Source organism: Callithrix jacchus, chromosome 2, assembly GCF_049354715.1.
Source record: "Callithrix jacchus isolate 240 chromosome 2, calJac240_pri, whole genome shotgun sequence".
Taxonomy (NCBI): domain Eukaryota; kingdom Metazoa; phylum Chordata; class Mammalia; order Primates; family Cebidae; genus Callithrix; species Callithrix jacchus.
Genome location: NC_133503.1, coordinates 65,782,870 through 65,854,958, shown reverse-complemented (window position 1 = coordinate 65,854,958; position 72,089 = coordinate 65,782,870). Strand labels below are relative to the sequence as shown.

Here is a 72,089-nt window from a genome sequence, read left to right as displayed (position 1 = left end):
CCATTGACTTGGCAATAATTAAATCATAAATACAGCTCTTAATACAACAAGAAAGCAAAGATACCACAACCTCTAACCTTGATATCAGTGTACTGTGATAAGAATTTACCTAGTGTTTCTGATAAAGCGAACATTGCCTCACCAGTATTAATCAAACAAAGGGTCCCATTTTCCTACAAAGCATACAGTAAGTAAAAAATACAATGTAATGGTATCACCAGCTTGACCTTAAAGCAGGTGTGTTAACTACAATACACATTACATTAGCACGATCTTGGCCTTCCTTCTTAAGATATATGAGATTTTAGAGGAATAATTTCAACAAGCCTGGTCTTTTTTGAAGGTGGGAAAAGAAAAACTGAATGGATGCCCTCATTTTCCTTTGATAAATTGTCCTGCAACACAGGACCTACAGTGTCAGTGCCCAGTCTCAGAGCACTGTTCCCACCCTTAAGTGGTCCATGAGGCCCCACCTTGAAGGTAGTGTGGATGCCAGTGGCAGGGTCTCTCCTCCTCCTTAGAAATCCCCTTGCAGGCCAGGTGAGGTGGCTCACACCTGTAATACCAGCACTTTGGAAGGCTGAGACAGGTGGATTATTTGAGGTCTGTAGTTGGAAACCAGCCTGGCCAACATCGTGAAACTCCATCTCTACTAAAAATATAAAACTTAGCCAGGCGTGGTGGTGCATGCCTGTAGTCCCAGATACTCTGGAGGCTAAGGCAGGAGAATTGATGGAACCCAGGAGGCAGAGATTGTAGTAGGCCGAAATTGCCCCACTGCACTCCAGCCTGAACAGAATGAAACTGTCTCAAATAAGAAGAAAAGAAAAGAAAAAAGGAATCCCCTTGCAATCACCTAGCCTTAGCAGGGGTGCCTCCAATGCTGGACACTCACTACAAGTGAGCTCTGGCTATGGAGGGAGATACCTCATTCCTTCTAATTCAAATTCTACCTTCTTAGGGTCAAGGAAATTAATCTTCCTTTTATAGGCTAGGTTATGCCAATTAAAATGCCTTGAGCTTCAAGTAAAAGAAAAGCAAATTCAAAGTGGATTCAACAACATAGAGGTTTACAGACTTGCCCAAGAGGAAGTCCCAAGGTGGGGTGGGCTTGGAGGTGAGGACGGCTCTAGTGGCCCAGCAACGTCCCTGGGCACTCAGTCTTCGCATCTCCTGAGGCTGGTGCCTTGTGTCACAGAATGGCTGCCAACAGTCAGCGAGGATACCTGCTTTCTTGTTCACTGTTGGAAAAAGGAGTGGATTGAGACAAATAATGCCTTCCTGAACCTCCTCATCAAAAAGTAGACTGACTTTCCTAAAAGCCCCTACCAAACCTCTCCTTGTATCTCATTGGCCTAAACTGTCTTAGAGCTGCCAATCTCTCACCCAGTCACAGAAGCAAGGGAGATGGGCCTTCTGCAATTGATTTAGCTGTAGACTAACCATAGTCCATCCAAGCTGAAAGTCAATCTGCCTAACCCTTACCCAGTGGGAGACAGCTATGGTGGATGTTAGCAGGATCACCTCATGTCCATTTCTTGGCTCTTTTCCTTTCCTGATTGGAAAGCCAAGTCCTTCTCTTGCTCCTCCTTAGGCAAGATCCTTGGGCCTTTTCTGGCCTTGCTGCCTTCCCTAGCATCAGAGCTTTGGGGTGCTAATCTGTACAGAGGAGCCAGCATTCTGGGCTTCCAGGAACACTGGCTAAGCCTGACTTGTCATGCTGGGGGCTTACACTGGACATATACCATAAGCTTCAGTGGATCTTGGGTTTGGATTCTCTACCACTTACCGGATATGTCACCCTGAGAAGGTTATTTCACCACCTTCACCCTCAGTTTTCCTTATTTATAAAAATGGGAATGATAATAGTAACCATTATATTGGGTTGTTTTGAAGAAAGAAAACATGTAAAGTGTGAGTCTACTTCATGGTACACAAGATCCTCATAGCTCTTGATATTATCATTAATAATAATGAATTCGTTCTCTTCCATCTCATACCAATACGAACCTCCAATTCCACAGGGAAGTACAAGCTGCTTCTCCTTCACTCACACCAGATTGGGAAACATGACTGTTGTCACCAGCAGACACCCATTTGTGCAGAAGGCCCCACATTCTCTACAGGAGACACTTGTTCTCTGCCTCCCCGGAGGCCCCACCACCACCTGCTCTGCCATCGCCCGCCCCCAGAATCTGAATATGTAATACAGCTAAGCAAAACAGCTCTTACACAACAAAAATTCCCATTTGCAGTAACTGTGTGCCTTTTTTCTGCCCACTTCAGTTGATACTTTGGTACTCGAATGTACCAAAGCAATTTGTGCAATACTAAAGTTAATTGTAAGAAGCAATATCAGAGCTGCTGGAAAGATAATTTCAATATTAACTACATCTTGTAAAATACATGATGTCTCCAGGAGCTGAAAAAGAAAAATACCTACTACACTATCATTGTTTGCAAGTGTTTCTATGTTATAGAAGCTCCTTAGCCTGCAGTGAGAAATCATGGAAACAATTACCAATATTCATATTTTAAGTGGTTTTAAGAGTTTGCCAGGATAGGAATGAGAGGAAAGACTGAATGGCCAACTATAGTTTCCTTCTTAGGGTGAAAACCAGTGAAGGAGGGGGGTCCTGTCCCAGATCTTAACAACTTCCTTCTCTCCCAGGCTACAAATTCCTTGTGTTCGGGGGTTTTCTTGAGCCTCTACCCTCCAATCTGTCCAGCACCTTCTTCCCTTTCCTGATCCTATGGGCTTTGTCCAGTTGCCCTGACTTGATCTCTTTCTGCTTAGCCCTTGGACTTGCCCAAACTGACTGCCTGGCTGTTGGCTTTGCTCTCCCAGCTCACCCTTGACCCCATGCTCAGCAGCCCTTGAGCAGGCCTCTCCCCACCCTTCACTCGGTCCAACCCTTCCCTGACCACCTGCCTCTTCAGCAGGGGAGTCTAGACAGTAAGAGTGGAGACCATCCCCTTAAACACTGACTAGAGCAATTCCTGCAAGGGCTTGGGTGCCTAGCTCAACCTTGATTTTGATCTCAAGGAGGAAACTCAAGCTGTTGCAAAGACATCTCCCTTATCATTACCAACAGAGGCAGAAAAGGCTAAAGGGGTCATGAGGCTAATTCTGTGCAGGGAGCCAGACACTAATGAGCTCTCATGAAGGCAACGCAGGATACATTAGACCCCTATTTCTTCTCTCTTCTCTCTTTCCTGTGGCCTTGCAGATCGGGAGACACAGAATAACCATCCCAGATGCACAGGCAATGGGCTGAGCTATGTGCTTTGTTGGGCTAAAAGAATATTGGCAAATGCAATGTGAGCCAGGGCTCTTCAAGGACAGAAGAGTTCACAGTTTGCTTTGCCCCTTTAACTCCTATGATCCACTATGAGAAATGCATGTCCCAAGTATGCTCCTGCTTCAAAGAGTTCTGGAACTCTTGGTTGGCCAGTCCTAACCAAGACCAGTCAACCCTGGACCCATGAACAAGAAAATAAATGTCTGTAGTTATTTGTATAGAATAATAAAAAAAAAAAAATAGAACAACCACTGCCCAAGAATACCAGCACTAACATTCTGACCATAGGGCATTTCAATGCCTCAAACTGAAAGGTATCTGCGGGACAGAAGAGAGAAGAATGGCCACCCATCAACAGCCCCACAACACTTTGCAAAGAAAATGGACCAAGGAAAGGAAGCAATCAGGATCCTCCAAAGAACCTGGCTTCTTCCTTTCACAGGCCCCATGAGGTGAACAGCCATGTGTTTGTTGCCCTGCCCTGCTTCTTCTGCAACCAGCTTCCAGGCTTTCCCTAAGGAGCCACCCCACCCTATCAGTCCCTGTGGGCTTGTGGTCCTTGCCTGGCCATTCAGCATACATATTCCATCACTCTGGCCACAGTGAGTAGTTCAGGGATGGACACGTGACCCAGGCCAGACCCAAAGCACCAACCATGGGACTTTTGGAGGGAAAGAGGAGCTCTCTTTTTGGTAAAATACAGGCCCGGAACTGTTATAGTCACCACCAATAGACAACTGCCCAAGAATGAAACAAGCAAGAAGAAAGGCAGGGCTAAAATATGAAAAGAGCAGCCTGGGCAACATAGAAATCTCATTTCTATTAAAAATCAAAAAATTGGCCAGGCTCAGTGGCTCACATCTGTAATTCCAGCACTTTGGGAGGCCAAGATGGGCAGATCAACAGGTCAAGAGATCGAGACCATCCTGGCCAACGTGGTGAAACCTCATCTCTACCAAAAATACAAAAATTAGCCAGGCATGTCAGTGGCCACCAGTAGTCCCAGCTACTTGGGAGGCTGAGGCAGGAGAATTGCTTGAAACCAAGTGGTGGAGGTTGCAGAGAGCTGAGATCGCACCACTGCACTCCAGCCTGGCAACAGAGCAAGACTCCATCTCAAAAAAAAAAAAAATCAAAAAATTTAGGTTGGTGTGTGTGCTTTGTAGTCCCAGCTACTCAGAAGGCTAAGGTGGGAGGATCGCTTGAGCTGGGGAGATCAAGGCTGCAATGAGCTCTAATCATGCCACTTGTCTCCAGCTGAGCAAAAAAACAAGACCTTGTCTAAAAAAAATATGGAAAAAGACAGACTAACGACTTTTTATGAGCCTAAAGACTTCGTATGATCACCTGGATCCAGCTATACCTGAAGTCAGCAGTCTCCTGAACACTTCAGCTGTGTAAGCCAGTACATTTCTTTCTGTGTCTTCAGCCAGTTGAGTTGGGTTCTTCCACCCCACTGCCCCCTCTGAAGGAGACATGATGGAGATGCTTCCTTGTTAGCCACACTGTGCAGTTGCTCCTTTCCATCCTTCCACCGTTGAGGTTTAGATTTAATGTGAAGAAAAGACATAGAATTTTCATGCTCCTCCAGTGGCATTTCTGTTGCTGGCCTCTGCCATTTTGTTAAGCCAGTGATTCCAAACATTTTAGAGTAGCAAAGCCCATCATTGTTGGTCAGGAATATTGCATAGCATGTATTTATTACCCATGCACTTATTATAGTGTCAGCAAGTGGTTAGCCTTTCATTTTTCTTGGGAAAAAAATGAGCATGTCACTCCTTCATTTCTCTATCTCTCTTACCATTCAGAGATATGACAAAGTTAAATTGGGTATTTCTGAACTTTAGAAAGTTAAAAACAAATCAGTTCAACCCCCTTCTCAAAAAAAATTATCTTGTCACAGAGGGCCCTCTTTCCTCCAATGTGTTCCAAAGCAATGGCACAAATGCATGCCTTGGGCCAAATGCCATCGGCTATTGTCTGGGGGCCATCTGAAAAGCAATCTCTTCTTCCAGCCACCCCGTCCCCAGCTGTCAGGGATCCCCAGTTGGAGTCCTCGTGTTCCTGAAATGATATGTCCAGGGCAGATGTCACAGGGCTCATGTCAGACACAAAGGCTGTGCTCGCCTGCTCAGCTGTCCCAGCTGATTGAGACACAGGCCCAATGCAGGACTCCCTCAGAGGGCCATCAAGTCTGTACTTAGCTTCCCTCACAGAGATGCTGCTGACACACCAGCGGTGCACTCTGGCTCTCTGGACTGACAGTGCTGAGTCTAACAAGTCACAGACTTCACTGTTGCTCCTTTTTAAAACTGAGGTGAAATGCACATATCATAAAATTAAACCTCTTAAACATTTTGAAGTGTACAGTCCAGTAGTGTTGAGTACAGTCATACTGTGCAACCATCACCACCATCCATCCCCAGAAAATGTTTCAACTTCCAAAACTGAAACTCTATATCCATGAAACAATACTCCCCCATTTCCTCCTCCTCCCAGGCCCTGGCAACTACCATTCTGCTTCTGTCTCTATGAATTGGACTACTCCAGAGGCCCTCAGATAAGCAGAATTAGACAGTATTGGTCCTTTTGTGTCTGGCTTATTTCACATGTCCTCGGGTTTCATCTATGTTGTCGTACGTGTCCGAATTTTCTTCCTTTTTAAAGCTCAATATTCCATGGCATGTCTACACCACATTTTGCTTATTCATTCATCTATCAGTGGACACTTGGTTGCTTCCACCTTTTGACTATTGCGAATAATGCTGGTGTGAATATAGGTGTACAAATCTCTTCAAGACCATGCTTCCAATTATTTTGGATATATCTCCAGAAGGAGAATTGCAGTCACACGGTAATTCTATGTTTAATTTTTTGAGAAACCTCCATACCATTTTCCACAGTGGCTGCACCATTGCACACTCACACCAGCCATGCACAATGACTCCAGTTTCTCTCCAGGCTTACCCACGCTTGTTATTTTCTGGGTTTTTGACAGTAGCCATCCTAGCGGGTATGAGGCAATATCTCATTACGGTTTTGACTTTTACTGTTATTCTTATTGTGGTAGTCACTACTATAACTTTCTCATGTTGTACCAAGTTGGGTATTTTAATATTTAAGAGGTGAGCTTCTTTCATTTCAAAGATACATGATCCCTGGTGCCTAAAATACTTGCTACAAAAGGCCCAAGTTTTTTAAGAGAGATATTCTAATGCTCAGTTTTAGGGGCCCAAAGATCCTAAGTGATTAGTCCCATCATCCCCTTTTCCAAAAAGGAAATGGAGGTCCCAGAGGGATCATGTAGTGGTTAAGAAATTTGAACTGGGCAAATCTGGATTGAAAACCTGGCTCTGCTATGCATGAGCTGCAGAACTGTGGAGCTGTCACTCAGCCCCTCTACACTTGGCTTCTTTTCAGAACACAATAGATAGAACACGGTTGCTGTGAGAGTTAAACTGTGAGCCAAACGCAGTGCCTGCCGCAGGGCCAGTGCGTGGTAAATTCCAGCAGCTCTTATGGTTGTTGTCCTCTTATTCTTATGAAATAAGTTGCCCAAGTGCCATGCCTAGTAAATGTGGTTTCTTGATTCCCAGCATTTGCCCTTGCCATGATGGCTCTTAACCCCACTTTCCCCAATGTCTATGCTCACCTTATACAACTCTGGCTGTTACTTGACTGTAACTGATTGCCTGGTTTCTAAAACATACATTGAATTCATTCCCTCAATGGTACAGTGAGTCAGTCCAGCGCAGGAAGTCAAAGAGTCAGCTGCCGCAAATTCTGAAAGGTCCACAGTAGCAGAAGGCAAAGCAACAGAGCTGGGGAAGGGTCTTATAAGACCTTTGGCCTCAGGGAAATTCACGTGACCTGCAATGATGCTGCTCCCACATTCCTGGGGAGCTGCTTCCTCTTTGCATTGATTCCATCATGCATTTCTCTGATATTTTACAGCTTACAAAAATTCCCTCAGTTGACAATCACTTCTCGAGAACCTACTCTGATCATGCACAACGTGCCGAGTGCCAGAGTCACAGCCAAGATCAATGCCAGGGAGTCTGGGGAAGGAGACAGACATGATTTGGAAAATGACACCAACCAGTGGAAAACTGCAACTGTGCTACAGACAAGAAGGAGGGGAACAGGTGCCCTGAGAACCCACAAGAAGGACTCTCAGCTGAGCTGTAACAGATGAGTCACAGGAAGTGTTCACGAAGTAATACATGACATTGACATTTATTTTGTGCTGCATTCCTGTCTATCTGTGGGTCTTGAACATTTGCCGTGCATGGATCCTTCACCAACCCTGCTGTACTGAGGCATTTGATGAACTCAGGGGATTATGGAAAGCACACCACCTGTCCATTAATAGGAGAGTGGGCAAATCAAGTGTGGTTTCTCCCAACTACAGAATACTATGCAGCTGTTAAGAGGAATTAAATACACCTGCATAGGCTACTGTGAAAAAGATTAGCACAATAAATTAGATAATGAAGAATTCCTGGTGAAGAAAACTATTGTTAAATGATCCATTTATGTAAGAAAAATGATGTACACAAATACGGGTATAGTTAGACTTTTTTTTTTGTTTTTGGAAGGACACAAGAAACTGCTTACGTTAGTTTGTTAGGGTTGCCATAATAAAGTCCCACACATTAAGTGGTTTAACAGTTGAAATGTATTTTCTAGCAGTTCTGAACCTTGAGTCTGAAATCAATGTGTTAGCCGGGGTGGCTCCTTTCAGGGACCCTGAGGGAGAAATCTGTTCCAAGTGCCTCTCCTTGGCTTGTAGATGGCCATCTTCTCCCTATGTCTCTTTACATTGTCTTCCCTCTATGTAAGTCTGTGTCCAGATTTCCTGTTTTGATAAGAACATCGGTCATATAGGATTGGGGCTCACCTTGATGATCTCATTTTAAATTGAAAACCTCTGTAAAGACTTTATCTCCAAATAAGGTCACATTCTGAGGTTCAGGGGGGTTAGGACTTCAACATTTGAACTTGAATGGGGGACACAATTCAACCCATAGCATTGCTGGGAGAGGAAAGGGACTCGTCTTTCACTTCATACATTCCTCTAGAGTATGCTATTTTATTTATTTATTTATTTATTTATTTAGAGAGTCTCACTCTGTTGCCAGGCTAGAGTACAGTGGCATGATCTCGGCTTACTGCAACCTTCGCCTCCGGGGTTCAAGCAATTCTCCTGCCTCAGCCTCCCAAGTAGCTGGGACTACAGGTGGGTGCCACCATGCCCTGCCAATTTTTTGTATTTTTAGTAGAGACAGGGTTTCACCATGTTAGCCAGGATGGCCTCGATCTCCTGACCTCATGATCTGCCTTCCTTATCCTCCCAAAGTACTGAGATTACAGGCATGAGCCACCACACCCAGCCTACCATATTTATACTTTTATGATGAGCATACATTTCATCTATAAAAACAACTTTTAGACCAAAAGGTGGTTGGAAATTTAAATCCCTCCACAAATCAACCACCAAGTGAAAATACGGGGGTTGTATGTTGCAGGTCAAAGTTGCCTGTTTCCATATCTGAAATAAGAGGCATGGCCTCCAGGGTGGAGTGCACATGTCTGAGAGGGAACCTGACCATCACTGGTCTTGCACACTTCTAGTTATTTTTATTTTCTTTTAATTTCTATTTTGTTTTATCTTGTGTGTGCAGGGGTACATACTTAAAACTTTCTACTTGGTAGGGTTTGCCTTCTAAATAATGGGAATGGCAAAGCCCTTCGGAGCACTTCTCATGAAGTTTAGTATTTTCATAAGCAAAGAAGAGGACCTAGTCAGTGACTGTGTATGAGTCTTCTTAGTTTGGTTTTCTTCAAAGGCTGACTACTCCAGTTGCTATCTGTGTGTGACACAGTGGCTTAGGATGACTGTGGATCATTTTCCTCATGATTTCACAGATCAGGAATTCAAGAAGGGATTAGCTGAGTGGCTCTTGCCGGGGGTCTTTCATTTGTTGCAGTGAATGTTGGCTGATGCTGGAGTCATCTGCAGGCTTGGCCGGGCTGCACATCCCCCAGGATCCACTCCTATGGCTGAGGTTATCTGCTGAGTTCTCAGCAGAGGTGCCAGAGTACCTACACATGGCAATCTCTCACCTACACATGGCAATCTCACGGCATCCAATGTCTTAAACTGGCTGAATTCTCCCAGAGGAAGTGTCCTGAAATACTTGGCAGAAGCTGCACAGCCTTTTCTGATCCAACCTCAGAAATTAAGGCATCACAATTGCTGGACTGATTGCAAGCCAGTTACATTCAAGGCTCGGATCCAAGGGGAGGGAACCAGGCAGAAACTCAATGCTTTTTCTGACCTAGCTTCAGAAAGAGCAGAATGTATTAGTTATCTATCACTGCATAACAAATTATCTCAGAGCTTAACAGCTTAAAACAACAAATCTTCAGGACCATACAGTGTCCTTGGATCAGGAATTCAGGAGTCCCTCTGCAGGCTGCCTCTGACTCAAAGTCTCTTGTGAGATTGCAGTTGATATATCAGCAAGGGTTGCACTTATCAGAAGGTTTGGCCAGCGCTGGAAGATCTGGTTCCAAAGTACTCACTCACATGGCTGTTGGCAGGAAGCTTCTGTTCCTCAGGGTTGTTGACAGAAGGCCTTAGTTCTTCACCCTGTGGGCCTCTCCATGTGTTGCCTGAGTATCCCCAAGAGCAGAGAGAGGGAGAGAGAGAGAGAGAGAGAGTGCAGGAAACTGCAGTGCCTTTTTAAATCTAGTCTCTGAAGTCACGCCCCATCATTTTCACTTATTTCTATTTACTAGAAATGAGTTGCTAAGGCCTCATGCAGAGGAAAGGGCATTAGACTTCCCTTTTTGTAGCAAATGTCAAAGAGTTTTGACACCACCCACAGCATTACCTCTGTTGCGTCCTATTGGTTATAAGTGAGTCCCAGCACAGATTCAAGGGGAGAGGACATAGATTCCACCTTCAGTGGGAGGAAGGTCCAAGGATTTTCAGAAAGGACTTAGATAGCTCAGCTTTCCATAACAAACTGTCATAGGCTGGGTGACTTAAACAACAGGAATTTTATCTCTTACAGTTCTGGAGGCAAGAAAATCCAGATCAAGGTGCTGGCAGATTCCTTTCCTAACTTGCAAATAGCCCCTTCGTGCTATGTCCTCATCTGTCAGAGAAAGTATGCATGCCTTATGGTGTTTCTGCCTCTTTTCAGAAGGACACTAAGCCCATTATGGAGTCCCTTACCCTTCTGAACTCATATAACCCTAATTACCTCCCAAAGACCCCTCTTCCAAATACCATCACATGAGGGGGAGGGTTAGGGCTTTCACAAATAATTTGGGGCAGGGGACATAAACATTCAGTCTATAACCTTCCACTCCTGGCCCTCCAGAAAGTGTGTTCTTCTCACATACAAAATTCATTCAATCCCAACAGCCCCAACAGACGTCATTGGTTCTAACATCAACTCTAAAGTCCCAAGTTTATCTAAATATCATAGAAGTCAGATATCTACATCATAAAAGTTTACTCCAGGAGAAACAAAAGAAAGCGTGAGACAAGTGAGACAAGGAAGGGAGAAGAGCCAGCAAGGGGTAGATTACAGCTTGGAGCTCCGTCCTGCTGTAGGCTCTTCGGAATCCACGTTGAACATGGCTCAGCCTAGGCCCACTGGAGGATGAGGGCCTGGGCAATTATCCATCTACTCTCACCCCAACTGGTTGAGGTTTTCCCCTGGAAGTGATAACACCCCCAGAGAAAGGCCTCAAGTAGCTGGAGATGGGTCTCTGTCAGTGAACTGAAAACTGTTGTCTCCTATCACAGGTGAACTCAGGTGGCCTAGGGTGGATATAGGAAAAGCACCAACAGCCTCTGCTATGAAATCTGAGATCATGGAGTGCCTTCCAAAATAAATGTTTTTTATTGGTCAGGGAGAGGGCTTGTGATAACGGGTCACTGTGACTCAGCAAACATAGATTCTATGATAGTCACATATGCAGGCAAAAATAATCACAGGTTCTCAGGCTACGGAAGACTCTGATTCACTCATTTGATGGCTATATACTCAACACCTACCACAAGCCAAGAACTATGCTGGCTCTGGGGTTAGAATAAAGGACAAAACAGATGAGGTTTCCGATCTCCTAGGGCTTATAGGCTAGAGGATTAGACCAGCATTAACCAAATAATCACACAACAAGATAAGTATTAATTTTGACAACTAGTATAAAGGTGCATTTTCTGAAGAGAAGGCCCTAGACAAAGCTACAGAAGCCACCATGTATGTTTCCCAGGGTATGGTGAGAAAGCAATGGATGGTGTCGGAAGTGGTTCTGAGCATGCGCTGGGGACTTACCTTCACAGAGAAGCTTCCTCACCCTTTTAAGAAGCCTCTCAGGGAGATGGGGCACTTTCTACTCATCAGACAGAATGAGAATTTCTCTCTGAAGCTGGGCTTTCATAAGGAAGGGTCAATATGACTCCAGCACAGAACTAGTCATTGAAATAACAGTCTTGAAAGAAAGAAATAAAACCAACACCCAAGGATGGTGAATCACAAAGAGAAAGAAGTCTGTTTTCTTGATGACAGTGTTGAGCTTTTTTGCTAGCCTTAGTCTCCTCACCCTCAAACGTCTTATGAAGTGAGCTCATTAAAAGTCTTTATTGCTCCATCCACTCTAAATCAAGTTTGCAGTTACTTGCAACCAAAAGCATCCCTGACACATCATATATTTCATATTCTTCCACAGTTCTTCATGAGAACTCTTAATGTTCCCATGAGATAGGTGGAGGAGACTGATACCCATAGAAGTGAACTATCCAAGGTCACACAGCGAATAAAGCTGGAATTGGGATGCAGGTCTTCTCACTGCAGCTCTAATGCAGTATACTACAGCACAGCACAACACAAACCCCTGTTCTCCTCCCCCAAGTCTCTGCCACATGTTGTCACCTTACAGAGCTATTTTTAGTCCCCAGACACCATGAGGCACAAGATTCCTAACTGCCACCTCCCAGCTCAGTGCCATTGGCATGATGTGTCAGTGTAGTGGCCTTTTCTGTCATTGCACAAGTCCAGAGTTTCCACGGGCATCCTTTTTGTTTTTTACATCCTTGTTTTGACAATTTGTACTGCTCTCTTCCTCCTTTGGACATTCTTGTTTAACTGTTCCCTTAGAACTTTATGTCACCACATACACACATTCTGGCAATATTTAAAACAGCCGTTATGAATATTGAGGTAACATTAGGACATTATATGTTAAGTGGAAAGTAGGATTCAAATTGCATGCACAAAGATATGAAAAACACATATGCACATTAAAAAATTAAGGAGAAAAACTCTAGAATCTTTGCTGTGATTGTGGTGGTGTGGTAAGACTGTGGGTAATTTTTTCTTTTTTTTTTTCTTTTTGATTTTCCAAATGTTCCGTTTTGTGCATACAGTGAAAAAAAATAGGATGTTTTTAAAAATATGTCATTGTTTATCTGGCCCAACTCCTGGGAGGCAGGATAGCAGAGCATGCTAGTTAACAGCGTGCACTCTGGATCTTGATTGCCTGAGTTCAAATCCTAGTCCAACCTAGTCCAATAAGTGCATAGCTCTCAGCAAGATCTGTAAATATTCTGTATCTCAGTTTACCCATCTGTAAAAGGGGCCATATCCCATCCACCTGACTTATAAAGTGACTCTGAGAATCAAGTAAGTTAGCAGTTGTAAAGCACCTGTCATGGTGTCTAGTACTGGAAGAGTGTTATGTGTTGTTGAACGACTATAAGCCATTTCATTGTGTCTTTCCCCACTGTGGGGCTTCTTGGAAGGAACTGTGGTGAGGAAGTGAGACAGACCTCTGTGTTTTTCAGACACAACTGGTGAAAGTGCAAAGAGATGATTTGTGTTTAACATGAAGACTCTTTTAACCTCAGAGTCAAGCAGGCTGGAGAGGAACTCCTTAGCAATTCACCACTGGATGGTTGTGTCACAGGCTCTTCAGATACTTGACATCTCATGAAGCATCCACACATAAGACCACTGGCAGAAATCAAGTGAAGGGAAGATGAGCAAACCTCCACCAGTGTAGAGAGGCCCTAACAAGCCTTCCTCCACTGAAATAGGATGAAGTCCTCTAGTGGCCGGGGGGTGATACTGCAACTCCTCATCCAAGGCCTAATAGAGGATGCCCCTCCATTGCTGGCCACCTCTAGCTGAGTTTGTTTTTGTCAAGGGTGTTAGGAGAGAATGTGGGGCTCCTTTTGTCCCCTTACTGTGACCAGAAGAGTCAAAATACATTTCCTAAGACCAAGTACCTGCATGTTTGTCATATGATTCCACTTTATGAAGTTGATCTCTGGAAAGGAGTCCCTCACTGGCCCACTAGGTCATATAGGCCACTTGTATACACATGACCTCTGCTTGGAGACCAGGGCTTTCTCAAAGGATGGCTTAGAATGTGCTCCAGATGGGTGGGACCTGAATCCAGCTCCTCTCATTTCAATCCCTTCACTTTGCAAAAATGGAGAAAATTCCCCATTAATTCTAAATGTTCCCCAGCAATTTTTAGACTAGTGTCTGGAACACAGTGGGTGGATAATAAATGCTTTATGGGAATTTGGTGTCACTTTCTATCCTCATGATTACTTTAGCAGTGGACCTCATCAAAAGGCTCACTGATGATATATCAACAGCTCTGTCTTTCTCAATTTGGCACTGATAAAATACCCAAGAACACAGAATGCTGCATTAGGAAGAATCCCCCTTTACTTTCATATTTTACATATTATCAGATGGCTGAGAGACAGAGAAAAAAACCGATAGGAGAAGAAAAAAGAAACAGACAAAAAATAGAATAGTCTAGCTCAGGGTTCTGCCAAGAGGCAGTTGATAAGGATTTTATGCTTTGTGGGTCAGGCAATGTCATTGTGACTACTCAACTCAGCCACTGTAGCAGGAAAGCTGCAGTGGATGACACATAAATAAATGGGTGTGGCTGGATTCCAAGAAAACTGTGTTTATTAAACAATCAGTGGGCTGGATTTGGCCTGCCCACCCCTCATCGACAAGAATTATGACATTCCACATCCTTCATACACAGCAGAAATGGTTAATTCATCTTGGTGTCAATTAACTGCCTGAGTTAAAAACCCTGTTTCAGGCCCTTCGTAAGTGTACACCTTCAGGAAATTTGCTCAATATTTCCAAGCTTCAGTTTTCTCATCTTTAAAATGGAGCCCATAATACTGTGAACCTCAAAGGACTACTGTGAGAATTGAATAAGACTGTTGGAAGATGCTTAGTATGGGTGACTGGTACTTAACAAGCACACTGTGAACGTCAGCTATCTTCACCATCATCTTTGTTGTCATCATCATCATCTGCCTCAATTGACTGACAGATTCATGAACATTAAATGAGGTAAAGGACACTCAGGTGCCTTGAGATGATCCCCGCTATGCAAACAAAAAGTATCTTTCACTGAAGTGCTCAAATGCCTAACAATATCCCATCCACTCACTTCCCCTTGCTGAAGTGCCAGAGGAAGCTGGAAATGTCCTTCCCGTGCTAATGGAAAAGTTGGGGAAACTGAGGCACTGGAAAGCTCAGGAGAATCACTAAAGGCAGCAACTTACTGACCTGGTGACTGAGCTGCATCTAGAGCCAGGTTTCTACATTCTTAACCCACTTTTCTGTCTCCTACCAGCATCTTTGAGTTCCGACAATCCTACTGGGTCCTGTTTGCTCAGGGATTTCGAATATCTCCAGGGAATAGATTCTATTTCTGAATTTTCTTTCCAGTCTGCTCCCCGACCCTCCATTATCCTGTCACCTCCGCCTACTGATTTCTGGCTTTTATTATCTGCTGCCAAGTCTATTGCAGCTGCCCCCTAACTGGTCTCTGACTCGGATTTCTCTCTGTTGAACAACCACCATCTACCTTCATCCTGGGTGATGTCCTAAAGCACAGATCTGACTCTCTGGCTAAAGGCTTGCACTTTAAAAATTGTACCAGGTCAGACCTCTCACAGTCTGACCCGCATTAGCTGACCAGTCACAGCTCTAATCTCTCCCATGCCCTTGTCCATCTGCAGCGACCTTTAACTCCAGCTCCCGGGATGTGCTCATCCTTTGCTCAGCTGTAGACATCCGCTGAGCTCTGCATGCTCTTGGCCAGACAGCCCCTCTGCCACCACCACCACACATACACCGGCACTTCTCATCTCAACACCACAGTCTAAGGAATCGCCAAGAGAAATTCCATCATGCTGGAACCATCACCCGGAGTCCGCGACTCCCAGCCATCCCTCATCACCTGGTTTTCATCCCAAAGGATCTCTATACACATCTTTCTGTGACTCAAGCCCACTACCCTCCCCAGTCTCCTAGCCTCTCCACAGAGCCAATGGCTTTTGCTGTCCATATACAGCAAAGTTCACTGTCCTCAGCCTCTTCTCCAGATCTCCTCTTCACCTTCTTGCCCTTAATCAAAGCCCAGTGGACTCCACTTCCTCTGCTGCTTGCTTAAGGATGGCGGTTCTCTCCTGAAAACTCTTGGTGTCACTGGCCTGGAGATGGAGGAGACATCCTCCTGGCCACTTTCAGGCTTTTCTCCCTCTCACCTTCCTAGAAAGGCTCATAAACCTTGAAGTTCATGCTACTGGGCCAGACCACCCAGCCCATCCCCTGTCCCTACCATGGTGCACTCTTACCAACATAACAGTAACATTTTAGGATGTCCATGACATGCCAGGATCCTTTTCAAGCACTTTGCATTCATTAATTCATCTAAACCTCACAAAACCTCATGAGGTAGGCACGATTATCATTCTCACTTAACAAATAAGGAAACTGAGATACACAGAGGTTAAGTCATTTGCCAAAAATCACAGGATAAGAGTCAAGCTCAGGGTAAGTCAGAGAGAGATCTGCACCCTCATGGTCACTGCAGCACTCTTCACAACAGTCAAGCTAGGGAGTCAACCTAAATCCGCATCAACGAATGAGAGGGTAAAGAAACTGGGGTACAGATACACAATGGAACACTCTTCAACCTTACAAAAGAAGGAAATCTGGCATTTGTGACAACATGGATGAACCTAGAGTATATGATGCTGAGTGAAATAAGCCGGACACAGAAAGTTAAATGTAGCATGATCTCATTGATACGGAATTTTTAAAAGCTAAACTCAGAAGAAGAGAGTGGAATAGTAACCAGAAGCTGCAGGAGGAGGGGGAGGGGGGACAACATTTTCATTAGACAGGAGGAATAATTCAAGAGATGTTCTGTGCAACATGATGATAGTTAATAACAATGTATTGTATTCTTGAAAATCATTAAGAGAGTAGATTTCAAGTGCTTGCCCCACACAAAAAAATGGCAAGTATGTGAGGTAATGCATATGTTAGTTAGTTCAATTTAGCCACTCCACAATGCCTACATACTTCAAAACATCATGTTGTACAGGAGGAATATATACAATTTTTGTCCCCTTAAAATAATTATCATTTTTTAAAGATTCAAGTTCAGGGAGTTGGCACTAAAGTCCAGCCTCCTAATCATTTCACCCACTGACCCCTAGAGACTCTAGAGACTGCAGCAGCCACTCACCTCCCTTCATTTTTGAAGATTTTAGCACCTGTCTCTCTCTCTCTCTTTACAAAAGCCAGGTGCTAATCTCACCTGTTGTGACGCTGAGTGATTTCGATACCATGAAGGCACTTCTCCCAATTTTTTCTCTTAGTTCCTCAACCTCCTTGCCTCCAATAACCCTGTTCTTCAGTCCACAACCCATCTGACTAATGCTCAGACCTTGTCATTAGCAATAATTGCATGTCATGGACTGAATGTTTATACCTGTCTAAAATTCTTATGCTAAAACCTAACCCCCAATGTGATGGTATTGGGAGGTGAAGTCTTTGGGAGGTGAGTAGGGTCAGATGAGGTCATGAGAGTGGGGCATTCGTGATGAGATTAGCACCCTTATAAAAAGAGACTCCAGAGCTCACACTCGCTCTCCACTCCCCCATCTCTGTGCACAGAAAGAGGAGAAGATGTAAGCATAGGGCAGGATGGAAGCTGCCTGCAAGCCAAGAGAAAAGATCTCAGAATGAAACCCACCTCGCTGGCACTTTGATCTTGAACTTCACAGCCTCCAGAACTGTGAGAAATAAACGTCTGCTGTTTAAGCCACCCAGTCAGTGGTATTTTGTTATGGCAGCCTGAATTGACTGTCACAATACACTTGCTTTATAATCCCAATTTCAAACACGCTACCCACAGGCCACTCTCTTTTCAGTGTAGACCCTCTATTAACCCAACTCTTGCAATCTTAAAGACCCATCAGGACTTTCTGGTTGTTTTTTTTTTAATTGTTGACTTTTCTTCATGGGTCCATTTATTATTTACTATTCATTTATTTATTATTTTTGAGGTGGCATCTCACTCTATCACGCAGACTGAAGTGCAATGGCATGATCTCGGCTCACTGCAACCTCCGCCTCTCAGGTTGAAGCTATTCTCCTGCCTCAGCCCCCCAGGTAGCTGGGATTACAGGCGTGCACCACCATATCCAACTAATTTTTGTATTTTTAGTAGAAATGCGGTTTCACCATGTTGCCCAGGCTGGTCTCGAACTTCTGACTTTAGGTGATCTGCCTGCCTCAGCCTCCCAAAGTTCTGGGATTGCAGGCATGAGCCACTGTACACAGCAACGGCCCCATTAAAAAAAAATTGAATGTAAGCTTTATTTTCATTCTATCATAACACTGTGATTCAATTTGTGGGTTATAGCTGGAATACTTCTGCACATTTTCATGAGAGAATAAATCCAGTGAACCTCCTGTTTCAAACATTTTCTTTTTTTTTTTTGAGACAGAGTTTCACTCTTGTTACCCAGGCTGGAGTGCAATGGCACGATCTCGGCTCACCGCAACCTCCGCCTCCTGGGTTCAAGCAATTCTCCTGCCTCAACCTCCTGAGTAGCTGGGATTACAGGCACGCGCAACCATGCCCAGCTAATTTTTTGTATTTTTAGTAGAGATGGGGTTTCACCATGTTGACCAGGATGGTCGCGATCTATTGACCTCGTGATGCACCCACCTCGGCCTCCCAAAGTCCTGGGACTACAGGCGTGAGCCACCGCACCTGGTTCAAACATTTTCAAACATTTTTAGAGTCTAGATATTAAGATCTAACAACAGACATACGAAGAAGTACTCCAGCTCTCCTTTCTTCAGAGACCCATCTGGACTTTCAGTCATTGACTCGACCACCAAGAGGACCTCTCCTCCTTGCCTAGTTAATTCCTTGATTCATCACTGCCTTTTATATACCCTTGACCACAGTGCCTGTGTTTCCTTTTTTACTGTAGCCTAGCAAAATCCCCAAGCCTAGATAAGCTCAACTTTCCACTTATTCCGTGCCTGCTTCTAGCAGCTGAAGGTGGATGGAGAAACACCCCCAGCTGTGTTGACTGGCCCTACTTAAGCTATCAAAGCCCCAAATGCCCCTTTACTCTGTCTAGCAATCCTAAGCAATCCTTCCCTAGGCAAGTCCTCTCTCTCTCACCTGGGGGGCAATTCTCTGTGCCTTCTCTGTCCTCCAGCTTCCAACATTTCCTTCTTCATCTTCATTGCATCTGTCCGCATGTTCCTGCCTTCCTTCTTTCACTAAATGGACTCTTTACAAGGGCAGCCCCTCCCCTTGGGCCCTGCAGCCCATCACCACTCTCTTTCTCTGGCATTGTTCCAGCAATTAAACACCCGGACTCCTGAATCAGCTTTTCCCTTTCTGCTGGGTCTTTCCCTTTGTCTTATAAACACACTGCTATTTTACCTTAAGAAGAAAATGTTTCTATACTTTAATCCCACATTTTCCTCCAGCTACTCTCATATTTCTTTGCTCCCCTTCACAGAGCAGACTTTCTTTTTAAAAGGTTCATGGAATTCCAAGTGCCCAGGCTCTCCCCTCCCATTCTCTTAAATCCACTCTAGTCAGGCTTTCAGCTTCTTGAGACCGCTCTTTCCAGTGTCAATGCCCAAATCAATGGTTAATGCTCATCCCTCACTGCCTTCACCTCTCAGTAGCATTTGACACTGAAGACCACTTCTTCCTCTTGAAATATAGTGTGTTCCAGAATGAATCAAACACTTTTAAAAATGCATTACTCAGTCCCTAGGTTATGCATGAAGAGGTAGTCCACAGTTTTTCCTCAATGAGCTTAAACAGATATTTCTCTCATCTTACAAGTGTCTAATACGTACCCCTCATGTCACATGGACTTGTTGACACTGGAAGGTACTTGTCCCAGACCTGAGTAGCATATTACAGTTGAATGATTGAAATGGCAGTCACAATGCATTTGTTTATATCCTCAAGGTTGGCAAGAAGTAATGGGAAAAATCAAGATCCTTGTGTGATAAAACTTTTAATCTGAGTACTGAATGATACAATTGCTGTTGTGTTCCACTCATCTTGACTGACCCTGTACTTTCTTCACGTGGCTTCTGGACACCATGCTTACCAGGTTTTCTTCCTACCTCTCCTGCTTCAACTTCTTGGTCTCCTTTGCCAGGTCCTTCTCACCTCCCTAACCTTGTATCATGGGTGTATCCAGTTCTCGATCCCCATTACGCCTCCTCTGTGTCTACTCTCACTCCCTGGCATGCTCATCCAGGCTCTTGGCTTTTTGTGCCATCCCTATGCCCACAATGCCCAGGTGTGTATAGCTAGTCCAGGTATCAGGCTCTCATATTCACTTACCTACTCAACATAGCTGCTTGGTGTCTAATAGGCATCTCAAACCCTGGCTTTCCCCATGACACAAACCTGATTCTCTCAGTCTCCCCGTTTCAGATGTCAATTCCACCCTTCAGTTACTCGGGCTAACGCTCTTAATACCACAGTCCTCCTTGACTCCTCCCCTTCACACCCCACATCTAATCCCTCAGCAAAGCCTACCTTCACAGTGGGACAGCCTCTGGCCCCATCACTGTTCCCACCCTAGGCCAAGGTAGCTTCATTTCTCACCTGTATTTTTGCAATAGCTTTTTTTCCAGACCTCCCTGCTTCACTCCTGCCTCCTATATTAGTTTCTTATGTTGCCATAACAGATTATCTCAAATATAATGACTCAAAACAACAGAAATTTATTATCCCCCAGTTCTAGAAGCCAGAAGTCAGAAACCAAGGCATCAGCAGGTTCCTCCAAAGTCTCTAGGACAGTCTCTTTCCTTGCCTCTACACGCTTCTGGTGGTGCCAGAGGTCTCTTGGCTTGCGGCTATTAGACTCCAATCTCTGTGCCCATTTTCACATGGCCTTCTCTGACCACCCATTTTCTCTTTTTCTGTCTTTTGTATGAACACTTGTCATGGGACTTAGGGCCCATTCAGATAATCGAAGATGACCTCATCTCGAGATTCTTAATTATATCTGCAAAGACCTTTTTTCAAATAAGGTCACCTTCAGAGATTCTGGGAGTTAGAATGTGGACATAACTTTTAGAGAAGCCACCATTCAACTCACTAAACCTCTCTAGAGTCTGTTCTCTTATGGCAGCAGGAAGGCGGGAGGGTTAAATCATACCTCAAATGGTGCCATGCCTTCAAACCCTCCATAGGCCCTTACTCATCAGAGTAAAATCCAGGGTCCTCACCGTGGCCTTGAAGACCACATCCCAGGACATGGTACCCACTAACCAACCTCTGATCTTCTCTGCTCCCTGACCCTCACTCACTCTGCCCTACCCCTGTTCCCCCACCCCAGCCTCCAGCATCATACCTGTCGCCCCAGCTCTTGGCCTCTGTTCTTGTATTTGCTCTGCCTGGAGCATTCTCTCCAACAGGGCTCTGTGGTTCACATCGTGCTCCTCCTCAGGTCTCTTCTTCACTGTTACCTCCCTAGACAGGTTTTCCCTCTAACCTGCTCTCAATCCCCCTCACTAGTGTTATTTTTCTTCATGCCATTTGTATTCTTTCCTGTCATCAAGTGCTTATTGCTTATGTGTTTCTTGTTGGCCTCCCCACCTGGAATGAAAGATCCATGCAAGCAAAGACTTTGCTTTGCTCACCACGGTGTCTCCACCACCTAGAACGCTGCTCGGTGAGTGGTCAATGCCTCCCAAATCCTGTTGGTTAAAACCTTCCCAGAATCCTCTGGGCAGAGCTTACATCACAATTTGAAGGCATTTGAAGGAAATGCCTTCTTCTTTCCTTCAATTTGAAGGAAAACCTTCTTTTATCCAAAGAGTGGAAGGCAACATGGGGCTGTGATTGAGCTTCTAACTCGTTCCTCACTGTGAGCATGGCTATGCCTGCCTCTAACACACAAACATAGCACTCACCACACCATCTTGTCATGACATATTGACACATTGTCTCCTCCACTCAGCAACTCTTCTTGGGATGAATGGGACTTCAGGAGCAATTCTTCTAAGTGCTTCTTGGGGTCTTTGGGTACCACAATTTGTCCCAGACCAGTGATTCTTTCAGTGGATGTTTCCAGGATCAGAGCAGAACAGCACAAGACAATACTTTGATTTGATAGGTGTGTCATGCACATTAGTTTAGTCCCAGGTAACAGAAGACCAAACTCAGGCTTAACCTATAAAGAGAACCAAAGATCTTGGAAGCAGAACAGGCTTCAGATGGGGTCTGATCCAGTTGAACGTTTTCACTAAACATTCATTTGCTCCCATCTCTCTGTGGACCTTCCCAGTGTCAGCTGCTATTTTAAGGCAGCTCCTCTCACCATCACAAGAGAATTAACAGGGGTCATCTTCCTCATTACTATCTCAAGGGAAAGGGGTTCTGTTTCTCCATAACCTTGGGCTGCCTCTTATTGAATCCACTCACACCACATTTCCACTCCTAAACCAGTTCACTGTAACAAGAATTAGGTTAATGGCCTTCAACCAATCCGCTTCTAGATCTGGGGTTAGGGGTGGGTCACTCAAACCACATGCTGAGAAATCTGGAGACCCTTTAGCATGGAAGAAAGGAAATGGATGCTGGGGAGGTGGTAACTGTCAGGACAGTGGGTCTTCCGGAACCTCCAACCCTCCCAGGTGACTGCTGCCCCTGTCTCCACACAGGATTAGTTCTGGGCACCCACAGTCAAGTTATGGCTTTTATGAGATATGAGCGAATGTAACCAAGGCTTTGGAATGTCTCTTTTAGAAATTAGTGGTGAGCAGACGAAGCATACAATTAAGTATTGAATTTTCTACAAACACAAAAGTACACATAAACACAGAACAGGCCATGACATTAAGTCCTCAAAGCAGATCCCATTCCTACCAGCCTGCCTTGTGCTGAAAGAACGCTGGTTACAGAACATGCCAAATGATGGAGTTGAAATGTTCCATCGTAACTGAAGCAGATCCTCTGCTCAGTGTGGAATGCCTTTATGTAAGTGCATATCTATGCATGTCCACCCACAGCATCAGTCCTAAGGGTTATTGCTCACTCTCTCTCCCTGTCTCTCTCCCTCTCTCTTTTTCTCTGTCCGCCCCCCCAACTCCCAACCCCCCCACCCCCTGCCCAATTGCAACCTCCTGCCACCAGGATTAAGAGAAACTAAATGCTAAGGAAAGCTTGACTCTATTCAATAGACCTCCTGGCTCAAAGTGATTAAAGATTCCAAAAGCTTCCTTATCTTCTACTACTTCTCCCATTGGTCAGGCCTTTGGATGGGGGTGGGGAGGGGTCTTAAAAATGCAAACAAATTCTCTCTTGGGAAAATAACTAGGAGCCCTTGATTCTCGCTGTTAAAGACCCTGAAGGCATGAAACTCTGGTTGTGTAATTTTAATGGGAAGGAAAGAGGGCTTTATACAAAGACCAGACCAACAGCTGCCAGAGGATGCCCAGGAAGTAGGCAGAGTGAATTTCAGATGGAAGGACACCAGCAGCCAACCTTTCCTATATCCCAATTTGGAGGCATTTTGCTTCTTTTAGCAAAATCATGGGAAGCAGCATCAGAAGGGGCTGTGATGAAACCCTAGAGTCTGACGTCCTGGCTTCAGACTTCAGCTCTGCTCCTGACTGCAATCCTGGGCAAGTCTTCTAACCTCTTCCTTCTTATTTTCTTTATCTACAAAAGGAAGATAATATTAAGACCTTGCATAATCACATGATAATATTTTATAGTATAATATATATACACTATACTATTAGTAGTGTAGTATAATATGTAATACACCTTTGTAGGATCATTATAGCATAACACATTACAAAATATATACTGATATAGTATAGTTATAGCCTATAGCATAATACATAATGTAATATAGTATGGTTAATAACCCCTGTAAGGTTGTTGGAGGGGTAAATGACATTCTTGACAAAGACTGGAATTGGTCTCATTCTTCATTCCCCTGTGGTGGTGGTGTTATGGTTCACACACCCTTGCCATAGCATGGAGGAGCATGGAGGAGCTTTCTCTGCCCTTGACTTTGGATATGATTATGTCACTTGCCTTGGCCAATGAAATGTTAGCAAAGGTTTGAAATGTAACTGCCTAACTGGCATTGCCCTCTTATGACCCTTCCTCAGCTCAAAGAATCAGCTAGTCTAAGAAGGATAAGGATCACATAGAGCAGACCTGGATCCCCACTGCAGCCTAGAGCCCAACCCAGCCAAACCCTGCATAGAACAGGCAAACCCCAGTCAATGTGCACAGAATCTGTACGCCCGTGAGATTCTGTGGTTATTTATGACACCACCAAAGCTGAATGCATACTAGACATTCAATAAATATTTATTATTTTTTTATTTTTTTAATTGTATTTGGACTGTGGGGTACATGTGCATGTCCTGCATCCTGCATCCTGTTGCCTAGGTACATACATGCCATGGTGGTTTGCTGTCTCCACCCCTCCCTCCTGTCACCTATGTCAGGCATTTCTCCCAGTGTTAGCTCTCTCCATCCTCCCCGCTCCCCGCACTGTCCCTCCCCTCCTCCCCCCTCCCGCCCACCTAGCTCTGTGAGTGTTGTTCCCTTCTCGGTGCCCAAGTGTTCTCATTGTTCATCACCCGCCTAAGGGAAAACATAGGGTGTTTGGTTTTCTGTTCTTGTGTCAGTTTGCTAAGAATAACAGTTTCTAGGTTCATTCGTGTCTCTACAAAGGACACGAACTCATCGTTTTTTATGGCTGAATAGTATTCCATGGTGTATATGTGCCACATTTTTTTTTTGTCCAGTTTATCATCGATGGGCATTTGGGTTGGTTCCAGGTCTTTGCTATTGAAAACAGCACTGTAATGAACATACGTGTGCATGTGTCTTTATGATGGAACAATTTATAATCCTTTGGGTATAGACCCAGTAGTGGGATTGCTGGGTCAAATGGAATTTCTGTTTCTAGATCCATGAGGAATTGCCACACTGTCTTCCATAATGGTTGAACTAATTTACACTCCTACCAGTGTAAAAGTGTTCCTTCTTCTCCACATCCTCTCCAATATCTGCTATCTCCAGATATTAATGATCGCCATTCTAACTGGCGTGAGATGGTATCTCAATGTGGTTTTGATTTGCGTTTCTCTAACGACCTGTGATGATGAGCATTTTTTCATATGTTTCTTGGCCACATATTTGTCTTCTTTTGAAAAGTGTCTGTTCATATCCTTTGCCCACTTTTGAATGGGTTTGTTTTTTTTCTTTTAAATCTGCTTTAGTTCTTTGTCGATTCTGGATATTAGCCCTTTGTCTGATGGGTAAATTGTGAAAATTTTTTCCCATTCTGTTGGTTGCCGGTTTACTCTAATCACTGTTTCTTTTGCTGTGCAGAAGCTCTGAAGTTTAATTAGGTCCCATTTGTCTATTTTGGTTTTTTTTGAGACGGAGTTTCACTTCTTGTTACCCAGGCTGGAGTGCAATGGCATGATCTCGGCTCACCGCAACCTCCGCCTCCTGGGTTCAAGCAATTCTCCTGCCTCAGCCTCCTAAGTAGCTGGGATTACAGGCATACGCCACCATGCCCAGCTAATTTTTATATTTTTAGTAGAGATGGGGTTTCACCATGTTGACCAGGATGGTCTCGATCTCTTGACCTCATGATCCACCCGCCTCGGCCTCCCAAAGTGCTGGGATTACAGGTGTGAGCCACTGGACCCAGCCCCTAGTTTGGCTTTTGTTGCCATTGCTTTTGGTGTTTTAGTCATGAAGTCCTTGCTTATGCCTACATCCTGAATGGTTTTGCCTAGGTTTTCCTCTAGGGTTTTTATGGTGTTAGTTCTTATATTTAAAGGTTTAATCCATCTGGAGTTAACTTTTGTATAAGGTGTAAGGAAGGGTTCCAGTTTCAGCTTCCTGCATATGGCTAGCCAGTTTTCCCAACACCATTTATTAAATAGGGAATCCTTTCCCCATTGCTTGTTTCCATCCAGTTTATCAGAGATCAGATCATTGTAGATGTGTGGCGTTGCTTCTGAAGGCTCTGTTCTGTTTCATTGGTCTATATCTCTGTTTCAGGCTGGTAGGTAGATCTCTTCATGGAGGGAGCACAAGAACAGGGACGGGGGTTTGGTCTCTCATAGGAGGTCCCCCGTGCCGGGTTTCCAGCACAAAATGTTAAAAAAAACATGCACTTTGAATGAAGAGACCTTCCAAACAGGCTTTGTGTGAGCAACATAGCTGTTTATTTACCTGGGTGCAGGTGGGCTAAGGCTGAAAAGGGCATTAGCCAAGAAACCATAATTTCTATCAAAAGGAATATTCCCATAAGCACACTGGAGAAATCCAGAGCTTCAATCTTCTCTTGTTTCCTTGGAACGCAATTAGCCAGAACCTTCTCATAGGATTTTTATATCCAGTGATATAAAAATTTCATGAAGTTCCTTTGTTCATGAAGTTCCTTCTCCAAGGGTCTGGCTGATTTGAGAATTACAAATACTTAACAAGCCCTTTCTCTACTTAATAGAGTCCACATATTTTGAAACTACTATTTCACATTGTTTTGGTTTTCTTGGTTTGGGGCAGAAATTCTAATTTAGCACCAAGAGGACATGATCTAGTGTTTGTCATCAAACACTAATAAGAGCAGTATCACCCAAAAAGCAATGACTTAGACATTTTATGCTGCTATATCATTCCTATGGTCTTCACTCTGGGCAAACAGTTTAATATGTAGTAAGTTCATTGAGCAGTCACTTCATCTTGCAAAGATATTTTTTCATTCATTTAACAATTTCTGTAGCCCCTACTATATGCCAGACACAAACTGGAGGTACAGTGGTGAATACTCTCAGAAAGGTTACATTCTAGCATCATTTATCTGACTCAATAAGGTAGTGTAGCAATTTCTCATTCATCTTCAAGAAAACCTCTACCATAAATTGTTCCAAGAAGGAATTTTCTTCAAATGGTTCTGTCTTCAATCGATCTCGGCTCAGCGTAGCCCCACTCTCCTGGTAGTCTTGGATCTCTAGGTCTTTCATATGAAGCAATGTTGCTAGCTCTCTCACTTGGCACTGCAATGATAGACTCATGCCCATTAGAGGACGAATCAAATGTTGAGAGACCAGGATAGGACTAGCTAGGATGCAGTGGAAATTCCAACAGAAGGGGAGGCCAGAGAGCTCACTCCGCACCCATAAAATCAGTGCGTCTGCCACACGATCACAGGAGAAGCTAGCTTTGCTAGGGTGAGCAGCATCCTTCAACAATGGGCGAAGCAGATTATCCAAATGACAGAGGAAAGCTGCAGGAGGGGCAATCAGCCGCTTGTTCAGCTCCTAAAGAGAGAGCAGTGGTACAGGGGAAGGGTGCTAAAAGGAAACGAAATCTCTCATAAGTAACGGCAAAGGAAAGCCCTTGGCTCGCTGGCTGACCACACTAGTGTCCACCTGTTCATGCCACACCTGTTGAAGATCTGAAACCAACAAGGCATAGCCCTGGTTGGTGATGAAAACCTTGGCCAAGAGGAAGTTCTCAGCAAGCTGTAGCCGTGCCCACGGCTGCATTAGCAACCCTTGCTCCAGCTGCTCTATCATTAGAGGCCACGAGAGCTCCCACCCTCCTCGCCGCACGCACACGCTCCTGCCTGCCTGCGCAAACCGAAAAGCCTAGAAGAAAGCAAATATTTATTATTTATATAATGAATGGCATGAGAAATTGCACATGGTTTATACAACCAGGGTATATTTACAATGTCATGTTTGTGATATTTGCTCTCATATTGCCTTCTTGGAATCTGAGCCAGCTGGTATCCTGTGATGTGGCTGACCAATAAAATCATTAGCTTCCCCTCTATTGACATCAGTGTTTGTCATGAATCCTTCACTGCATCACCCATTATTCACGTGTATTGAGTGCATTCCATGTTTGCTAGAGAAGAGAACATACCACCGTGAGAACGGTGGGTAAGGCTGAGCCTGCAGGAAGCTTCTTGCATTCTAGTAGGGGAGACAGATAACAGATAAATACATAAAGAAACAAGCACACATAGACTCTGATGAGCGCTGAGACATCACTAAATGAAATGATGTGTCAGAGAGTCACTGGGGGAGGTCACTGTGTATAGTGGCCAAGGAAAACCTCAACCGTCAGCTCAGGATGAGCTGAGGGAGGAAGAAGAGGAAAGGGAGTCAGCCTGCAACAACTGGGGGAAGAGTGTTTCAGGAGGAGAAATGGCAAGCACAAAAGGCGTCCTGTGACTAAGAGGAGTGCACGAGAGACAAGTGGGGATGGGAGGAGATGGGGAAGGGCCGGGGTGGCCATACAGGTGGAGGAAAGAAGCTTGAAGTTCATTCCCAACACAGTGAAGCCTTTGAAGGGTCTTAAACATGAGAACAAAGATCATCCAGCCAAAAGCCTAGCTAGGCGGCTGTGCTGGTATCCAAGGGAGAGGTAACAGTGTCCTGGACCAGGAAGATGGCTATAGAGAGGGACACACATAGTTGAGGATATAAAGGGACTAGAGATGTATTTTGGAGCCAGAGCAGACAGGATATTATTCCATCATGAGCCTTGCAGAAATATAGACCTCAAGGAGAAACCACTGGAAGGCTTCAGAGTCAATGTGGGGACTTCATAATGAAAATAAGCCCAGGCCGGGCCCGGTGGCTCACGCCTGTAATCCCAACACTTTGGGAGACTGAGGGAGGTGGATCACCTGAGGTCAGGAGTTCGAGACTAACCTGGCCAATATGATGAAACCCATCTCTACTAAAAATACAAAAATTAGCTGGGCATGGTGGCACACACCTGTAATCCCAGCTACTTGGGAGGCTGAGGCAGGAGAATTGCTTGAACCCGAGAGGTGGAGGTTGCAGTGAGCCAACTGCACCATTGCACTCCAGCCTTGGTGACAAGAACAAAACTCCACCTCAAAAAAAAAAAAAAAGGAAAAGAAAAGAAGCCCAAGAAAAAGACAGACTCTCCTGCCAGGGTAATCACCTCATAAAGAATAGGCTTAACATGTTGGTGATAGGAGGAATATGTTTTCCTCATGTGAAACAAGTCTATGTAGTCACTAGGGGAAAAGTGATGGCCATGGTGTTATTTTCTGTGTGTGACACAATGATGAAGGGTGTTTGTCCTTAGAAAATACAGAGCAGAATAAAGAACCCTGGTATACTAGTGCTGGAATGTCAGTCTGTACAACCATTATGGAAACGGCATGGAGGTTCCTCAAAAGATTAAAAACAGAACTACCATATGAACTAGCAATACCACTTGTGAATCTATATACAAGGGAAATGAAATCAGCGTGTTGAAGAGATACCTGCACTCTCACGTTCACTGCGTGTTCGTTGCAGCATTATTTACAATAGCCGAGATAAGGAAACAACTTAAGTGTCATTGACAGATGAATGGATACATTGCAGGTGTGTGTGTGTGTGTGTGTGTGTGTGTGTGTAAAAATGGTTTGGATGTATGTCCCCTCCAAATTTCGTGTTGAATTCTAATCCACAATGTTGAAGGTGGGGCCTGGTGGAAAGTGATTGGACCTTGGGGAGCAGATCCTTCATGAATGGCCTGGCACCATCTCCTTGATAATAAGTGAGCTCCCTCTGAGTTCACATAAGATATGGTTGTTTAAAAGAGTGTGGCACCTCCCCACTACCCCTCTCTCTCTCTCCTGCTCTCACCATGTGACATGCTGGCTCTCCCTTCACCTTCTGCCATGATTGGAAGCTTCCTGAGGCCTCCCCAGACGTCGAGCAGATGCTGGTGCCATGCTTCTTGTACAGCCTGCAGAACCATGAGTGAATTAAACCTCTTTTCTTTATAAACCACCCAGCCTTGGGTATTTCTTTACAGCAATGCAAAAAACAGCCTAACACAATATGTATGCATGTATATACACAATGGAATAGTATTCTGCTTTAAAATAGGAAGGAGGTCCCGTCATATGCAACACACATGGATAAACCTGGAAAGCATTATGCTAAGTGAAATAAACCAGACACGGAAAGACAAGTATTGCCTGATCTCACTTCCATATGGAATTTCAAACAGTGGAATTCATAGAAGAGTAGAATGATGGTTGCCAGGGGTTGGGGGTGTGAGTTGCAGGTAAACAGGGAATGGGGAGTTGTTGGCCAAAGAGTACAAGCTTTCACTTAAACAAAAATAGGTTCTGTAGACCTACTGTATAGCATGCTGACTATATTGAATCATAATCTATCGTATACTTGAAAATCACTATTGGCAATTGTGAAGAGGCTGCCTTGGGGGCATTGGCTCTGCTTAGAACACAACATGATGTGTCTCTAATGGTACATCCTCTGTAATTGGTTTTACCAAAACTAAGACAAAATATGCTTTGCTTCCCCTGGAGCCTCCTTCCTAGTGGGTCTCCAAAGTCTCCTAAACACGCTCTGAACACATGGAGAAATCAGTGCATTTAGGACACTGTGGCTGAGCACCTGCTTTAGCTTTTGCAATGGCTGTGGGCCAGCAGGGAGAGATGGGAAATGGAAAAGTCCAAAATCTGGACAATGGATGGGAAACCACGACCCAAGAATTCTGAGTAATCATCAGAACCTGCATTTCCCTCACCTGGGGTTTGCGTCAGTGAGGTTTTAAGGATGAGTGACATCTCAGGTTCATCTGTCACCCACCTCACAGCCTGCTGGCAGCAGTGCTGAGGCTACTCTTGGAATACATACTTCCATCTTGCCTGTCTGTCCTTGCTGAGGGCACACTTCACTCCCCTGGAAGCCTCTCAACCCAAGAAACAAGGAGCCAGCCCTGGTCCCTGATTTGTCTGTACCTGGTACATACTTCCAAAGGGTACAACACTGACCCAGGATAATCTGTGTACCTGATACTCTCCCCACTAGTCTCTAACCTCTTTGTGGACAGGGACTGTCTCTCCATCCATACGCTCATCACAGAGCATAGCACAGAGGAGATGTTACATCCATACATGGACACAGGAGGGAGGGAGGGAGGTTTCCACAGGAAGTGAGGCGGAATAATCTCAGACCTTGTGGTCTTTAAAACATAAATATCAGTACCCCAGAGGGTACCAAATCAAGCGCAAAGTGAAAACTCACAAAGCCCTCATACATCTTCTGTCTTATCCCAAAAGAACGCAAAATCTCTCCCAGGAATAGAAGGGCAAGAAATGTAGAAGCAATCATGGAAATGCCTTCGGAGACGTCATAGGATCGGTTTCTGGGATTCCATGCACATTTGCTAAAGCTGATGTTTTAGAGGTGTGGGTTATTTACGAATGCTAACTCCAGCACAGTTACATGAGACAGTGAAGTTATTTGGAGAAACTAAATGTCAAGCTGCAGTTCCCACCACTGGGAGGTGAAGGTCTTCCCACTGTTCCAGGCCAGCCTTGAGGCCTGGAGTAACTGTCCCCCACCTATCCATAGAGGGAAATCCTCCTTTCTCTCTGGCAAGGCCAACTTAAATGTCTCTCCACAAGGCCTCCTCAGAACCCGTAACGGGAGTGAACATGGTCTTCTGAGTGTTTGGGGCACTGAAAGAAGCAGAGTGCAGCTGTGCTTAGAGGGCAGACTTTGGATCCAGTCTGCCTGGGTTTCAGTCCCTATTCCCAGTTACTATTTGCATGCTCATGAAGGAGAAATCTAACCTATCTTGATTCAGATTCCTCACCTGAAAAACACGGAGAGTAACAAAACCTACGTCTTAGGGGTGCTCTAACAAGTTAATACACACAAAAGCACATGAAGGATGCACTGCGTTTGCTATTATTATTATTACTTATATCCTTAGGATAAAGACTGCATCCTTTCTTGTAACACAGCCACTGTTGCACCCTAGGTGGAGGCATCTCAAGAAAAGAAATCACTTAGCCCAGTCTTTGTTTTGCTCTCAGTGCTGTGTGGCTCACACAGAGTAAATATAAATCAGTGGTTATTTCCTCCATGAAATTGCAGGTGCATTATAGAGAAGACACCCCTGGTCCCACCACAAACTGGTCCCTTTGGTGGGCACAGTGGCTCATGCCTGTAATTACCGCACTTTGGGAGGCCAAGACGGGCTGATCACCTGAGGTCGGGAGTTCGAGACCAGCCTGACCAACATGGAGAAACCCCGTCTCTACTAAAAATACAAAATTACCCAGGCATGATGGTGCATGCCTGTCATCACAGCTACTCAGGAGGCTGAGGTAGGAGAATTGCTTGAAACCAGGAGGCAGAGTCTGTGGTGAGCTGAGATCGCACCATTGCACTCCAGCCTGGGCAACAAGAGCAAAACTCTGTCTCAAATTAAAAAAAAATGGAATCTTGATGCTGGTAATATTCAACCGTCCCTTTCTCCTAAGGAACTTGGGCTGTGACAACATCCGCATTCAGCAGCAGCAGGTCCAGGCCAGCTTTTTTAAGACTCCGATCCTTCTTACTATTTTTTAAACACACCTGTCTCTTTCAACCTCCTTTCCACAAACATAGAGGAGTCATATGGAAGCCAAAGAATAGACATTAGGAATTTACAGTCAATTGGAAAAGAGGAAGGACATGGCAGAACAGGGACGCCTGAGCTCAAATGCTGGCCTGGCTGCTGTATCTCCACCTATGGCCATACAGAAGTCAATGCAAGGATCTGAGCCTTCTCACTCCTCACCTAGTAGATGGAGCGATGATATCAAGCTCATGATCGAGATTGGTCTCAAAAGGAATAGACAAGCTTGCAAATGAAGAGTGTGGTATCCATCAGTAGCTACCTCAGAGGGTCCCAAATCTCAGTGCACTTTGTAGCAGGACTTAGCCTGTGGAACCTGGGGCTGGTCTCCACAGGCCCAAGTCCTGCTACAAAGTGCACTGAGAGTTCAATGTGTCTTACTCAGTGCTCGTTTACAACTGGAAAGCCCCCAATGGCACTCGGGCAGCTCGTATAGACTTACCTGATTATACTTTTGCCAAGAGGTTGGTACACTGCTGTGAGCATACCAGGAGCACTCCACAAATATCTCAGATACTTTGGTGAAGGCCAGGCGCAACAGCTCACACCTGTAATCCAGCATTTTGGAAGACAGAGGCGGGAGGATTGCTTGAGGCCAGGAGTTCAAGACAGCCTGGGCAATATAGTGAGAATCATTTATATAAAGAAAATTTTAGATAAAATTAACTAAGTATGGTGGCTGCACCTGTGTTCCTAGCTACTTGGGAGGCTGATACAGGAGGATCGCTTGAGCCAGGAGGTCGAGGCTGCAGTGAGTCATGATGGTGCCACTGCACTCCAGCCTAGGCAAAGAGAGAGACCCAGTCTCAAAAAGAGAAAAAAAAAGCCAATGAAACCAAGCAACCAGACTGTGAAATCAAATCTAAAATGTCGGTATCCTGACTCCACATCCAGAGTTGGATCCACCAGACTTGGGTCTTACAGCCATTTGGCCACTCACAAAATGACAAGAAATGTCTGAGTGTTCCCAGTGTCTGGATCCCACGGGACACAAATGACCAAGTTTTCAAGATGGAAACGAAATAAGAAGAAAACCCATTCATAATGTGAAATGTTGAAACCAAAACCAAGAAAAAATGCAGGCCTTCCCTCTCATCGGCAGCCAGAATAAAGGAAAGAAAAGGAGGCAGAGCAAAAAAGAGGGTGGAGGAAACAAAAAAGAAAGAAAAGAGCAACAGAAGTAAGGCACAGAGCCAAGAGGGAGTTAAATTCCCTGAGATTTATAGTTAAGACAGGGCAGCAGAGAACAGAAGAGTGAGAGTGAGGGCATGGGTGCGGCAGTATCTGGGCTGGGAGGGAGGCTCGGGCAGCAGAGCCACCTCAGGGAGCCCACATGAGGCCATGAAGTAACAGGAAATCAGGAGAATGTTCACAGGCTCCACAGGGATTAGAATCCTCTCACAGGCAGCCACGGACAAATCACAACTCTGTGAAGACAACTGAAGGGAGGCTGATTGTAAATTCACACCCACGAGGCCAAAGCCTTAACATGGAAGCCCGATCAACTGCATCTCCAGGAAACTTTAAAGAGTCTGGATGGAAAGAAATGAAGCAGTGGGGGAGACATAGTGCCAGGCTTGGCTGGACGTGCCAGGCTTGGCTGGACGTCCCAGTCTGGGACCGAGCAGGAAAATGAGAAGCCTTTCAGCAAGCCATACAGAGCAAGCTATTCCCTGATTCAGAGACTTCTCCAGCTGAACCTTCAGTTCAAAAGGTGCCCTTTCTCCGGCAAGCTAACTGGACAAATGATGAGGATCCAGTTCAGCTCCACACCACTCAATGTCCTCGGTAGAGAGGGATTGTTCTGGATTGCCCAGAATGCATTCTGTTTCTTTCAGTAGCAGCAACGGACTTTTGCTCCAGCACCTACCCCTCCCCATTCCTCCCCCAGGTGCCACCTTCTGGCTCTACTGTAGGGCATGTGGGTTGGGTAAAAACTAATGTGTAGGCCAGGCATGGTGGCTCACACCTGTAATCCCATCACTTTGGGAGGCTGAGGCAGGCGGATCACCTGAGGTCAGGAGTTCAAGACAAGCCTTGCCAACATGGTGAAACCTCGTCTCTGCTAAAAATACAGAAATTAGCTGGGCATGGTGGTGTGTGCCTGTAATCCCAGATACTCCAGAGGGTGAGGCACAAGAATCACTTCAACCCAGGAGGCAGAGGTAGCAGTAAGCCAAGATCGCACCACTGCACTCCAGCCTAGGCAACAGAGCAAGACTCCATCTCAAAAAAAAAAAAATAGCTTATGTGTAAAATCCTACTGTCCTATTCATAGGAGGTGGATGCAGAGCTGGTTTATGTTTCCTAAACTGGTCCAATGAGAGCAAAACCCAAGATTTTGTTTAACAATTGAAGAAAGAGATAGTCTTTTTCCTGCTGAATGTGAATTGGAAGTACCATAGCCCCGGGGGCCATAGGTAACTATCTTGTAACAATGAGGAGAGAATCTTCATGAACCTGGAGCCAAACTCGGGGGAAACGGGCTAAGTTTCTTCATCCAGGTTACATTATTTCTGTATGGAGATGCTCCTGAAGTCCCCCAGGCAGTTCATTTAAGCAAATCAACAAATTCCCTTTAATGATTAATCCAACTGGGATTGTTTCCTGTCATATGCAATGAAAAGACTCCTAACACAATGTCTTACTGATTTTATGCATGATCACCTTACTTTGGGCAATCATGATCTAAAAATAAAAGCAAGTTCTAAGGTAAACACATGTGGAAAACAAATTTCAGTACATTGAATCATTTCAATGTGAGGAATTAGAGGGACTCACTACCTGTTAGAATGGCTTAACTTTTTTAAACTGACCATATCAAGTTTTGGGGAGGAGATAGAGGTACTGGAGCACTCATATTCCTCCAGGATGTTGGAGCTTTGTATAATAACTGCAATGGGAGATGGGGTATGATGGGGAACTCATTGAGAAGCATGGGAGTCCAGGAGCAGGAAGAACTCCATATAACAGGGCAAGATGGAACTCATCAAAATGAGATTAATGCTGCCCTCTACTTTGTCCTAAATCCCCTCATTCTCCATTTACTCCACTCATCCCATCCTGCCTCTAACCACCACCATCAACATCTGACCTGATCTGTCCACACAGATGGGCACATCACTTGACCTCTCTGGCCTCTGCTGCCTCCACTCTGGAGTGGAAATTATACCCCAAAGGCAGGGGGCTGGGCATGTTCTCCCCAAGGCACTGGAGCAGGAAAAGGGCTGGGACCAGAAGCAGCCCATTCCAGGTCAAGTAGTTTTCTCTGGCTTGACCTGGCATGAGAAGAGAAACTGGGCCAGCCACATTTCCTGCACTAGGAATCTGAACCGGGGCTTACTAAGATGATGGGCAACAATCAGTGGGAGCTGAGCTGGAAGGGTCTGGGAAGAAGAGTAGAGTGATGGCAGCTCAGGGTGACTCCAAACCATGTGGAAGCCAAAGTGAAGAGTGAACAGAAGTATCAGAGAAGAGATTCACAGAACAAAGGATGAAGACCCCCAGAGAGTAGTGACGGGGAAAGAGCAGACACTCAGCAAGAAGCAGAGATGGTGGCAGTGGGGAGTGGTCACAGCCCCCAGGGCCACCTTAGGCCCCAACAGCTTCCTGGTTCCCATTTTGCTCCTCTGTATTCTTCACAACCTACCCCTCCCTTTAAGAGGCCTTGAAGGGAAGGAAGATGGCAGTGTTAGGAGCAGCTCAGGATTGCAGCTACCAGTGAAAGCGCAGAGGGTGAGTGGACGCCATATTTCCAGACGGATCTTTATTGTCCACAGACCGGGAGATTCCCAGGTGGAGGAGCCCCACGGGTCGCCAGAGCGGCTGTTTTGGCCGGCGCAGCTGTTTCGGCCAGCGCCGCAGAGCAGTGGCTCTCCATACAAATACACTGGTCTGGTTGCCCTGTTAAACTGGCAATTCCAGATCTGGGAAGGCAGATTAGCCCATTCATCGGATTAAACGGGACTCAAACATAAAGCAGGCCAGGAGATTCCCAGGCAGCCACGTTACAACCGGCGCAGTGGGTCGCTGCATGGGAAATCACACAGATCCCGGTGCCCTTTCAGCAGGCGACTGGAACACCTGGGAGAGAGTCAACCGTTCAACTTAAAAACAAAAGGGGCTCTGAGGCAGGGAGCCAGGTGATCAGGCTCGGCGGGTCCCACACCCACAAAAACAAACAAATAGCAATTGGAAACGCTCTGTGCTTGCCAAGAGTTTCACAACAAGCACAGCTAAAACCGGGACGACCCAGCTCTGTGGGGGAGGGGTGTCCAGCATTACCGAGGCATTCCACCCCTACGGAGGTAGTGTGCCATTGCTGATGCAGCCGGCCATTGCCAAGGCAACCCACCATAACAGAGAGAGTCCGCCATTACAGAGGCGGGCCAACATTGCCATGGCAGTTCTAACCACACCCATATAAATAGGACTGCAGGGAAATACAAACGGCAGCAGGGCGGAGCCAGCAGCAGGGCAGAACCCACAGCAGAGGCTCAGCAAAACCTCTACAGGCAGTGACTAGGCTGCCCCCTTGATGGGCAGGACAGCCAGGGGAAAAAAAAAGGCAGTAATGCAACAGATACCATAAGTAAAGCCTTAACCCCCCGGGACAGAGCACCTGAGGAAAAAAAGGGAGTTTATGAGTTCTGCTGCAGCAGACTTAAATGTACCTTCCTAGCAGCTCTGAATGAACAACAGAGCTCACAGCTCAGCACTTGAGCTCCTATAAAGAATAGACTGTCTCCTCAAGCAGCTCCCTGACCCCCGTATATCCAAAGAGCCACCTCACAAAAAACCGATCAGACTGACATTTAGCAGGCATCATTCTGGGACAAAGATAGCAGAAGAAGAAACTGGTAGCAACCCTTACTGTTTTGCAGCTGCTGCAGGTGACCCCCAGGCAAGCAGGGCCTGGAGTGGACCTCAGTAGTCCTAAAGCAGAGGGGCCAGTCTGTTAGAAGGAAAACTAAGAAACAGAAATAATTTCATCATCAACAATCTGGACGTCCACTCAGAGACCCAATCTGAAAATCAGCAACTACACAGATGACAGGTGGATAAACCCACAAAGATGGGAAGAAACCAGCGCAAAAAGGAGGAAAACACCCAAAACCGGAACACCTTGCCTCCTACAAGGGATCACAACTCCTCACCAGCAAGGGAACAAAGCTGGACAGAGTATAAGTGTGCTGAAATGATGGAATCAGACTTAAGAAGGTGTGTAATGAGAAACTTACGTGAGCTAAAAGAACATGTACTAAGTCAATGCAAACAAACTAAGAACGTTGAAAAAAGATTTGATGAAAGGATAACAAGAATGGGTAACTTAGAGAGGAATATGAGTGAATTGATGGAGCTGAAAAACACAACACGAGAACTTGGTGAAGCATGCACAAGTCTCAACAGCCGAATTGACCAAGCAGAAGAAAGGCTATCAGAGGTGGAAGATCAACTCAATGAAATAAAACGAGAAGGCAAGATTAGAGAAAAAAGCACAAAAAGGAATGAACAAAGTCTCCAAGAAATGTGGGACTATGTGAAGAGACCTAATCTACATTTGATAGGTGTACCTGAATGTGAGGAAGAGAATAAATCCAAGCTGGAAAATACTCTTCAGGATATTATCCAGGAAAACTTCCCCAACCTAGCAAGGCAGGCCAATATTCAAATCCAGGAAATATAGAGAACGCCACAAAGATATTCCTCAAGAAGAGCAACCCCAAGGCACATAATCATCAGATTCACCAGGGTTGGAATGAAGGAAAAAATGCTAAGGGAAGCCAGAGGGAAAGGTCAGGTTACCCACAAAGGGAGGCCCATCAGACTCACAGCAGATGTCTCAGCAGAAACCCTAGAAGCCAGAAGAGAGTGGGGGCCAATATTCAATATCCTTAAAGAAAAAACTTTCAACCCAGAATTTCATATCCAGCCAAACTGAGCTTCAGAAGTGAAGGAAAAATAAAATCCTTTGCAAACAAGCAAGTACTCAGATATTTTGTCACCACCAGGACTGCTTTACAAGACCTCCTCAAAGAGGCACTACACATAGAAAGGAACAATCAGTACCAGCCACTCCAAAAACATACCAAATGCTAAAGAGCATCAACAAAATGAAGAATCTGCATCAACTAATGAGCAAAACAGCCAGCTAGAATCAAAATGGCAGTATCAAATTCACACATAACAATATTAACCCTAAATGTAAATGGGCTAAATGCACCAATCAAAAGACACAGACTGGCAAATTGGATAAAAAGCCAAAACCCATCAGTGTGCTGTATCCAGGAAACCCATCTCACATGCAAGGATACACAAAGGCTCAAAATAAAGGGATGGAGGAAGATTTACCAAGCAAATGGAGAGCAAAAAAAAGCAGGAGTTGCAATTCTCATCTCTGATAAAATAGACTTTGAAGCAACAAAGATCAAAAGAGACAAAGAAGGACATTACATAATGGTAAAAGGATTGATACAACAAGAAGAGCTAACGATCCTAAATATATATGGACCCAATACAGGAGCACCAAGATACATAAGGCAAGTTCTTAATGACTTACAAAGAGACTTAGACTCCCACACAATAATAGTGGGAGACTTTAACACCCCACTGTCAATATTAGATAGATCAACCAGACAGAAAATTAACAAGGATATCCAGGACTTGAACTCAGACATGGAACAAGCAAACCTGATAGACATTTACAGAACTCTCCACCCCAAATCCACAGAATAATACATTCTTCTCAGCACCACATCACACCTACTCTAAAATTGACCACATAATTGGAAGTAAAGCACTGCTCAGCAAATGCAAAACAACTGAAATCATAACAAACAGCCTCTCTGACCATAGTGCAATCAAGTTAGAACTCAAAATTCAGAAACTAACTCAGAACCACACAGCTTCATGGAAACTGAACAACTGGCTCTTGAATGTTGACTGGATAAACAATGAAATGAAGGCAGAAATAAAGAAGTTCTTCAAAACCAACAAGAACAAAGACAAAACATACCAGAATCTCTGGGACACATTTAAAGCAGTCTCTAGAGGAAAATATATAGCAATAAGTGCCCACATGAGAAGAATGGAGAGATCCAAAATTGACACCCTATCATCAAAATTGAAAGAGCTAGAGGAGCAAGATCAAAAAAACTCAAAACCCAGCAGAAGACAAGAAATAACTAGGATTAGAGCAGAACTGAAGGAGATAGAGACATGAAAAAACCCTTCAAAAAATCAATAAATCCAAGAGCTGGTTTTTTGAAAAGATCAACAAAATAGACAGACAACTAGCCAGACTGATAAAAAAGAAAAGAGAGAATAACCAAATAGATGCAATAAAAAATGATAAAGGGGAAATCACCACAGATCCCACAGAAATTCAAACCATCATCAGAGAATATTACAAACAACTCTATGCATATAAACTAGTAAACCTGGAGGAAATGGATAAATTCCGGGATACTTGTGTCCTCCCAAGCCTAAACCAGAAAGAAGTCGAAACTATGAATAGACCAATAACAAGATCAGAAGTTGAGGCAGCAATTAAGAGCCTACCACACAGAAAAAGCCCAGGTACAGATGGGTTCACAGCCAAATTCTACCAGACACACAAAGAGGAAATGTTGCCATTCCTCCTGAAACTATTCCAAATAATCCAAAAAGAGGGAATCCTTCCCAAATCATTTTACAAGACCAACATCATTCTGATACCAAAACCCGGCAGAGACTCAACAAGAAAAGAAAACTTCAGGCCAATATCCATGATGAACATAGACACAAAAATAAAATACTGGCAACCGATTGCAAGAGCACATCAAAAAGTGTATCCACCATGATCAAGTAGGATTCATCCCGGGGATGCAAGGCTGATTCAGCATACGCAAGTCTATAAACCGTAATTCACCACATAAACAGAAACAAAAACAAAAACCACATGATTATCTCAATTGACGCAGAGAAGGCATTCGACAAAATTCAACAGCCCTTTATGCTAAAAACCCTCAATAAACTCGGCATTGATGGAACGTATCTTAAAATAATAAAAGCTATTTACGACAAACCAACAGCCAATATCATACTGAATGGGCAAAACCTGGAAGCATTCCCTTCGAAATCTGGCACTAGACAAGGATGCCCTCTCTCACCACTCCTATTCAATATAGTACTGGAAGCTCTAGCCAGAGCAATCAGGCAAGAAAAAGAAATAAAGGGTATTCAAACAGAAAAGGAGGAAGCCAAATTGTCTCTATTTGCAGACGATATAATAGTATATCTAGAAGACCCCGTTGTCTCAGCCCAAAAACTCCTGAAACTGAGAAGCAACTTCAGCAAAGTCTCAGTATAAAAAATCAATGTGCAAAAATCACAAGCATTCCTATACACCAATAGCAGACTTAAAGAGAGCCAAATCAAGAACGAACTGCCATTCGCAATTGCTACAAAGAGAATAAAATACCTAGGAATACAACTAACAAGGAACATAAAGGACCTCTTCAAGGAGAACTACAAACCACTGCTCAATGAAATCAGAGAGGACACAAACAGATGGAGAAACATTCCATGTTCATGGTTAGGAAGAATCAATATCATGAAAATGGCCATACTGCCCAAAATAATTTACAGATTCAATGCTATCCCCATCAAGCTACCATTGACTTTCTTCACAGAACTGGAAAAAAAACACCTTAAACTTCATATGGAACCAAAGAGAGCCCGCACAGCCAAGTCAATTCTAAGTAAATAGAACACAGTTGGAGGCATCACACTACTGGACTTCAAACTATACTACAAGGCTACGGTAATCAAAACAGCATGGTACTGATACCAAAACAGAGATGTAGACCAATGGAACAGAACAGAGGCATCGGAGGCAACACAGCATATCTATAACCATACAATATTTGATAATCCTGACAAAAACAAGCAATGGGGAAAGGATTCCCTGTTTAATAAATGGTGTTGGAAAAACTGGCTAGCCATGTGCAGAAAGCAGAAACCGGACCCCTTCCTGACACCTTACACTAAAATTAACTCCAGATGGATTAAATACTTAAACATAAGACCTGGCACCATAAAAACCCTAGAAGGAAATCTAGGCAAAACCATTCAGGACATAGGCATAGGCAAGGACTTCATAACCAAAACACCAAAAGCATTGGCAACAAAAGCCAAAATAGACAAATGGGACCTAATCAAACTCCACAGCTTCTGCATGGCAAAAGAAACAGTCATTAGAGTGAATCAGCAACCACCAGAATGGGAAAAAATTTTTGCAGTCTGCCCATCTGACAAAGGGCTGATATCCAGAATTTACAAAGAACTAAAACAGATTTACAAGAAAAAAAAAGCCCATTCAAAAGTGGGTGAAGGATATGAACAGACACTTTACAAAAGAAGACATACATGAGGCCAACAAACATATGAAAAAATGCTCATGATCACTGGCCATCAGAGAGATGCAAATCAAAACCACATTGAGATACCATCTCACACCAGTTAGAATGGCGATCATTAAAAAATCTGGAGACAACAGATGCTGGAGAGGATGTGGAGAAATAGGAACAGTTTTACACTGCTGGTGGGAGTGTAAACTAGTTCAACCATTGTGGAAGACAGTGTGGCGATTCCTCAAGGCCTTAGAAATAGAAATTCCATTTGACCCAGCAATCCCATTACTGGGTATATATCCAAAGGACTATAAATCGTTCTACTATAAGGACACATGCACATGAATGTTCATTGCAGCACTGTTTACAATAGCAAAGACCTGGAATGCACATCGATGATAGACTGGACTGGGAAAATGTGGCACATGTACACCATGGAATATTAAGCAACAATCAAAAGCGATGAGTTTGTGTCGTTTGTAGAAACATGGATGAATCTGGAGAACATAATTCTCAGCAAATTGACACAAGAAGAGAAAATGAAATACCACATGTTCTCACTCATAGGTGGGTGTTGAACAATAAGAACACATGGACACAGGGAGAGGAGCATCACACACTGGGGTCTGTTGGGTGGAATAGGGGAGGGACAGCGGCGGGCAGGAGTTGGGGAGGGATAGCCTGGGGAGAAATGCCAGATGTGGGTCAAGGGGAGGAAGGCAGCAAATCACACTGCCGTGTGTGTACCTATGTAACTATCTTGCATGTTCTGCACATGTACCCCAAAACCTAAAATGCAATTAAAGAAAGAAAAAAACAAGTGCATACTCCAAAAAAAAGAAGAGGCCTTGAAGGATCCCCAAGCCTGAGGTTCAGCCAAAGATTCCTGAGGTCTCCTCTCTCCAGCTCCAGCACCCAGAAGCCTCTGAGACCTCTACCCCTGAGAGCTGCAGACTGACCAATGTCCTGCAGGAGGTGACCACATTGCTTCACACCTCTTACAAGGGGAAACTCACTCATGTCAGTGGCTCACTTCTTATCCGCATTACAATTTCCGACCCAGGAATTCAAAATCCAGTCAGTCCAAGTTACTTTCTTAGACACGCAAGTCTCCTTGACAGCTAAGAAGCTGAGAATCACTGTGTCTTCTAAAACAATCTCAGAAGACAAGACACCAAAAAAGCCCAAATGAAAGTATGCAGTGAAAGCATTTCCTTGGACTACAAGGGTACAGAGACTAGTTGTGTGTGTGTTTTCCCTTTAGTTCATTGACCTGTTTAACCTTCCGTGAGTCTCCAAGCCTGGCCCATGAGGGACCCTGAGGCTGAGAAGATGGAATAATCATGGTACCCTCAGGGAGAGGTAAGGATTGCCTGCAGGAGTGCTCAAGGGAGACTTCTGGAGTAATAGAAATATTCTGGCAGGGCGGGGTAGCTCATGCCTGTAATCCCAGCACTTTGGGAGGCCGGGGTGGTAGATCATCTGATGTCTGGAGTTCAAGACCAGCCTGGCTGACATAACAAAACCCCATCTCTACTAAAAATACAAAAATTAGCCGGGCATGGTGGCAGGCACCTGTAATCCCAGCTATTCGGGAGGCTGAGGCAGGAGAATCACTTGAACCCAGGAGGTGGAGATTGCAGTGAGCCAAGATCACACCACTGTACTCCAGCCTGGGTGACAGAGCCAGACTCTGTTTCAAAAAGAAAAAAAAAAAAAAGAAATATTCTGTAGCTTGGTCTGTGTAGTGGTTCCACAAGTGTAAACATATGAAAAAATTTATCAGTTTGAACACTTAAGAATGATACAGTTTATCCAGGAATTCCGAAACTCCTGGTTTTATATTCAAAAGAATTGGAAGCAGGGACTCAAACAGATACTCCTACACCAGTGTTCGCCAGCAGCATTATTCACAATAGCCAAAGAGTGGAAACAACCCAAGTGTCCATCAACAAATAAACAGATAAACAAAATGTGGGATATTATTCAGTCATGAAAAGGAATGAAATTTTGACATATGCTGTAACACAAACAGCCCTTGGAAACATTATAATGATATACACCAGACACCAAAGGACAAATGCTGCATGATTTCATTTATCCAAGTTACCTGGAATAGGCAAATTCACAGAGACACAAAGTAGAATAGAGGTTACCAGGATCTGGGGATAGGGATGAAGGGGAAGTTACTGATAATGCATACAGACAGAGATTTTGTTGGGGAGGATGGAAAAATTGGGGGTATAGATAATGGTGATGACTACACAACACCATGACTGTATTTAATGCCACCAAATTGTACACTTACAAATGGTTCAAATGGTTAATTATATTATGTATATTTTACCACAAAAAGATCATACTTAACATATGCATATTATTCCTCAATTCAAGAAATGGGGAAGCCAGTTGTGGTGGCACACACCTGTAGCCCCAACTACTCAGGAGGCTGAGGTGGGAGGACTACTTAAACCCAAGAGTTCAAGATCAGCCCAGGCAACACAGCAAGACCTTATCTCTAAAAAAAAAACTTTTTTTGATACAGGGTCTCTCTGTCAACCCAGGCTGGAGTGGGGTGGTGCAATCACGGCTCACTGCAGCTTCAGCTTCTCAGACTCAGGTGATCCTCCCACCTCAGCCTCCCAAGTAGCAGGGACTACAGGCATGCACCACCATGCCCAGCTAATTTTTGTGTTTTTTGTAGAGACAGGATTTTGCCATGTTGCCCAGGCTGGTCTTGAACCTGGGCTCAAGGAAGTCTCCCACCTTGGCCTCCCAAGTGCTGGGATTACAGGCATGAGCCATGTCTGGGAAAAACATAATTATTATTATTATTTAAAAATAGATAAAAATTTTTAAAAAGTAATGGGGGGAGTGTGGTTGCCCCCACTGACAGTCTGAGAGTCATAAACACCTTTTTCCACTTGGAGACACATCCACATCCATGTATCCAGGATACTTTGCTAGGCTGTATGGCAGATCCTGGATTCAAACTCAGGTCTGCAAATCCAGAGACCAGGACTAAAGACCCTCCCATAAATCAACCTCTCTCTTCTAAGCTGGTCAATCCATTCTGTTCAGGCTAAGGACTGTCCCCATCTTGCCAGGGACAGCTGTGGCTGCTGAACTCTCTTCACCACGTTTCTCAACGAGATGAACCACAACCTGGGTCACTTGGAGCCAGTGTCCTTACTGCATCTGAGCTGGTCCCAGAATGCCTATGAAGACTTTCTGCCTGCAGAAAACACCTGATTCCCTTGTTTATAAAAAGCAACCAGCTCAGAAGGTGTGGCTGAAACCAAAAACGACAAAACCTCCCAAATCCAAAGATGAATTTAATCCCACCTGGCACCAGGAAGCATAGACATAGACTATCCACTCCACCCTTCCTCTTCTGAGGCGGAATAAATATAGATGCCCATGACACAACTTTCCACCCTCTGTGCACACCAACTTGTTCTGCTCTGCCAGGTACATTTGAACAACATGTTTGTGACAAAGATCTCACATTATATTCAATAACATCAACAACCTTTGAAGAGAGAAAAGAGATGTTTCCATAGACCATGGAGTTTAGAGGTTAAAGGAAGGATCCTTCAAGATCATCCCACCAAATCTCTTCATTTTCCCAGATGAAAAAAACACAGGGAGGGAATAATGAGGATCACTGATATTTAGGGTTAGATAGCCCCAAGTCTAAGGGAACTTTGACGCTTACTAGTCATAAAATCTCAAACAAGTTGAGTTACAGTCTTTTGGGGCATCATTTGCCCATCTGAAAAATGGAGATAATACCAACCCCATAGAGTTATTGTGAGGCTGAAATAATATTCAATGATCTAGAGCCTGGCATGTGCCTTTCTCACTGTGGTAGACACTCTTCATCATCACTGTCATCATCAGGATCCTCAATATCATCGTCATCAACATCATTAAGAAACTAAGGCCCAGGGAGATGAGGGATTTGTCCAAAATGGCACTGCTGTGGCTTGTGGCAAAACAAAGTGTCCCACACAAATGGTTTTTTCTATTTCATCACCCTGAGACAGTACTATTGCCTGGGCCTAGAAATTTACAGCACTTCATGGAAAATATTTGACAGCTTTTCCACATTTCCAAATTAGAAGTCCAGCTTGATGGCCAAGAGTCTTAAGCACAGAAACAGCCTTTGTAGAGTACAAATGTTAAAATCAAAGAGTGTGAGCCTCTACCCTCTCTCCCCCCACCTTGGAGCCTGGAATTCTCAAGGGGGTTACCCACAGGGCTGGAGGAGGCCCAGATAGTAGCGAAGCACAAGGCCTGCCCAGGAAGGCCTCTGAGCTGTTGGAAAGCCGAAGTCTGAAGGAGGACTAGGATGAAATTGTGAAGGGAGCAGATAGTGGCCATCATGGTAACATTTGCGGAGAACCTAGCATGGTAGTACCAGAGTCCATTTTAAGCATCTTACATCCATTAGATTTTTTTTTAACCCTCCAACCCTATGAAATAGGCAAATGCATCATCCACAAGTGAGGAAACTGAGGCAAAGGGAATGTTACAGACTCAATCCCCAAAGGGATTTTTCACTTCTCATTGCTGAAATCTGGCTACACCAGGATACCCAACTTGCCTTCCAAAACCTTGGAACTTCCAGGGGTTTTCCCAGGTTGTCTTTCCATCCAAACTGCCTTTCCTCTGTCTCTGTTTGGTGTAATCTTATTCCTCCTCCAAGGCTTAGCAGAAATATTACCTCTTCTGACTTTTCCAGGCATTATTATACATTTCGCCTTCTGACTCATTCTCCTGGAAGCTCAGCACTTACCATGTTGTATTATAGTCAATTGAGGTGGATGGGGGAAGCGCAGTGCGTGAATTCATGCATGCACACACATACATGCAAGAATGCCCCCATACCACAGGTGAGCTCAAGAAAGGCCAGAATTGTGTTTCATGACTTTATATCTCCAGGATAGTATTGCTTGGTGCACATAAAAGATGACCAATAAAGATTTGTTGGAATTCTTTTTTTAATACCTATCGTCATACAGCTTGTACAGGAGACACTAGGACATCATCAATATAAACTTGTCTCCCAAATCCAAGAGCTCACGTGATCTTTTGAAATATGTTATCTCAAAAGTTGTTGATGGTTAGATGTACACAGGAACAGTTTCAAATGACTGGTTTACCATTATGAGTTAATTGAACACTTGGACAAAGATACACATTCAATGATGTTCATTACAGCCTTGTTTATAATGGAAAAAATGGAATCACCCTAAATGGTCAGCCATGGAGAACTGGTTCAATATCTCCGTGTGCACCCAAAATGAAGTGCCATGTCACTTTTAAAATGATTCTATAGCTCTGTGTACTGATACAAAAAGTTCTCTGTGATGTATTCCTGAGTTTTTTGTTAAAGCAGGTTACAAAACTGCATCATTAATATTTAGGCATACTTACATAACTATGAACATCTTCACATGTGCTTAGGGAGAAGTTTTGAAGTGAGTTCACCAAAATTAACAGTGATTATACTTGTGTAGAGATACTTTGGGTAGTTTTTGCTTTCTTTTTATACATTTCTGTGCTCATTAAACTTTTTACTTTGAGAATGTATTGTTTATATAACCAGAAGAAAACAGTAATTATATTTTCATTTTGGAAGAAAATATGTATAATCTCAAAAGAGGTTTTATAGATTCATAGGTGACAAAACTCCAAACTGCTTCCTGCAAAGAGTTAGAGATCCTCAAACGTAGAGAGTGCCATTGCCTGTCCAGGGTCCCTAATTTTTCCTTCAGGGAAACGAGTGTAGTACCACTGCTCTGACTACCCCACAGGACTGCAACTGGGAGCTAATGGGTTTGAAACTGTTTTGAAAAATAAAAAGTACAAATAGATGCAAAATGTGAATTCATATTATAATTTAATCATTGCTGATTAAGAATTTGCAATAAACTAGTAAGGCATGTCATACGGTTTGGATTTGTGTCCTCGTCCAAATCTCATGTCAAATTGGAATCCCCAGTGTTGGAAGTGGGGCCTGGTGGGAGGTGATTGGATCATTGGGGCAGACTTCCCTTTGGCTGTTCTCATGATAGTGAGTGAGTTCTCAAGAAACCCAGTAGTTTAAAAGTGTGTGGCATCTCACCCTTCTCTCTTTCTCCTGCTCTGGCCATGTAAGCCACGCCTCCTTCCTCTTCAACTTCCACCATGACTGTAAGTCCCCTGAGGCCTCCGTAGCCATTCTTCCTGTATAGCCTGTGGAACTGTGAGTCAATTAACCTCTTTTCCTTATAAATTATCCAGTCTCAGGCAGTTCTTTATAGCAGTGTGAGAATGGACTAATCCAGCATGCTTTAGGAGCTGTGATTTCAAATGCCGATGGGGACCAGGCAGGTCAGAGAGACCTGCAGGGCCTCTGGAGTTCTGGCCGAGTGATTTCTGAAAAGAAATCTGAAATCTAGATTTTTATGAGAATTCTCTCAGTTTTTAAAAATTGGCACTTAATTTTTAAATTTCAAACATCATGCCATTCCTATGAAATGCATCCCCCAAACCATGCATATTTGCAATGTCTGGTATATATTCCCCTAACTTAGATCTCAAGATTAATTAATTTATCTCTTGTCTATTGACATACCATTGACATAGTTATATACCATCATTCCCAAGACTGAAGTACTTCTTGAATTTAAAAGAAACATCCCATAATGAACAGTCTAATTTTACACTTAGGTGTTTTATTGCATTTTTGTTTCAATTGATAGTTTTTATATGAGTTAAAAAGAAACTCATTATTAACCAGAATATTAAACTAATCAGAATACCCTACATATCCTAATCATGTCAAATAACAGAAGTCTAAATACAAAATTTCACTATGTTTATGTTTGTACAATTACATGTATACCTATACTCAAAAATGTGAATGTGTCCTTATCTACACAGAGTATATTTTCAAATCCAAAGAAAACACATCTCTCCTTTTAATAAGACACTGTTTTTATTTTTAATTATAATCTGAAAGATGTTAGCAAAACATAATTAAATGGCGCATCTTTATTTTTGTTTATATTTAAGGTATACAAAATTGTGTGTGTGTGTGTGTGTGTAGAGAAGTGATAGTTACAGTGTGTGTGTGCACATGTGTATATGTGCAGTAAGAGCATCTATCAATTCTACTCTCTTGGCAAATTTTCAGTCTATAAAATAATATTAACTATAGGCTTCATGCTATACATTAGATTTCTAGACTTGTGCATCTTACCTCACTGCAAATTCATACCCTTTAACCTACTTCTCTCCTTTTCCTCCCCCTACCCACCATTCTCCTTCCTCTTTGTACTTATTTGACTTTTGTTTTTACATTTGAACATAGTCCAGATGAGTGGTGGCTCACACCTGTAATTCCAGCACTTTGGGAGGCAGAGGCAGTAGGATCACTTAAGCTCAGGAGTTTGAGACCAACCTGGGCAACATGACAAGACCCCATCTCTGCAAAAAATACAAAAACTAGCCAGGCATGGTGGCACACACCTGTAGTCCCACATACTCAGGAAGCTGAGGCAGGAGGCTCACATGAGCCCAGGAGGTGGAGATTGCAGTTAGCTGAGATCACATCACTGTACTTCAGCCTGGGCAACAAAGCCAGACCTGTTAAAAAAAAAAAAAAAAGATTTGCAAGTAAATAATATTATGTAGTATTTTTTTTCTTTCTATGTCAGCATAATGTCCTCCTAAGTATCCATCCACAGACAAATGGACAAAGATACTTCAGTATACATAAATGGAATATTATTCAGCCTTTAAAAAGAAGGAGAGATGGCTGGGTGTGGTGGCTCACACCTGTAATCCCAGCACTTTGGGAGGCCGGGGCAGATGGATCACCTGAGGTTGGGAGTTTGAGACCAGCCTGATCAACATGGAGAAACCCCATCTGTATAAAAATACAAAATTAGCCAAGCATGATGGTGCATGCTTGTAATCCCACCTGCTCAAGAGGCTGAGGCAGGAGAATCACTTGAACCCGGAAGGTGGAGGTTGTGGTGAGCTGAGATCATGCCATTGCACTACAGCCTGGGCAACAAGAGCCAAACTCCTTCTAAAATAGGGGCGGGGGGAGAGACTGCCACTTGCCACAACACAGATGAACCTGGATGGCATATTAATGGGGTTCAACCTCACATTACAAGGTTGACACTTCACTGCTTCCAACAATCAAGAAAATATCCCCAAATAATTTATATACATTTGTAGGGACAGATGAACAGATGAAAGGATATGAAGAAAGTTTATAAAAATATGCACAATCTAATAAAAAGAGAATGAAGTCATAGCTATGGAAAAGAAAGGCTGCACGACAGGGCAGTGTCAGGGAAAATCAGCACGCAAAGACCTGTGGTGCCAGCCCTGCATATTCATTGTGTACAGACTGCAATCCCAGCAGCCAGCACAGACAGATGCTACTCATCAGATATTCTCAGTGTGTGGCTATCACAGTCAACTATGTTTGTTTTCCTGGTGATGAAACTAAATGATATAAAGTTTATTCCTATGGCCCTAAGCTAAAGATGACAGATCATCTAAAAATATTCTGGGAGCATTAGGAAATAGAAGGCCAAGAATCTCACTATGCCCTTTATTCAGCATTCTGAGACTGTCCATACCCAGTTCTGGGACTGTCCACTGACATCTTTTATCCCAAGACAGGCTCCTAAGCACACACTGTCATCATCCACTTTCTTCAAAACTCCAATTAAAAAAAAAATAGGAAAGGACACATTTTGAACTAAGCCAGTCTTTAATATGCACAGGCAAAAGACAAACAGTTCCCAAATCCTCCCACCCACACCTTTTCATCTCCACACTCACCGTCTTCAGGACTTTTCATGCTCTTCACATTGTCCAGGGTCCTAGGACACTGATGAGAACCCTGTAGCTGCTTCTACCAAAACACCATGTGTGTGGTGTCAGTCTGGGATGCAGGAGCAAGAGGGGTTACCAAACAGGAGAGAAGGTTGAGAAGTTGGGGCAGCACTGAAAAGCCCCTTTCACAGAGTGCTATGGGCTGAATAGTGTCCCCCTACATTTTTTATGTTGAAGGACTAACCCTCAGGACCTCAGAATGTGACTGTATTTAGAGATAAGGCTTTAAAGAGGTGATTAAGCGGGGGAGGACTCAAGATGGCACTGTGAGAACAACCCAGGATTGAAGCTCATGGTCAATGTGCGAAGAGGCTGCTATAGGTGCACGCCAGACAAGCAGGGCCTGGAGTGGACCTCAGCAGTTGTACAGCGAAGGGGCTAGACTGGTAGAAGAAAAACCAAGTAACAGAAATACTTTATCATCAACAATCTGGGTGTCCACTCAGAGACCCAATCGAAAAGTCAGCAACTACACAGACAACAGGTGGATAAATCCACAAAGATGGGAAGAAACCAGTGCAAAAAGGAGGAAAACACCCGAAACCAGAACATCTCGCCTCCTAGAAAGGACCAAAACTCCTCACCAGCAAGGGAACAAAGCGGGACGGAGAATGACTGTGACAAAATGACGGAATTCGACTTCAGAAGGTGGATAATGAGAAACTTTTGTGAGCTAAAAGAACATGTTTTAAATCAATGCAAAGAAACTAAGAACCTTGAAAAAAGATATAAAAAAAGATTCGAGGAAATGATAACAAGAATGGACAACTTAGAGAGGAATATGAATGAATTAAAGGAGCTGAAAAACACAATACGAGAACTTCGTGAAGCATGCACAAGTTTCAATAGCTGAATTGACCAAGCAGAAGAAAGAATATCTGAAGTCGAGGATCAACTCAATGAAAAAACGAGAAACCAAGATTAGAGAAAAAAGCACAAAAAGGAATGAACAAAGTCTCCAAGAAATGTGGGACTATGTGAAGAGACCTAACCTACGTTTGATAGGTGTACCAGAATGTGACGAAGAGAATGAATCCAAGCTGGAAAATACTCTTCAGGACATTATCCAGGAAAATTTCCCCCACCTAGCAAGACAGACCAACACTCAAATGCAGGAAATACAGAGAACACCACAAAGATATTCCGCAAGAAGAGCAACCCCAAGGCACATAACCGTCAGATTCAACAAGGTTGAAATAAAGGAGAAAATACTAAGGGCAGCCAGAGAGAAAGGTCGGGTCACCCACAAAGGGAAGCCTATCAGACTCATAGCAGATCTCTCGGCAGAAACACTACAAGCCAGAAGACAGTGGGGACCAATATTCAACATCCTTAAAGAAAAGAACTTTCAACCCAGAATTTCATATCCAGCCAAACTGAGCTTCAGAAGTGAAGAAAAAATAAAATCCTTTGCGAACAAGCAAGTACTCAGAGATTTTGTCACCACCAGGCCTGCTTTACAAGAGCTCCTGAAAGAGGCACTACACATAGAAAGGAACAACCAGTACCAGCCATTCCAAAATCACACTAAATGCTTAAAAGCATCAACATAATGAAGAATCTACAACAACTAATGGGCAAAGCAGCCAGCTAGCATCAAAATGGCAGTATCAAATTCACACATAACAATATTAACCCTAAATGTAAATGGACTAAATGCACCAATCAAAAGACACAGACTGGCAAATTAGATAAAAATTCAAACCCCTCAGTGTGCTGTATCCAGGAAACCCATCTCACATGCAAGGATACAAAAAGGCTCAAAATAAAGGGATGGAGGAAGATTTAGCAAGCAAATGGAGAGCAAAAAAAAGCAGGAGTTGCAATTCTCATCTCTGATAAAATAGACTTTAAAGCAACAAAGATCAAAAGAGACAAAGAAGGACATTACATAATGGTAAAAGGATCGATACAACAAGAAGAGCTAACGATCCTAAACATATATGGGCCCAATGCAGGAGCACCCAGATACATAAGGCAAGTTCTTAATGACTTACAAAGAGACTTAGACTCCCACACAATAATAATGGGAGACTTTAACACTCCACTGTCAATATCAGACAGATTAACCAGACAGAAAATCAACAAGGATATCCAGGGCTTGAACTCAGATCTGGAGCAAGCAAACCTGATAGACATTTACAGAACTCTCCACCCCAAATCCACAGAATATACATTCTTCTCAGCACCACATCACACCTACTCTAAAATTGACCACATAATTGGAAGTAAAGCACTGCTCAGCAAATGCAAACAACTGAAATCATAACAAACAGTCTCTCAGACCATAGTGCAATCAAGTTAGAACTCAGAATTCAGAAACCAACCCAGAACCACACACCTTCGTGGAAACTGAACAACTGGCTCTTGAATGTTGACTGGATAAACAATGAAATGAAGGCAGAAATAAAGAAGTTCTTTGAAACCAATGAGAACGAAGACACTCCATGCCAGAATCTCTGGGACACATTTAAAGCAGTCTCTAGAGGAAAGTATATAGCAATAAGTGCCCATATGAGGAGAATGGAGAGATCCAAAATTGACACCCTATAGTCAAAATTGAAAGAGCTAGAGGAGCAAGATCAAAAAACTCAAAACCCAGCAGAAGACAAGAAATAACTAAGATCAGAGCTGAACTGAAGGAAATTGAGATACGAAAAACCCTTCAAAAAATCAATAAATCCAAGAGCTGGTTTTTTGAAAAGATCAACAAAATAGACAGACCACTAGCCAGATTGATTAAAAAGAAAAGAGAGAACAACCAAATAGATGCAATAAAAAATGATAAAGGGGAAATCACCACAGATTCCACAGAAATTCAAACCATCATCAGAGAATATTACAAACAACTCTATGCACATCAACTAGTAAACCTGGAAGAAATGGATAAATTCCTGGACTCCTGTGTCCTCCCAAGCCTAAACCAGGAGGAAGCTGAAACTATGAATAGACCAATAACAAGGTCAGAAGTCGAGGCAGCAATTAAGAGCCTACCACACAAAAAAAGCACAGGTCCAGACGGGTTCACAGCCGAATTCTACCAGACACACAAAGAGGAACTGGTACCATTCCTTCTAAAACTATTTCAAACAATCCAAAAAGAGGGAATCCTTCCCAAATCATTTTACGAGACCAACATCATCCTGATACCAAAACCCGGCAGAGGCCCAACGAGAAAAGAAAACTTCAGGCCAATATCCATGATGAACATAGATGCAAAAATCTTCAATAAAATATTGGCAAGCCGAATGCAACAGCAAATCAAAAAACTTATTCACCATGATCAAGCAGGATTCATCCCGGGGATGCAAGGCTGGTTCAACATACACAAGTCTATAAACGTAATTCACCACATAAACAGAACCAAAAACAAAAACCACATGATTATCTCAATTGACGCAGAGAAGGCATTTGACAAAATTCAACAGCCCTTTATGCTAAAAACCCTCAATAAACTCGGTATCGATGGAACGTATCTCAAAGTAATAAAAGCTATTTATGACAAACCAACAGCCAATATCATACTGAATGGGCAAAAACTGGAAGCATTCCCCTTGAAATCTGGCACTAGACAAGGATGCCCTCTTTCACCACTCCTATTCAATATAGTACTGGAAGTTCTAGCCAGAGCAATCAGGCAAGAAAAAGAAATAAAGGGTATTCAAATAGGAAAGGTGGAAGCCAAATTGTCTCTATTTGCAGACGACATGATAGTTTACCTAGAAGACCCCATCACCTCAGCCCAAAAACTCCTGAAACTGATAAGCAACTTCAGCAAAGTCTCAGGATATAAAATCAATGTGCAAAAATCACAAGCATTCGTCAACACCAATAACAGACTTAAAGAAAGCCAAATCAAGAACGAACTGCCATTCACAATTGCTACAAAAAGAATAAAATACCTTGGAATACAACTCCCAAGGAACGTAAGGGACCTCTTCAAGGAAAACTACAAAACACTGCTCAACGAAATCAGAGAGGACACAAACAGATGGAGAAACATTCCATGTTCATGGTTAGGAAGAATTAATATCGTGAAAATGGCAATACTGCCCAAAGTAATTTACAGATTCAAAGCTATCCCAATCAAGCTACCATTGACTTTCTTCACAGAACTGGAAAAAACCACCATGAACTTCATATGGAACCAAAAGAGAGCCCGCCCGCATAGCCAAGTCAATTCTAAGCAAAAAGAACATAGCGAGAGGCATCACACTACTGGATTTCAAACTATACTACAAGGCTACAGTAATCAAAACAGCATGGTACTGGTACCAAAACAGAGATATAGACCAATGGAACAAAACAGAGGCATCAGAGGCAACACAACATATCTACAACTATACAATCTTTGATAAACCTGACAAAAACAAGCAATGGGGAAAGGATTCCCTGTTTAACAAATGGTGTTGGGAAAACTGGCTAGCCATATGCAGAAAGCAGAAACCGGACCCCTTCCTGACACCTTACACTAAAATTAACTCCAGATGGATTAAAGACTTAAACATAAGACCTGGCACCATAAAAACCCTAGAAGGAAATCTAGGCAAAACTATCCAGGACATAGGAGTAGGCAAGGACTTCATGAACAAAACACCAAAAGCATTGGCAACAAAAGCCAAAATAGACAAATGGGACCTAATGAAACTCCACAGCTTCTGCACAGCAAAAGAAACAGTCACTAGAGTGGATCGGCAACCAACAGAATGGGAAAAAATTTTTGCAGTTTACCCATCTGACAAAGGGCTGATATCCAGAATTTACAAAGAACTCAAACGGATTTACAGGAGAAAAACAAACAAGCCCATTCAAAAGTGGGCAACGGATATGAACAGACACTTTACGAAAGAAGACATATATGAGGCCAACAATCATATGAAAAAATGCTCATCGTCACTGGTCATCAGAGAGATGCAAATCAAAACCACATTGAGATACCATCTCACGCCAGTTAGAATGGCGATCATTAAAAAATCTGGAGACAACAGATGCTGGAGAGGATGTGGAGAAAAAGGAACACTTTTACACTGTTGGTGGGAGTGTAAATTAGTTCAACCATTGTGGAAGACAGTGTGGCGATTCCTCAAGGCCTTAGAAATAGAAATTCCATTTTACCCAGCAATCCCATTACTGGGTATATATCCAAAAGACTATAAATCGTTCTACTATAAGGACACATGTACACGAATGTTCATTGCAGCACTGTTTACAATAGCAAAGACCTGGAATCAACCAAAATGCCCATTGATAATAGACTGGATTGGGAAAATGTGTCACATATACACCATAGAATATTATGCAGCAATCAGAAATGATGAGTTTGTGTCTTTTGTAGGGACATGGATGAATCTGGAGAACGTCATCCTCAGCAACCTGACACAAGAACAGAAAATTAAACACCGCGTATTCTCACTCATAGGTGGATGATGAAAAATGAGAACACATGGACACAGAACAGGGAGTACTAAACACTGGGGTCTATTGGGGGGAAAAGGGGAGGGCCAGCGGGAGGGGGAAGTGGGGAGGGATAGCCTAGGGAGAAATGCCAAATGTGGGTGAAGGGGAGAAGGAAAGAAAAGCACACTGCCATGTGTGTTCCTACGCAACTGTCTTACATGCTCTGCTCATGTACCCCAAAACGTAAAATCCAATAAAAAATTAAAAAAAAAAAAAAAAGAAAGCCAAATCAAGAACGAACTGCCATTCACAATTGCTACAAAAAGAATAAAATACCTAGGAATACAACTAACAAGGAACGTAAGGGACCTCTTCAAGGAAAACTACAAAACACTGCTCAACGAAATAAGACAGGACACAAACAGATGGAGAAACATTACATGTTCATGGTTAGGAAGAATTAATATTGTAAAAATGGCTATACTGCCCAAAGTAATTTACAGAATCAACACTATCCCCATCAAGCTACCATTGAGTTTCTTCAAAGGACTGGAAAAAACCACCATGAACTTCATATGGAACCAAAAGAGAGCCCGCCCGCATAGCCAAGTCAATTCTAAGCAAAAAGAACATAGCGAGAGGCATCACACTACTGGATTTCAAACTATACTACAAGGCTACAGTAATCAAAACAGCATGGTACTGGTACCAAAACAGAGATATAGACCAATGGAACAAAACAGAGGCATCAGAGGCAACACAACATATCTACAACTATACAATCTTTGATAAACCTGACAAAAACAAGCAATGGGGAAAGGATTCTCTGTTCAACAAATGGTGTTGGGAAAACTGGCTAGCCATGTGCAGAAAGCAGAAACCAGACCCCTTCCTGACACCTTACACTAAAATTAACTCCAGATGGATTAAAGACTTAAACATAAGACCTGGCACCATAAAAACCCTAGAGGAAAATCTAGGCAAAACCATCCTGGACATAGGAGTAGGCAAGGACTTCATGAACAAAATACCAAAAGCATTCGCAACAAAAGCCAAAATAGACAAATGGAACCTAACGAAACTCCACAGCTTCTGCACAGCAAAAGAAACAGTCACTAGAGTGAATCGGCAACCAACAGAAGGGGAAAAAATTTTTGCAGTTTACCCGTCTGACAAAGGGCTGATATCCAGAATTTACAAAGAACTCAAACAGATTTACAGGAAAAAAACAAACAAGCCCATTCAAAAGTGGGCAAAGGATATGAACAGACACTTTACGAAAGAAGACATATATAAGGCCAACAATCATATGAAAAAATGCTCATCGTCACTGGTCATCAGAGAGATGCAAATCAAAACCATATTGAAATGCCATCTCACGCCAGTTAGAATGGCGATCATTAAAAAATCTGGAAACAACAGATGCTGGAGAGGATGTGGAGAAAAAGGAACACTTTTACACTGTTGGTGGGAGTGTAAATTAGTTCAACCATTGTGGAAGACAGTGTGGCGATTCCTCAAGGCCTTAGAAATAGAAATTCCATTTTACCCAGCAATCCCATTACTGGGTATATATCCAAAGGACTATAAATCGTTCTACTATAAGGACACATGCACACGAATGTTCATTGCAGCACTGTTTACAATAGCAAAGACCTGGAATCAACCCAAATGCCCATCGATGATAGACTGGATTGGGAAAATGTGTCACATATACACCATGGAATATTATGCAGCAATCAGAATATTATGCAGTTTGTGTCGTTTGTAGGGACATGGATGAATCTGGAGAACATCATTCTCAGCAAACTGACACAAGAACAGAAAATGAAACACCGCATATTCTCACTCATAGGCAGGTGATGAAAAATGAGAACACATGGACACAGGGAGGGGAGTACTAAACACTGGGGTCTATTGGGGGGAAAAGGGGAGGGCCAGTGGGAGGGGGAGGCAGGGAGGGACAGCCTGGGGAGAAATGCCAAATGTGGGTGAAGGGGAGAAAGGAAGCAAAATACACTGCTATGTGTGTACCTATGCAACTGTCTTGCATGTTCTGCACATGTACCCCAAAACCTAAAATGCAATAAAAAATTTAAAAAAGTTAAAAACAATAAAAAAGAGTGATTAAGGTAAAATGAAGTGATACCCTAATCTGAAATGACCAGTGTCCTTACAAGAAAAGGAGAGCAGAACATAGACACACACACAGAGACACATGTGAAGGCACAGGGAGAAAATGGCCATCTGCAAGCCAAGCACAGAGACCTCAGGAGGAACCAGCCTAGCAGCACCTTCATCTCCAACATCCGGCCTCCAGAACTGTGAGAAAATACATCTCTGTTGCTCGAGTCACTCAGTATGTTACGGCAGCCCTAGCAAACTAATACAGGGATTAAAAACAACTGCAGTAGCTCTTTTCTTACTGGGGATACCAACTTGATGAGAGGTTCTTGCTGATGAAAAAGAACTCTTGAAGAAGGAAACATGGCCTCTTGCATGCTAGGGCTGTACATTCCCAGTTCATTCTTAAAATTGTGCTCTACTTTACTGCCTCTCGTTGTTTGTTAGTTCAGCGTTAGACTTTTCAATCTTCTATTGAGAAATCTCAGCTGCTATTTCCCACTATCTTGATGCCGACTGTTGCAATTCAAATGTACGTTCAACAATACTGGGCTGGTGAGAAGGAAGATGGGACTCAGTGGGATGAAAATGGAGCTGGTGAGGGTGGCAGTGACATCTGTGAAATGTGAACAGATGAACAACATAATAGTATTTATAAGCACCATGACCCACGTATTGGCTACACACTTGACATGCCAACTCATTTAATCATGTCATGTCACCCCACAGGTGCAGAAATGGACATGGAACTGTCACATGGTTTGTCCAAGGCCACATACTAAGTGGTGGAGCTAGCATATGAATCCAGCCGGTCTGGCTCCAGAGCCCATGCTCTTAACTCCCACCTCTCAGTGAGTTTCCCTCCTTTCCCATGGGGCTTGGGCTTCACAGAAGTTGATACAAACTAGGACTCTCCCAGCTGTGACAGAAATGCAATACAAACTCCCATAATTTAGATAAGGAGTGGCTCCCTAGACAGGACTGAATCTAGGACTCCAGGGAGTTGCTGGAGTTTTGCACCTCTCTTCTCTGCTTCTCTCTGAATGTTATCTACATCTTTCCTACTAGCAATGGGCCCTCTCCATGTGGTGGAAAGATGACCATGAGCAGCCCCAGGTTCACTTCATGCCAACTTAGCAAGCTCAGAGGCAGGAGGCAGGCATTCCCACCAGCCCCAGGAGGAATGTCCTGGCCAGCTGGATTCATGTGACTGCAGTACAATGCTCTGAGTGGCCTTGGACCAACCCAGTTCTGCCTACTCTTGCTGGTAGAGCTCATGAATAACTATAGAACGTGCTGAGAATGTGACACCTTTAGATAGAGAGGGACTGGCTGAGCAGCTTGGGCTCTGGTCCAGCCTCCCCTGGAAATAGAATGTCCTTCAACACTTTAGCCTAGTGAGTCATGTAACCCTGTGGTATGTAACTGGAGTAGGTGGCCTTTCTGAGTCCCTAATCTATAGTGCAAGCCAGACATGCACCATCAAGACTCCATCCACCCCAGGGAGCTTTCTTAGCAGTGAGAGACCAACTCATGGTGAATCCTAGGCTTGTGTGTCCCTTGCTGCCCATCTGTAAATAATGGATCCACTTCCCATAACTTATTGCATATGAGTATGTTCTGTGTCTCTGGACTCAAGACAGGTTGGTAAGCAGTGGACAGTGAACTTGTTTCACAGACCTTCCCAGGACTGATAGCCGTCACCAGGGCAGGTATTTGGCAGTACCAACTTGAGGCATGTCTCCACACTCGTGCTTGGTGCTGGGTGTAGCAGTTTGTTACCAAGTGAAAAAAAAAGCAGCATTAGCTAAAGTTTGACCTAGATAGGCAAAGGTGTTGCCCAAAGTATCACAGCTAAGGAGGGAGAGAACTTAGCATCCAGGTTACAAGAAGCCGTGAAAGAGGTCCTGATGGAAAGGTCTCCAGGTGCAGAACGCTCTGTACTTCTAATACCATTGGCATAAGAAAGGGTAGGAATAAGAGTGTGTATTCTATTTGTATTTGGATAAAGAAACTCTGGAAAGACGGATACCCAAAAAAACTAGTACAAGTGATTCCTCACAGAGGGTGGGAAGACCAGAGTGAACAGAGATCAGAATGGTTGTGAGATTGCTCACTGTATGTCTCTTTGTATGCCGTTTTTATTTTTAATCACTTTAAAATGTTACCAGTTTTAATATATGTAAATTAAATTAAAGTAAATCACTATAATCCCAGCACTTTGGGAGGCCGAGGTGGGTGGATCACGAGGTCAAGAGATCAAGACCATCCTGGTCAACATGGTGAAACCCCGTCTCTACTAAAAATACAAAAATTAGCTGGGTGTGGTGGCACATGCCTGTAGTCCCAGCTACTTGGGAGGCTGAGGCAGGACAATTGCTTGAACCCAGGAAGTGGAGGTTGCAGTGAGCCGAGATTGTGCCATTGCACTCCAGCCTGGGTAACAAGAGTGAAACTCCGTCTCAAAAAAAAAAAAAAAGTAAACCCCAAAATTTCATAGACAAAATATTGGAGGGAAATGGGCTAAAATGACAAAGGTACCTGTCGTCGGATGTTAAGTCTAAGCATGATTTTTTCCCTTTGAATTTATTTTCCAAATTTCTTTAAATAAACATGTATTATATTTTATAATGAAAAGAAATTAAAAAGCTTAAACTAGATAAAAAATATTTTCAGAATTATTTCTGCTTGTGTATATTCATAAATCACATGACCCATGAAGAAGAAATAATAATTCTGAAAATATCCTATCAATTGATTTTTTTCCTTTCCTGTAAATCAAGTCACCCTACAGCTCCCCAACCATCCATTGCCTCAGAGGGCCAAGCAATGGCTGAGCTTCCAATTTCAAATGAGATTTGTGATGGCAGCAGCAAAAAAAAGTTTTGAAAGTCAGGCTTGGTTGAAAAAAGGGATTCCTAAACTCCCAATTGCTTCCCTTGCAAAGAACACTGCAAGCCAGTCTGAATGTACTAGCTGGAAAAAATGCAGGATTTGAGAAGAGCAGCACTCTCTCCTCCATAGAAAGGAGGAAGAGCCCCTTTGACCTGGAGAGTGCCTCGGAGGAAGCAGAGAGATTGAGAGGAGCAGAGGAAGTGGGGTGATGGTCTCACCCTCAGCCTGATCTCTGCAGACCCAGCAACTATACCCTGTCCTGGGCCTTGGCTAGGTGGGTCAGGGAGAGCTCCAGCAAACAAGAAGAACTCCCAGATAAATCAAGGGTAAGGAAATTGTTACAAACTGATCTGTGTTTCCCCAAAATTCGTACATTCAGGTCCAATCCCCAGACATCAGAATGTAACCATGCTTAAAGATGAGGCTTTTTTTTTTTTTTGAGTCCGAGTTTCGCTCTTGTTACCCAGGCTGGAGTGCAATGGCGCGATCTCGGCTCACCGCAACCTCCGCCTCCTGGGTTCAGGCAATTCTCCTGCCTCAGCCTCCTGAGTAGCTGGGATTACAAGCACGCACCACCATGCCCAGCTAATTTTTTGTATTTTTAGTAGAGACAGGGTTTCACCATGTTGACCAGGATGGTCTCGATCTATTGACCTCGTGATCCACCTGCCTCCGCCTCCCAAAGTGCTGGGATTACAGGCTCGAGCCACCGCGCCCGGCCAAGATAAGGTCTTTAATGACATGTCTAGGTTAGAATGAAGCCTAAAGGGTGGAGTCCTAACCCAGTAACACCAGGGCCATTATAAGACGAGGGAGAGATACTAGCGGGGACACGTGCAGAGAGACAACCATGTGAAGAGGCAGCAAGGAAGTGGCAGATTGCAAGCCAGGGAGAGAGGCCTCAGGAGAAGCCAACCCTGATGGCACCTTGATCTCGGACTTTCAGCCTCCAGACTGTGAGAAAATAAATTTCCATCGCTTAAACCACCCATGCTAGCATTTTGTTACAGCAGACCTACCAAACTAATACAGAAACCATCTCACAGAATGTCCCCACTGCAACATCACATGGCTAAGCAAAATAGAAATGACTGCTTGTCATGGCTAGGCCAAGAGGCCAGGCTGAGACAGTGCTCCTAGTAGACAGTGTTCAGGAGACCCAGGAGCTCCTATGAGTACTGGCTGGGAGACAGGATCTGCCAGCACGAGCAGATCCAGAGAGGCCCACACAGAAGGACCAGGCTGCGTCCAAACACAGGGACCTCACCACCAAGGAAATGGAGAGATACTGATCTCAGTAGTGGGTGCTTATGTGGCCCCAAACAGATCAGGAAGAGTGAAAACCTCCACTCAGGACATGCGCAGGGTGTGAGGGACTGGGCCCCATCAGCTGCACCACAGCAGGGTACACAGGAGGGCTGCAGAAGGCCCCACACGGTCACAGAGCTATCGAGCATCCCATGTGCCCTAGAGATCTCCTGGGGAAAATGGAAGGAGAAAGGGGAGGGAAGAAGCTCTAAAAGATGATCCCAGCCCCCAGCGCCCGACCTGGGTGCAGTGGCTCACGCCTGTAATTTCAGCACTTTGAGAGGCCAAGCTGGAAAATCACTTAGGGCTAGGAGCTCAAGATAAGCCTAGTCAACATAGTGAGACTCCAATCTCTACAGAAAAACAAAACAAAAAGAGATTATTTCTTTCCAAAGAGGCTTTTCATTCAGAAGTGTTTAAGTTGCCTTTAACTACCAAGTTAAAAGTTTCTCCACCATATTGTTTTTGCACCTCTGCATAGCTGTGGATTCATTTCCATCCAAACCATAGGTGTCAGTGATGGTAAGAAGACATCTGTAAATGAGACATCAGTAAAAATGACCTAAACTTGGCCAAAACAGTTATTAAATCTCAAACATCATAGCACAAAATTCAAGTTGACTTGAAGGACATGCAATCGGGTAAGGTTCCAGGGGCCCCAGAGGAGCTGCATGAGCCCTCTCTTGAGATGCTGCAGGGACCCCAGGAGACACATTAGATGAGGCTCTGGTCGGTCTCCCTAGAGGGTGAGTTCCTGTCCAACAGCTTGGAGGTCTTCCTGCTTTTTTTCCACTTTTAAAAGAGCAGATGTTCTCCTGGGAAAAAGATATTTAGCTACCCAAACAAATCAGAAAAGCCAAGGAATGGAAATAACAGGCATCTGCCTGCCACCGTGGCAGTGCCCAAAGCAATCACATTAGCTGGAGGGGAACATCCAGCCTGAGCGAGGGCTGCTCAGCTTGGCCTGGTTCCTGCCCAGAGCCAGTGACGAATACAACTGTCTTTGTTCTGGTTCTCGAAGTGAAGACGGTCTGTGGGGTTATTTGTCTAGTTTGTTGACTCTCATAAAAGACATTCATAAATTTATTCTTGGTGCCGGGGTGCTTACTAGTGTCAAAGAAGAGTCTTTTCAGACAGTTGCTCTGTGTTAAAACAAGCTCCTCAGATGCATCTATAAATAATTGTCTGGGGCTTCATTGAGCTAACAAATGGCTTTTTTTCTTCCTCTCTCCTCTCTTTTTAGAATCAACTCCAAAGTGATTTCATAAACAACAAGAGGAATTTCCCATTAATATTAAAGTATGTCTGGGTTGGTCATTTTAATAGAACTTTCCAGCAGGAACAAGCAGTTCTTCCATCTTGTCCATGTGAAACCTGTTCCCTCTTCAGAACAAATTTGGCAGCCCAGCCTCACTAGGACCATTCATAGCTTCCTCTCCCCACCACCCTATGTCCATCTCTTTCCCTGATTTAGCCAACTAGAAGGACAGCAAGAGAGTGAGCAGCTGCAGCCTGGGCCTGTCAGGAGAGCTTCTCGCCACCCCAAGGCCTTCAGGGTTTCCACTATGACCTCAGTTCTCCAGAGTTTATTTTTCAAGCCATCTTGGTTAGAAAGGTAAAATTATGGCTATGTCAGTTTTGTTTGATATAACAAAACTCCCTCCTGCCAGCCCCTCTGCAAATAATGGTAGCTTAATAAGACAGAAATTTATTTCTCCTTTACATAAAAGAAGCCCAGAGGTAGAGAGCCCTGAGTTGGTATGCTGGCTCCACAGTGTCACCTTCTGTCTTCATAATTTACCATTATTGGCAGGTCACATCATGGTCTAAAACAGCTACTGAAGTCCAGGCTTCATGTCTGCATTCCAAGCAGCCAGATGAAGAAAGATTAGATAAAAGGTGTTCCTTCTCATTCAAGGACATTTCCTGGAGTTACCACATAATACTCCTTACATCCTTATACTTCAACCGATAGAATCTAGTCAGATTACCTCATCTAGCTGCAAGGGAGGCTGGGACATGCAGTCTTTTCAGCAAGGCAGCAGTGTTATTTGAAAAGCAAGAATGGACTTTGGGAGGCCACCAGCCATCTAGGCCATGAGGTTGAGTACATTTGATAACCTCCATGGAGTCTTTCAGCAACTATGAACCCACACCCCCACACAATCCTGCTACTGTTGTATTTTTAAAGAGTTTTCATTTTCACATTCCTTCCCTTTAAAACTCACTGTCTTTCCCTTTCTCTTTCTCAGTTGGGATTCTGAGAAGTTGGACCATTAGCCTGGTTTAAGTTTAGCTCTCACCAGGTCAGGAACACACATTGGCCTAAACTCCTGCCCTGTGAACCATCTCCCACATTATGAAGGTCATAAGAAAACAAGCATGTAGATCACCCCAGAAGGAGTTCTATAAATACAACTCAAAAGAAAAATGTGAGTCTTCTTTCATTCTTGCTTCCCTCAGGGACCAGCAAAAATCTTCTGGGCCTTGCGAGCCCCCACGAGGGAAGGTACCAAAGTCAAGGTCAACAGCAAAGCTGCTGCGGCCAGGATTAACATGGACAGACTGCCTGGGCCAGCCCTGCAGACATGACAGAGAGTCAGCTGCTCCCTTGACCCCAGCCTGGATTCTGATGATCAACCTCAGCTTGGGCACCAACCACACCTTGTCTGAGACCCCAGACACCATCCCTGCTTCATCACGTGGGATTTCAGCAGACTCTACATGGTCTATATTAGTTGGCCTTCTGGTGTCCTCCTGCCCTTCTGGTGCCCTCCAGCCCTTCTGTGCCACCCCACCAGCTCAGCTCAATGTCTGCTCTACTCCACACCAGCCTTGTTACTGCCACAACAAACACCATTGAAGATCCTCAACCTGAAATCCACCCACCCACATTGGGTGGGTCACATGAATAGAGTGAGTGGTATTAGGATTCCCATGCAGTTGTCATAGAAAGGTGAAGTAAAAAAACAAGTATGAATGGTGAGGAAAAACAAGCCACAAAGCAGCCTTCCTTATATTGGATTCCATGACACACCAGTTCCATGAAATGTTGATAGGTGTTTCCAACCCCAAAAGCCTGTTCAGCTACGTTGAGAAACTCTTGCCTTTAGAAATTTATAACTTAACAAAGCAAAGGCTCTGAGAAGGCCTGCAATAAAGAATGCTACTTATTTCCCTTATTAGGCCCAGCATTTTCTCAACTGTTTAACTAGCCCACCTTTCCTTCTGGAGTGTCTATTAATGTTTCATAATGCCAAGGCTCGTCAGGATACTGACTGATGCAGCAAAGCACTGATGGCCAAAGCTACTTCCCTGACTCTGGAATCCAGCCACTGACATTCAAATCTCTGCTCTAGCGTTTTTTTAGTGGTTTGCCCTTGAGCATGTTACTAAATTTCTTCGTGCTCAGTTTCCTCGTCTATAAAACAGGAGCAGCAATACTATCAACTTCATAGATTGGTTGCAAGGATTAAGTGAATTATACATATGGAATGCTGAAAACAGAATAAAGTTCATTGTGATGTGATGATGATGAAGATGACAATAAGAAGAAGATGATGATGATGATGAGAACCCTGTCCTGGAAACTTTCCACAGCTTATAAGTATGTTTCTCCCAGTGGCCAGCACTATGATTATGTTTGTCTCTACATCTCCAGCATCCAACACAAGGCCCGGATGCTCCATAAATGTTTGTTGAATGACTAACAGATGGAAATGTGAAGTATGGCATGAGAAATCACAAAAAGCAAGGCTCTTTGGACCATAGCTACAGGTAAAAATCAAAGCAATATTTCCCCCAAGAAACAGACTCAAATCTGTCTTCCCAAACACGTAAACAGGTCTCTATTGAACACCTAGAGGACAGAATAACAACTGGATGTCACACATGCTGTCCCATAAGCTGAAATAGCACATTGGCATCTTTGTTCCCCCTTCAGCCAATTTCTTGATCTACTGCTGGCCTGGGTTAGAAACAAAGGTGGCTAACTGTACCATACCATTTTGATCCTTGGTCTTAGAGAATGTGAATGAGAAAACTTACAGAGAGGATCAACAGCTGGTACAAGAAACTGAAGTTGCGACTTAAAGAGAGAAGAAGAGCATCAAAAGTGGAATTGGTTAAAAAAGAAAGAGGGACAGAGAGAAGTCAGGTGGTGGTGGTAGCAGGTGCAGTGGAAACCTGGAAAGAACAAGCTTGGTCAAGCTGCAAAATCAAGTACAGAGCCTCTTCCTGGAGGAGGAAAGCTTTGTGTCCAGCAATGTCCACTGGCCTGGAAAATCCACTGACATTTTGAGGATCCTGAAATGGACGGAAGGAGGAAGGAGGGACTCAGCTGGGAGTCGGGGAGCCAAAATGTGTACCAGCAATAGCAGAAGCCACAAGAGACCCCTTTGGGGAGGATCCTATTACGTGGCCCTGCCCACAGTCCCACAACCAGGGCCTGAGCATTACAGTTATAACAAAAATACAACCTTCTACAAGATACAAGCAATAGTACAGAAGCCAGTCTTGGAATTCTCCCCTTACATGCTGTATTAGTTCATTCTCATGCTGCTAATAAATACATACCCAAGAAGTGGGTAATTGATAAAGAAAAAGAAGTTTAATGGACTCACAGTCCCACATGGCTGAGAAGACCTCACAATCATGGCAGAATGCAAAGGAGGAGCAAAGGCACATCTTACATGGTGGCAGGCAAGAGAGTGTGTGTAGGGGAACTGCCCTTTATAAAACCATAAGATCTCATGAGACTTATTCAGTATCACCAGAACAGCACAGGAAAGGCCCACCCCCATGATTTCAATTACTTCCCACCAGGTTCCTCCCATGACATGTGGGGATTATGGGAGCTACTATTCAAAATGAGATTTAGGTGAGTGGGGACACAGCCAAACCATAACACATGCCCAACTCCTGCTGCAGCCCAGCTCTAGATTTCCTCAGTCCTTCCTTATTCTTCTGTACACATCTACATATTACACACCCATACCTGCAGGCTCATACGTTGCTTACATGGTGATAAGGGTCCCTGGTTCCCTATATCATCTTGTCTGCCTCATCTGGGGCCCACCATGGGGAATGGAGGGAGGCCCCACCCAGGCTGAAAATAAAGTGAAGTACTGGGGAGCAGGAGGAGGCCAAGAGCAGCCTCATGTGGGAACCCAGAGTCATCTCTCCTTGTGCACAGCCTCCCTGTAGCTCACCATTTTGTCTCATTAAAGTCATGCCCTCCCAGCTTCCAAGATTCCCCACTATGTGGCCCCACCTCCCTTCCTTCCACACACACACTTCCATGAATGTTCTCAACTCAGAGACTTCATGCTGGCTGTTCCCTCTGCCTGGGACACTTTTCCCCAAGGCAGTCACCTTCCTCCTTCAAGTCTCTGCACCAGTCCCACATTCCATCAGAGGCCCACCTTCACCCACTAGATACTGCTGCGACCTGCTGCCCCAACCCCTATCTCGGATCCCACACCCTGCATCTGGTAATAAGTCATTTATTTGCTAGGTTCATTGTTAACTGTCCAATCCTCACAAAAATGTAAGCTGTATACCGGAACACATCTCAGCCTATGTTAGTCAACAATGCACTTCAAGTGCCTACACGTGTGTCTCATGTCATAGACACTGGGGAGGAAGTGTTGGTATGGACATGTGGGGGTAGCAGGAGGAAGTGCCAAGTCACAGTCAGAGGAGGTGGGCTTTCCTGCATCCACAAAAGCAGGAGTGCAGTGACTTTATTTGGTTATTAAAGAAAGAGGTGGAAATGTGGGTCACTGAGGTGGTGGAAGGGGTAGGTAGAGAGTTATAGTCTCAAAAATACAAAGAGCCAACTTTCTATGGGGTTGGGATTATGAGGGCTTTGCACTTCTATTTTATATTATGTATATATAGTAAACATGGATTAATATTTACATGTAATAAATATGCATATTTATGTAGTAAGCATATTATATATAATATGAATTGATACATTAATGTAGACATATAAATTCAAATAGATATTTACAAATATATAAATAGAAATAGAAATATGCTTAATGTGCTATATTTGAAATATTATATTTATGTTTTATATATAATTTATATGCTATTTGAATGTTTATAATGAACCTACATGTAGTTTGGGTAATTTTTTAAAATCTTCTATGGAAAAACATAGTGAGTGAATGCACGCAGCAAAAACCACTGCCTGCTAGAGCAGAGACTGGCCCCTGAGATCTGAGGTCGGCCTTTGAGGATGGGGGCAGGGCACCCTGAGCGTTAGGGGAGGACAAGACCCCCTTGTGATATAACCGTCTGGGCCCTAACCTTTATCTAGTCTCCCCTTCTAGTCACAGAGCCCCGATGTTCCTTGGGATAGTGCCGCGCATGTGCGCACGCGCACACTCACACACACATACACACACTGTGCACAGGTGAGAGTGACCAGGCATCAGAGATTAGTTCAGGGGCGTGCATGTGACCCAGTCAGAGTGTATTCCACGGCCCTTGCTGAAGGCCTAAGAGCAAAGTACATTGACCTTTGAACAACACAAGGATTGGGGCACTAACGGCCTATGCAGTAGAAAATCCACACATAACTTTTGACTTAGCAGAAACTTAACTATTACTAGCCTACTGTTGACCGGTAGCCTTACCATTAACATAAATAGCTGAATTAACACATATTCCGCATGTTATACACATTATACACCATATTCTTACAATAAAGTAAGTTAGAGAAAAGAAATGTCATTAAGAAAATCACAAGGAAGAGAAAATATATTTACTATCTTTTTAAGTGGAAGGGGATCATGATAAAAGTCTTCACCCTCATCATCATCATGTCAAGTAGGCTGGAGAAGCAGGAGGGGTTCATCCTGCTGTCTCACAGATGGCAGAGGCAGAAGAGGTGGAGGAAGTGGAAGGGGAAGCAGGAGAGGCAGGCACACTCCTTGGAACTTTTAGTTTTAAATCCACATGTAAGTGGACCCGTGCTGTTCAAACATGTTGATAAAGGGTCATCTCTACTCTCTTTCCCACTGTTGACAGCCATCCCACCACCATGAGGTGAACTAGCCTGAGGACAGAGCCAGCGCAGAGGGAAGCAGAGGCAGGAAACAGAGCCCCTGCTACACATCTGGACACCTGGCTGCAGCCATGCCTGAAGCCAGCCTGCTCTTGTCCTGCTCAGTGTGATGAGCTAATTGTGCTTAGGTCAGTTTTCTCAGACTCAGTTAATACAAGGGCCCCAGAGATACAGACTTGGGTGTTCTCTAGACTCATTCACAGGGGGAAGAAGCCTGCACGTGGGCTCTCAGCCAGAACGCATGTGGTGATGTTTTGTGACCAGAAAAAACTCCTGGAGCAGTGAGTGTTCCTGCTCCATCCAATATCCCCTTTGCACCCTGCTCCCTAACCCAGAAAAGTATCTTTGCTGTTGCTGGGTACCCATCCCCCACCTTCCATGTGTTTTAGTTTCCAAAAGTCTGAACCTGAGAGAAGCATTTGGGAGTTGACAGTCCTCTGGGGTGGCCCTCAGCCGATGCATGACAATCCCAGGGTATGAAAGCCCAGCTCTCTACCAGCCCTTTCTAGTAACTGACACTCCAGAGTCCCTGCAAGATCAGACTGAAGCGACCCTCATGGGACTCCAGCTGAAGCCTCCTTGGCTTCTTCCCCTGCCCTGCGCTGCTTCCCCTGCCCTGCGCTGCTTCCCATCCTTCACTGTTTCCCTGGAAGCACTTCCTCCACACCTCAACCATGCCTGTGAATCCTCATCTTGCTGCAGAACATGACTTAAGATAGCAGCAGCGAACAGGCGATGCCAGGTGGGCTCTGAGCATCCCCCACAGCCCGGTGTTGGCATGCCTGCAGGTCACCTTTCCTGACCTGCACTTTCCGTCTCATTCTGAGACCACATACAACCACACGCACCCTTGCTTCCCTCCTCTCCCTGGCAGCCCCAAAGCAGAGAATGAGCTGCCTCTGAGATACCCACCACGCAGAGTGGCCACCAGGGCCAGCGTGGCTCCCTGCCCAGGGGAAAGACAGCCACATGCCATGGGTCGCTCAGGCATGCAGTGTCTTATCCTGGCTCTGAACCTGGCCCCAGGCCTGCCTGCACCGTGCTGGTGGACTCCTCCCCTCTCCAAGCTTGCCTTTGTCTTACCACACTGCCTCTGGAATGTCCAACAGTCACCAGCTCAACTCCCATGGTCCACTGACCCGGAGCTCTAATGGGCAGCTCTCCAGACCCTTCTTGGATCGGCCCCATAGTGCATGTGCCAGGACCTGACAATGGGCGCCCAGCTTTTTCTGTTCCTGAAGGCGCGGAGAGCCAGAACTGTATAGTTATTCTGCTACCACTAGCTAAGCATTGACTCAGAACTCTGAGAGAAAAGGAGCCTCTCGCCTCTTAGTGGTGGTCCCTCTCCTGGTCCCTCTCCTGACTCCACAAGAAGTATATAAACCTTGTGCCCACACTGAATGGGCACTGCTGTTTTTGTCTGCCCAGAAGCCACTCCCCCTTCTACCAGTAAGAACGCCCCAGACCGTGTGATTCTGAAGGCTCCAGGGGTGAGTGGGTGTCAAAGACTGGCCAATCAGAGCACAATAAAATAAATAAATAAAACTCTCACCATAGTGATTGGTTTGGGAGGCCCGTGGGCACAGCCAGGCCAGTGAGACTTGATTACTTGACGTGGGATTGTTTGAAGGGAGTGAGATGCTTTCCTTCTCCTGGGTGTGGAGCTGGGAACAGGTAAGCCTGGAGACGCCAGGAGCGACCGTGGGGAGGGTCTGTCCGAGAGGGAAGTCAATACATTCTCTACTCTGTTATTGTTGGGATGCGGCTGCTGTTGTTTTTCTTTTGGTTTTCTGCTTAAGCCAGTGTGAACTGAGTTTTTTCCCTGTCACTTGCAACCAAATGCATAGTGACTAAGAGAAATACCAATGGCCAGCAAGGTGTGATGAAAAAAGTACAAGAGAAGTCACTGCCTCTAGCCAGGCTCTGCTACTACTTTGGCATATGGCTTTGCTCAAGGCCTTCAACATCTAAAACAAAGGCAGTGGGTATATGATGCATAGATCTCTTCCCAGGCTCCGAGAAGAACATGCAAGGCTTGTCTTCACCTTCCTTTCAATGGAATCCTCTTTTGAGGCTCAGTTCAACCTACCAGAATGTCTGCCTCACTGGAACCCTGGGGAAGCCTTCTCCCTGCTTTGGACTCCTGCAGCATTTATTCATCTATGCACTTACTGGTTCTTACATCACCTTGATATTTTCATGCATATGTGGTGTGTCTCCCAAAACCCAAGAGTGGCTAAGCCTGCTGCACTTCACCATCATCCAGGCACTATGCTAAATCCATTACGTGCTGGCTCCTATGCGGGCCTGGCATCCATCTTGCAAGGGGAAGACCATTACTAGCTCAGTCTCCCCACTATGAAGATGAAGACATGGAAGCTGGAAGGAAACAAGTCACTTGGCAGAGGTCACCAGGTGAGATGCGCCAGGACAGGGATTCTTTAAGATGATTAACTTCTGCATCGTACCATTCTGCTTCACAGACACATCCCTGGCAGAGAGTGGCTTATTCTGCATTGCTTCCTTCCGGACATCTGCCGATGGATTCATCTGTGATGAACAGATTTCAGGAAGATGCGGCTCAAGCAAAAGGAAGGGTCAAACGGTATTTGGAGCTGCCCCTCCCAGCAGCCCCAGTCTGTGAGTTGGTGGGGGAAGCATCCCAAGAAGCATACCACTTGCCTCCCAGTTTTGTCCAGACTCCATCTGCCCAGACTCCATCCCCTCCACACAGATCCCCATTCACCACCCGGCCAGGAGGTAAGGAGTCATCCAGGGAGTTCTGAGGCCACCCTC

General features: G+C 44.1%; 1 protein-coding gene across 1 annotated transcript; it reads right to left on the bottom strand.

Moving 5' to 3' along the window:
- Positions 1-24,288: 24,288 nt before the first annotated feature.
- On the bottom strand, positions 24,289-70,481 carry LOC100411720 (non-homologous end-joining factor 1-like). Its single transcript, XM_008991087.5, has 3 exons — positions 70,377-70,481; positions 27,115-27,364; positions 24,289-27,036 (listed from the first exon to the last, which is right to left on the bottom strand). The coding sequence occupies exons 1-3, from the start codon at positions 70,479-70,481 to the stop codon at positions 26,567-26,569; spliced, it is 825 nt and encodes a 274-aa protein (XP_008989335.4). The 3' UTR covers positions 24,289-26,566.
- Between the last annotated feature and the right edge of the window lie 1,608 nt (positions 70,482-72,089).

Coding starts and splice junctions, on each gene's coding strand:
- LOC100411720 (XM_008991087.5), bottom strand. CDS start 70,481: ATGGGGCCGATCCAAGAAGGGTCTGGAGAGCTGCCCATTAGAGCTCCG. Junction 27,365..70,376: donor GACATTCCAGAGGCAGTGTG/GTAAGACAAAGG, acceptor GCTTTCTTCTAG/GCTTTTCGGTTTGCGCAGGC. Junction 27,037..27,114: donor TGTGGTCAGCCAGCGAGCCA/AGGGCTTTCCTT, acceptor TGCTCTCTCTTT/AGGAGCTGAACAAGCGGCTG.